The sequence below is a fragment of the Nicotiana tomentosiformis genome, chromosome 7 (assembly GCF_000390325.3).
Source record: "Nicotiana tomentosiformis chromosome 7, ASM39032v3, whole genome shotgun sequence".
NCBI classification, from domain to species: domain Eukaryota; kingdom Viridiplantae; phylum Streptophyta; class Magnoliopsida; order Solanales; family Solanaceae; genus Nicotiana; species Nicotiana tomentosiformis.
In genome coordinates this window covers 41998397-42070485 of record NC_090818.1, presented here as the reverse complement: position 1 = coordinate 42070485, position 72089 = coordinate 41998397, and the positions used below count along the sequence as shown (strand labels likewise).

Here is a 72089-nt window from a genome sequence, read left to right as displayed (position 1 = left end):
CGCCCACCTGGAGAACGAGAGAATTCATTTCAAGTTTTAAGTCATCAGGCGCCCACCTGGAGAACGAGAGAATTCATTTCAAGTTTTAAGTCATCAGGCGCCCACCTGAAGAACGAGGGAATTTATTTCAAGTTTTAAGTCATCAGGCGCCCACCTGGAGAACGAGGGAATTCATTTCAAGTTAAGTCATCAGGAGCCCACTTGTAGAACGAGGGAATTTATTTTAAGTTTTAAGTCATCAGGTACCCACCTGGAAAATGAGGGAATTCATTTCAAGTTTTAAGTTATCAGGCTCCCACTTGGAAAATGAGGGAATTTATTTTAAGTTTTAAGTCATCAGGCGCCCACCTGGAGAATGAGGAAATTTATTTCAAGTTCAAGGCATTAGCAGGCACCCACCTGGAGAATGAGAAAATTTATTATGTTTCAAGTAATTACTAGGCGCCCACCTGGAGAATGAGGAAATTCATTTCAAGTTCAAGGCATTAGCAGGTGCCCATCTGGAGAATGAGGGAATTCATTTTAAGTTTCAAGTCATTAGCAGGCGCCCACCTGGAGAACGAGGGAAGTCATTTCAGAATTCACTTAGAGATCGAGTTAGAGGCATCAGACGCCCGCCTGAAGAATAGGGTCAACTTTCGATTTTCAAGTTCAAGAGGCATCAGGAGCCCGCTTGAAAAACAGGGTCAACTTTCAATTTTCAAGTTCAAGAAGCATCAGGAGCTCGTTTGGAGTACAAGGTCAATTTTCATTTTCCAAGTTCAAGTTAGAGAAGCATCATGAGCCCGCCTGAAGAACATGGACAACTTTCAGTTTACAAGTTCAAGTCAGAGAGGCATCAGGAGCCGCTTGAAGAACAGGGTCAGCGTTCAATTTTCAAGTTGAAGTTAGAGAAGCATCAGGAGAAGCCCTCCTGAAGAACAGGGTCAACTTTCAGTTTACAATTTCAAGTCAGAGAAGCATCAGGAGCCCGCCTAAAAAATATGGTCAACTTTCAATTTTCAAGTTCAAGGTATAGAAGCATCAGGAGGCAGCCTGCCTGAAGAACAACGTCAATTTTCAGTTTACAAGTTCAAGTCAAAGAGGCATCAGGATCCCGCCTGAAGAACAGGGTCAACTTTCAGTTTTCAAGTTCAAGTTAGAGGCAGCAGGATCCCGCCTGAAGAATAGGGTTAACCTCCAGTTTATTTCAAGTCAAATGAGAAGTAACACGAGCCGCATGAAGGACAAGGTTTGCAAGCTCGAGTCTACCGCAAGTTCACGTTTATTTCAAGTGCAAGCAGCAGGAAGCACGCATAAAGAATAGGGTCAACTTCCAGTTTTCTTCAGACTCAAGTCAGCAGGATGCCCATTTAAAGAATGGGGTTGAATTTTCAGTTTCATGATTGAAGGATCAAGTGGATATTCAAGGAAGATTCGAGACAAGAAGTAGATAGGATCTTGTATTATTTTTTTTTTGATGTAAGTTTTTCTTTTATTTTTGATGTAATGGCAGGAACCGCGGACCGGAACCTCGACGGCGCCTCAATCGGCTCTCCACCTCGGTATACTCCATCACTCTTCTCACTTTTGAACTACACGTGGCCTGATTCCTGTATAGCCAAGGATATGTAGGCAGCTCAAATACCAGGGCTCGGTCACAATCTTTGATCCATCTTTGTTTCGTTTTGAATAAGCGTCGGGTCATAAATCAATTATGTTGCTTATTGTTAGCCTATTTTTCACTTTTAATCTAATAGTAGAACATAAAATTCGAAAACACAAAAAAATAGTTTCACTTTGTATTTTTTACCTCATTACATATCTTTTTCAAGAATATTAGTATTTTTGGTAGAAATATTATTTTAATTTTGTGATGATTTTAATCTAATCCTATTTTTTATTTTTAGTATGATATTTGAAAAATGCCAAAAATAGTTTTGTTTTAACGGTTAGTTTTATTTTAATAGTTATTTCTACTTAAGTAGGGCTAGTTAATATTTTGGTAGTATTTTATCTTTGTTTTTTATTTAATAGGCAAGAGTTGATGTGGGGTGGATAGATTTTTGGTTAATTAGGCCCATTTTAAGCACTAATCTGGCTAAAAAGGCCCAAAGTGGACGGCCCATTCCCTCTGCCCACATACCCCATCAGATATAACACCCTAGAACTAACCCTAGAGAGAGGACCGAGGCAGCTGCACATACACATAGATAGAGAAAGAGAGAGGGGCCGAACGAGAAACAAAAGTCTGGAAAGAAAACTCCAAAACTGAAAAACGCAGCAATTCAATACTATAAATACACCATAGCTTCTGCATGTAGAAAACCTAGTTGAAACTTCACCTAAAGTACCATAGTTCTCCTGTTGAATCACTCCAAAACCCCATCAAACTCGCTAAAAATTAGTCAAAAACCACTGATCCATCAAGTATTCCGGCGAGTTTCGAGGTCGTCGTAGGTAGTAGTCTGAGGTTTCTGGGCAGGTTCGAGGTCCCATCGAGGTTGTCGTCGTCCAAGGTTCCCGATCTTAGAACATTTTCAGATTCGGTCTACGGTTACGATTCATTCTTATATCAAGCTCTGTTCGACAGACTTTCGATTTGGGTTTCCGTACTTTCACATTTGGAGGTTTGCTGATTATATAAGAGGTCAATTTACTCTCTTCTCTCTTTATTTTAATATCGTGCTTGTGAATCGAAATGTGATGCTGGCTTTTCTCTTGTTTGTTTGTTGTGGATCGAAATATGTGCTATATTTTATCTTTTTCATTTTTATGATTGCAATTCTTCAATCTTGATTGTTGCAGGAATTTTCTAATCTTTGATCTAAGCTAGCTTCAAATTGATATTTCGTTGGATAATCGCTATAACTTTGGTGATTCTCGTTGAAATTTCTAGTCATAAAGTATTTGCTCATGTCCATGAGTAGTGTATCTGGTAGTATGATTTTCTCTTTTTCCTTCTAAATAACTTCTTAAGCCCCCTTTAAATACCGTCGATCTATATTCTCGTTAGTTTTGGTACAAGTTTGCCTTTGTCATTTTCTATTATTCTTTTGGTTCAAAAACATTAGTTGGCCATGATTTTGAGTAATTTCCATTACTTCTTTATAGTTTATTGATTTCTTATAGCTGATTTCTCAATTATTAACAAAAGAAAGTGATTCAGAGTTTTCTTTAGGCCAATATCATATTTTAAACCCACTACTTTATTTAGTCTATTTTGTTATTATCGTTGTATTTCCATGCTTGATTTAGATGTTATCAATTGGATGTTTTCTGTTGCATTGTGTGATTTGTGCTTGTTTGAGATGATGAAGAATAGGCTAAGGAACTTAGGCTAAACAGAAATTAAAGTATTTGAGTTTAAGTGTTTTTGTTTCGTTATTTCTTTTATCGCTAGTAGCATATTTAGGCCGATCACGTTGGGTAGGCAAACTTTTAGGGCGTTTATGTTATAGTTTTTGTTGAGGCGAGAGGTTGTCCCTTTAGTTAACTAATTTATCCGGGGAATGCCCCGAAGAACTTTGTAAACATTCTGGAGGCTGTGACGAGCTTGTGGAGGAAGCATAGTATAGTTTAATATAGGATTTTTAATATTTTATTTTTCTTTTCTTCTCTTTTCTTTTTTTAGGTGGAGACAACCTCGAACCTCCTTTGTGTTTTTTTTTCCTTTTTATGTGTGTTTACCTTAATTAGAATATCCTTAAAAACCAACTTGATCATTTATGCAACCGTACTAGTTACGGGACTCGGGAAATGCCTAACACCTTCTCCCCGAGTCAAATGAACCCCTTACTTGAAATCTCTGGTGCAAACCGGTTTAGAGTCAAATATATTTTTAAGGGAAAAATTGTTTTTAAATGGTGACTTGGCACACCGAGATAATATGCCAAGTGACGTCTATGAGAAAATCCCTTTTAAACAAATATTTTTTGTTACTTAAAGAAATCAATAAACTATAAAAAAGTAATGGAAATTACTCAAAAACATGGCTAACTAACGTTTTTGAACCAAAAGAATAATAGAAAATGACAAAGGCAAACTTGTACCAAAACTAACGAGAATATAGATCGACAGTATTTAAAGGGGACTTAAGAAGTTATTTGGAAGGAAAAAGAGAAAATTATACTACCAGATACACTTCTCATGGGCATGAGCAAATACTTTATGACTAGAAATTTCAACGAGAATTACCAAAGTTATAGCGATTATCCAACGAAATATCAATTTGAAGCTAGCTTAGATCAAAGATCAGAAAATTCCCGCAACAATCAAGATTGAAGAATTGCAATCATTAAAATGAAAAAGATAAAATAGAGTACATATTTTGATCTACAACAAACAAAACAAGAGAAAGGCCAGCATCACATTTCGATTCACAAGCACGATATTAAAATAAAGAGAGTAAATTGACCTCTTATATAATCAACAAACCTCCAAATGTGAAAAGTACGGAAACCCAAATCGAAGGTCTGTCGAACAGAGCTTGATATAAGAATGAATCGTAACCGTAGACCGAATCTGAAAATTTTCTAAGATCGGGAACCTTGGACGTCGACAACCTCGAACCTGCCCGGAAACCTCAGACTACTACCTATGACGACCTCGAAACTTGATGGATCAGTGGTTTTCGACTGATTTTATGCGAGTTTGATGGGGTTTTGGAGTGATTCAACAGGAGAACAATGGTACTTTAGGTGAGGTTTCTACATGTAGAAGCTATGGTATTGAATTGTTGCGTTTTGGAGTTTTCTTTCCAGACTTTTATTTCTCGTTCGTCCCCTCTCTCTTTCTCTATCTATGTGCAGCTGCCTCGGTCCTCTCTCTAGGGTTAGTTCTAGGGTGTTATATCTGATGGAGAATGGGCCGTCCACTTTGGGCCTTTTTAGCCAGATTTGTGCTTAAAGGCCTAATTAATCAAAAATCTATCCACCCCACATCAACTCTTGCCTATTAAATAAAAAATAAAGATAAAATACTATCAAAATATTAACTAGCCCTCCTTAAGTAGAAATAAAACTAACCATTAAAACAAAACTATTTTTGGCATTTTTCAAATATCATACTAAAAATAAAAAATAGGATTAGATTAAAATTATCACAAAATTAAAATAATATTTCTACCAAAAATACTAATATTTTTGAAAAAGATATGTAATGAGATAAAATAAATATGAGGAAACTTTACAATGGTGGGTGTTGAGTAATAACTAGTGAGCAATGAAGGTGTGAAGCATCCGTAGAGGTAAAGAAGAATAAATGCTAACAGAGAAGCAGTGGCGTGAAGGCTGAAGCAGCGAGAAAGGGGAAAGTGGCATAAGGGATCTGGGGCTTTGTTTTACTGGAGAGTTTTGTAAATTGGAATTTGGGAAAGATCCTAAAAAGAATTTTAACTTTCGATTAGAAGTATAACTAGTGAATTTTTTCGCGCGCGGTCATAAAAATATTATATATTTGAATTTTAAAATGATTATTTATTAATACTTAAATTCTCAAAATAATAAAAATAGGTTTTTTTTTGTGATGACTAAAAAATATCTTCAATTTGTCAAATAGAAATCACTTTAACATATTCACGTTGGGTGGTTTTCTCATGAGATTTTAATGACTGACTAGTGTATCTTGACTTTGTAATGGCAGTCTGTTAGATGGAACATACCATGATTTTTATTATAAAAATAGTCCAACTGTAAAGATTCATAGCAAGCAAAACCTAATTAATTTAACATTACAGTATAGTTGTTTGATATAATTAATAATATACTTTTTCTTTTCTTTTCTCTTGGTTTCAATAACTTTGGAGTATTGAAATCATTGTTAGCTTTTTATAAATTAAATCCCAGACACTGCAACCAAACGACTCGTTATATTTGAAGTTGGACATTTCTGACGCGTACAATTGAGCAAAAATTGACTTGACAAAATATACGTTTGACCTTTTAATATATGCACTTTAGCTTTTAAAATAAAAACCGCTGGCATCCTAAAACTTTGCAATGAGGTAATCAAACGGTCCTTCTTAGTTTTGATCCTGAAGCTAGTTATTTATGCCCACTTGATCGTTATATTTCTGCATATTCACTATGGAGTATTATTGTTTCAGTCATCGGTGTGAATGACATGATGGATTGCTATGTAAATAGAAATATATACCTAATTTTTGTCCCTCACATATTAAAATTTATTTTTAGTTTTCAAAGATGCATTTTTGGTGTTCATCACGTCATTATTTTCTAATTTAGCATTTTTAATCAACTTTAGTTTTTGAGAAAGTTGAGACGTACAAGGATAGTCACATCTATAGTACTTTATAATAGTAAAATTCTTGACCTTTGTGTTAATAGGTTAAAAGAAAACAAATGAAATCATGGCACCTAGCTCAATCTTTAGCTTTTGATTGAGAGGTTGGTTGTAGACTTCACAGTTAGGAGACCCAAGGTAGCCCTGTTAGCGTCCGCAGGCTCTGGATTCAGGGTAGTGGTTGACACACATGAGGAAGCGGGTAAAATATTTGTGAAAGTGGTATAGGGCAATGCGAGTCCTGTGGATATGGAGAATATGGCAATGCATTATGGATAGAGTAGTGGGAAGGTGAGGTATGACTTTGGGGATTTATTGGAGAGAAGTAGCATCGAGGAGGATTATCTGGTGTACGGAGATATTCATGGGGTCGATGTTGAGGCTGAAAGCGTTGAGCAGGAACGCCCACTAGGAAGGTTAGGAAAGCTGTGATAAGTGGGAAAATTCAGAGAATATGGTGGATCATTTGACACTATGACCGGAGTTTGGGTAAGGGTAGCATCTAGGAAGCTAGGTGGTGGCGGGGGTGGGGCCTTCCCAGTCATCCAAGCCTGATAAATGTCCGCCATGTGTTGTCTCAACATCCTTACCTCTTCAACCAACCCAATGTCCTATTCAACCAACTGCTTTCGTGTACCAATATCCACTAACTCAACTCTGTTGTCGTTTGTCATTGCCTTTCGACTTTATGTTGTAGGAAAGAGTTACCAGTTTAAGAACCACACACCAACCACCCTTCTCAATAATGAAGATAACAAAGAGGAACAAAATGAAGTCATCACGTTAGCGTTAGGGCATTTAAAATAAGATAATCTCACATTATAGTCACAGTTATCGGTTCTAAAATGACTCCGAGGTTACGAAGGTCATATGGCATCATCCCAATTTTACTCTCATTGCCTTTTTCTTCTTCGTTTCCTCTCTTGCGCTCCTTAATTTGCTCATTTCTTCCCTCTCTTTTCTTTCTGATTATCGCACTTTTCTTGCATCCCTCAGTTTCCTCTCATTTTTCACATCCCACAACTTCATCTATTTTTTTCTTTTTTTTTTCTTTTTTTTTCCAAATAATTTCTAAAATGATTCGATCGAACCCGATGTAGGTTGCCTACGTATCATGTTCCACATGAATCACACCAAGCGTAATTTATTTTACTTTATTATAACATTTGAAAATACAAGAATAGTTTCACTTTTAATGTTTAGTTTTATTTTAGTAGTTTATTTTAATTAATTAATAGTGATTTTTATATTTTTATAAAAACATTATATTATTTAGTCTTCTTAGTCCAAATTTAAACACAAAAGACATAGACCCAACCCAATTTTTCTAAATCCAAACCCCACGACCCATCAGCTTAACCCCTGACCCGCACCATTTAACCCAGCCGATCACCTTTTAATCTTGGCCCTCTATTTGACTTTAATCCTATGGCCAATATTAATTCCCCTAAACCAAAATAAAAGCGACATCTCCCATGAACCTTAAAGAAAAAAAAAAGGATCAGCCACCCTATCTTCCAAGACCCAGCCACCACACCACCCCATCTCCGCCTCCGCCGCCTACGCTTCCTCCTCCTCCGACGCTTCTGTTGTTACTAATTCCGCCGCCGCTGCAGTTTCAATCTCGAACGGAGTCTTTGTTCTGATATTTCCACATATTGGAACCTTACTGTCCTTTTTTTATGGTTAATCCGTCTGCTCGTCACTTCTCCTCTAAGCAGCAAAATCAGCGGCAAAACTGCTAAAACAATCAATCCAGCAACGCCGGGAAAGCACTTCCAAATCTGGTCTGTCGAGGACTTCCGTTCGTGGTTTCCGGATGAGGTCCCAAATTTGATTCGTGTTCCAATTTTATGGCTCTACACCAGCTACTTTGAGGTCATTTCTTTACTTTTCCTATTCCATTTTTTATCATTATACATGTTTGTCTTTTGTGTTTCTTTGCCTCACTTATCTTTAATGTGATGAATGTATTAATTTTTGTTCTTTTCGTTATTAGCTTAACACGTTGAAGTGGTGAGAATAGTGGATTGATTTAGAAAAAGTTATTTGGTTAAATTGCTTTGCAAAACTATTTTAATGATATTGAATCCATACGAATTAGGTACAAAGAAAATAGTTGGATTGTGGAGCTGAAAGATTGAGCCCATTAGTAATTAACTATTTCTCACATGCTTTAAAAATTGGGCTTGGTCAAATACCTAAAATAAAAAGTCAAAAGATTTCCAGCATGGTTTAGTTAGTTCTGTTTTATTTGCTTTATTTATTTTATTGTCTCTAGTAGCATGTTTAAGCCGGTTACATTCGGGTAGGCAAACTTTAGAGTTGTTTTTCTTTTATTTTATTTTTATTCGAGGTGAGAGGTTGTTCCTTTTAGTTTATATTCATGGGAATGCCCCGTGGATTTTGTATGTATTTTTATCCGGGGTATGCCCCGTAGTGAATGTAATTGAAGGCCGTGATGGACATCGCAGAGTAAGCATAGTATAGGTTAATTTATTACTTTAATTTTCTTTTCGTGTAATTTTCTTTCATTTAGGTAGGGACGACCTCAGGCCTCTTTTGTGTTTATTTTTCTTTGTGTGTTTTTACCTCAATCTGAGTATTCTTTAAAGTCAACCGGATCAAGTATGCAATCGTACTCGTTACGGGACTTGAGGAATGTCTAACACCTTCTCCCCGGGTCAAATGAACCCCATTATCTAGAATTTCTGGTGCAGACTATGCTTTAGAGTCTAAATGTGTTTTGAAGGAAAATTGTTTTAAAAAAAAATGGTGACCTGGCACACCGAAACCAAATGTCAGGTGGCGACTCTGAAAAATCCTTTGAAACACAATTTTTTGTCACTTTCGAATTTGAAAACCATTTTGAGTTTTTAAATCTTTTTATTCTTTTAAGAGGGTTTGTTAAGGTGAAAAAGGGGTGTGATAGCTTTGGCGACTCTGTTGGGAAGTTTCAGGTTCGAGCTGGTACTTTATCTTGTTGGCTTTTTAAAATATTCTGTTGAGTTTTTTATGTTTTATTTGGTTTATTTGTTTTTATTTATTTATTTTTGTTTATGTTGTTTTATTATTTGCTAGTTGTTTACGTGTTTACAGTTTTTCCTTTATGTGTTACTGCTTTATAACTGTCATCATTTTTATTACCTGGTCAATTCTTTCTGCAATAAGTCTCGTAGTACGCGTCGCGTACACGAATACTTTGTTGAGTCACCTCTATTTTAGGAGGGGGCCGTCAGACGTATGGAGTGGGTGGAAAGCTTGAGCAGTCACCATCGACCATACGCTCCCCCGAACTGCCTTTTCTAGTGAACTCCAAAACTTAGGTCAAAGGTCATGCTTATTTGCATCATATCATTGTGACTTAATAGGGCTCGGTCCTAGGTACCGTGTTCCTTCATAGGAAGCCTGTCCAAATTGTGTCAAGTGGGCCCATGGCCCAAAAGGACATTCAATCATCCCTATGTGATACATGTTGCATCTTTGAGGGTAGAAAGGTCATTTGGCGGAATGATGTTTGGGAAAGAAGGTTGAAATTGAAGCAAGTAGGGCCCTGTTATATTTTTCTTTCACAACTTTTTCAAGAAAAGACCAAAAAAAAAATCAAAAAGATATTGCACTTTCCCATCATTTTTGTAAATGAAGCAAGTAGGGCCCAGTGAAACTATTTTTGTATATTCAAATGTTATAATAAAGTAAAATAAACTACGCTTGGTCTGATTCATGTGGAACATGATACGTAGACAACCTACATCGGGTTCGATCGAATCAATTTAGAAATTATTTGAAAAAAAAGAAAAGAAAGAAAAATGAAAAAAATAGATGAAGTCGTGGGATGTGAAAAATGAGAGGAAACTACGGGATATAAGAAAAGTGTGATAATCAGAAAGAAAAGAGAGGGAAGAAATGAGCAAATCAAGGAGCGTAAGAGAGGAAACGAAGAAGAAAAGGGCAATGAAAGTAAAATTGGGATGATGCCATATGACCTTCATAGCCTCGGAGTCATTTTAGAACCGATAACTGTCACTAGGTACATTGCACATAATGTGATATTATCTTATGTTAAATGCCCTAACGCTAACATGATGACTTCATTTTGTTCCTCTTTGTTATATTCATTATTGAGAAAGGTGGTTGGTTTGTGGTTCTTAAATTGGTAACTCTTTCCTACAACATAAAGTCGAAAGGCAATGACAGCCGACAACAGAGTTGAGTTGGTGGATATTGGTACACGAAAGCAGTTGGTTGAACAGGACATGGGGTTGGTTGAAGAGGTAAGGATTTTGAGACAACATATGGCGGACATGTATCAGGTTTGGATGACTGGGAAGGCACCACCCCCGCCACCACCTAGCTTCCTAGATGCTACCCTTACCCAAGCTCCGGTCATAGTGTCAAATGATCCACCATATTCTCCTGATTTTCCCGCTAATCACAGCTTTCCTAACCTCCCTAGTAGATCCATCGTTCGTCCTCCAACTACCTTTCCCAAAAATAGCCCTTCTGATGTTGTTGAGCCTCCAATGACAAGTCCTAGTGGGCGTTCCTGCTCAACGCTTTCAGCCTCAACATCAACCCCATGAATATCTCCGTACTCCAGATAATCCTCCCCGATGCTACTTCTCTCCACAAAATTCCCAAAGTCATACCTCACCTTCCCACTACTCTATCCATAATGCATTGCCATATGCTCCACATCCACAGGACTCGCATTGGCCTACACCACTTCCACAAATATTTTACTCGCCTCCTCATGCATGTTAACCACCTACCCGCAAGAGGTTCCAACCGAGGCCAGAGTACAAAATGAAAAGGCAGCAGCAAAGAGAAAAGTCTTTCACTCCTATTAGAGAATCATATGCTAGTTTGTTCCAAAGGTTGAGGCAATTGGACATGTTGAAGCCAATTCAGATAAAAATGCCGAACCCCCTTCCAAAGAATTTTGATTATTTCCAAAGGTGCGCATATTGCTCTAATGCCCCCGGCACAATATAGAAAAGTGTTGGCATCTGAAAAGAGCAGTCCAGAAGCTTATTGATGCAGGTGACATTACCGTGCAAAATCCAGATACAACGGATACTAGCCAAAGTCATTTGCTTGTTCATAATGAGACACATATGGTGGCATGATTTGTGTTGAAAAGGAATGTGAGAACTCTTCTGAATCCCTTGGAGGGCCACTTACCGCAAAGTTTTCAGCGCTATCAGTCTCGGTTCCAGAAGTTGATCTTAAAACGAGTTGGCAAAAGAGACCCAAAAGCTATTTGCTAAGGTCAACGTGATCGAAACTTGTGAAGGTTCTGGTAATGTCGATGTGCGACTTAGTGGCTAAGATGTCGAGCTAGGTAATTGGAAAGATACTCCTTTCTTGGCTAGCCAGGGAGGAGTTTTGGTGGTTGATTTTGTTGTCATTTCTGTTTGTCCGGGTTATTTTAGGGTCGTAATCCGGATATTGTCTTGTGGCTCAAACCCTTCTTCCTCATATTTTTCCTAGTTCGTTTAGTTATAGTAACTCGTCTAGTGTAATCTAGGATCGTTCCAGGGTTGTAACCCATGTCTATTTTTGTCGTTTTGTTTTTCAAACCCTTACACCGTCTGTCTAATGCAATCTCATATTTTCTGTTATTTCTAGTTATTTTTGTTTAGTTCTCTTTTCCTTTTATAGTTTTTTTCATGCCGACTCTAGTGACATGATTTGCACGCGGAATTCTCAGCCTGGTGTTGAAAAAGCCTAATCAGGAAGCAATGAAATAAGTTTTGAAGATGATAGGGACATTTGAGGGAAAGAAGTAAAGATTTGAACATTTTGAGATCATTTAAATCCCGAATTGTATGAAACTGGGCAGATAGTTTGGGAAGTTAATAGGAAGACAAAGATTTGGTATAAGAGAGTGCGTCCTAGAATTTTTGAAGCAAGCAACTTTGAGTTCAAGTGCATCTCAGGTTACAATATAAAGCCAAGGGAGTTTGTCCCAAACTGACGGAGGGTATTCATTGTGAAGAAGATATCACCCAATGAGAGTTCTGTACTTGACACGACACTAAAGAAAGATGGAAGGCATATCTGGGATATAAATACCGATGCTACAAAAGAAATGTTGTGCATGATCTTCATTTTTCATCCTCAAGTTGCATGTGTCGTACTTGGCATTTTCAGAGATTGGGAGGCCCTCTTTCAATTACCCAAATACTTTATATCCTTCGGTACCCTTTTGAGCATGTGCTGATCTCTTTGACTTTCCCTCCTTTGGAATCAAGTTAGAGTCATAAAAAAGAAAAAAGAAAAAAAGAAGAAGAAGTTTGTATCCCCGTAGGTTTGTTTCATAATCCCACGAAGTCAAGAGTGGGGCAAATTTTGTAGAAATTCCATATAAAAAAAAGGAAGAGGTTCAAATTCTCTTGTTTTATAAACCGGGGCAAAGTTTTAAAATACATTCCAAAAGTTGTAAATAAATTATCCATTTTATCTTAGTTTGAATTTGAGCCTTCATGCCTTTCTTTCTTTCTTTCTAATCCTGTCCAAAAGTCACATTAAAGTCCAAAAAAGACCTCCTATATGATCTTTGAGAGTGCCGAGTTAGACATGCCAGGAGCATATGATATTTTTACCATGGTTAATGCTTTGTCATCTGCAGAATCAGAGGAAATAAGAAGAAAAGAAGAAAATGAGAGAGTCTTATCGGTGAAAACCCTCACGGGCACCATAAGGAGACGGTGAGTTGAGAGAAAGAACAAAATGAGAGAGGCTTGATAGTAAAAACCCTTCAGGGCACTACAAGTCGACTGAGGATCGTGAATTAGATAGGACAATTGGAGCATTGAAACCTAGTTTCACAGCTTAGAGGTATGACAAGAATGGAAGATTAGACTTGCTTGACAGATCATGCCACTTATTCCAAGATGCACGCCATGATCATTAGAGTTGGTGTTACATCAGAAAACTTTCTACTTTGTAATTCTTTTGTTAGATGTCATATCTTTCCATTGTCCCGTTACTTTGTTCTTCTTGCTTTGTTTAAGTCCTCTTTTTGAGTCTGCTCTGTCAGAACAAGTGAGAAATGACTTCAAAATTTGCTACCAGCTTTCCAATTGCACAAAGCGAAGTGTGACTAGCACATCAAAGTGGAATAAGTCAGGGAAAAGTGGCATTCGTACTGAGTTGATAACAATTGAAGTGCTTTGAGATTCATGTAAAATGCAAAGGTTCGGTAAATGTCAATTCATGGGTACAATGCAATAGATAGAGGATTTGGGCTTGAACGGATCATAGGTATTTTCTGTGATAAGGGTGACAGAGAAAGTGGTTAGCCAATAACAATCAAGGTCTTCCAAGTTGAAATCAAAGTTATCATGGCAAGTGTAGGAGCAATCACCCTCAAGATCAAGGCCACAAACCAACCACTATGTTTTAAACTCACAAGTCTTTTTTGCTTGAAGCAGGGACGAAGACTATGTCCAAATCAAAGATTGGAAGTTGGAATTTTTCAGGTATCGTGCCCAAATTTTGTGAGCACAAAGGATGTTTGAGATGGTTTTTACCTAGTTGAGAGGATCATACCTCCTAGGCATTCTCCCTAGTCGGAAGAATTTATAGTTTTTCTTAAGTTCAGGGGTCCCGCCTGGAGAATAGGGTCAATTGTTAGTTTCCTTAAGTTTTAATCTTTAGTTTTTTGAGTTCAGGGGTCCCGCCTAGAAAATATGGTCAATTTTTAGTTTAGTCAAGCTCAGTTTATAGTTTTCCTCAAGCTCAACCTCAAATATAGGAGATGCACTTCCTAGTTTGGGTTTTTCAGATTCTATTTCTTTAGGAAGTGCACTTCCTAATTTTATGTTAAAGGCTTCATCCCTAGGAGACGCACTTCCTAGTGTGAGTCATTTAAGTTCATCCCTAGTAGACGCACTTCCTAGTTTGAGTAATTTAAGTTCACCCCTAGTAGACTCACTTCCTAATCTGGATCTTTCAGGTTATTCTTTTAGGAGACGTACTTTCTAGTCTGGGTCATTCAGGTTTTATTTTTAGCAGGCGCATTTGCAAGTCAAATTTTCTTGGTTTTACTCACAGGAGACGCACATCCTAGTCGAGTCTTTAGTTTTACTCTCATCATTGCATCAATAGCATAGGTGTTTTACAGTTTTGCTAACAACTCACAAATCTTCCTAGTGCAAACTGGGGCAGAAAATTTTGTTTGTTGTGTTGTTTTAATTGCAGGCACCCACTTGAAAAATGAGGGGAAATATTTCAGAAATCAATTTTAGGTTCAAGTCATTGGCAGGCGCCCACCTGGAATACGAGGAAATTTATTTCAATTTTTAAGTCATCAGGCGCCCACCTAGAGAATGCGGAAATTTATTTTAAGTTTTAAGTCATCACGCGTCCACCTGGAGAACGAGGGAATATATTTCAAGTTTTAAGTCATTAGGCGCCCACCTGGAGAATGAGGGAATTTATTTCAAGTTTTAAGTCATCAGGCGCCCACCTAGAGAATGAAGGAATTTACTTCAAGTTTTAAGTCATCAGGCGCCCACCTGGAGAACGAGGGAATTCATTTCAAGTTTTAAGTCATCAGGCGCCCACCCGGAGAACGAGGGAATTCATTTCAAGTTAAGTCATCAGGAGCCCACTTGTAGAACGAGGGAATTTATTTTAAGTTTTAAGTCATCAGGCACCCACCTGGAAAATGAGGGAATTCATTTCAAGTTTTAAGTTATCAGGCTCCCACTTGGAAAATGAGGAAATTTATTTCAAGTTCAAGGCATTAGCAGGCGCCCATCTGGAGAATGAGAAAATTTATTTTAAGTTTCAAGTAATTACTAGGCGCCCACCTGGAGAATGAGGAAATTCATTTCAAGTTCAAGGCATTAGCAGGCGCCCATCTGGAGAATGAGGGAATTCATTTTAAGTTTCAAGTCATTAGCAAGCGCCCACCTGGAGAACGAGGGAAGTCATTTCAGAATTCACTTAGAGTTCGAGTTAGAGGCATTAGGAGCCCGCCTGAAGAATAGGGTCAACTTTCGATTTTAAAGTTCAAGAGGCATCAGGAGCCTGCTTGAAAAAAAGGGTCAACTTTTAATTTTCAAGTTCAAGAAGCATCAAGAGCCCATTTGGAGTACAGGGTCAATTTTCATTTTCCAAGTTCAAGTTAGAGAAGCATCAGGAGAAGCCCTCCTGAAGAACAGGGACAACTTTCAGTTTACAAGTTCAAGTCAGAGAGGCATCAGGAGCCTGCCTGAAGAACAGGGTCAGCGTTCAATTTTCAAGTTCAAGTTAGAGAAGCATCAGGAGAAGCTCTCCTGAAGAACAGGGTCAATTTTCAGTTTACAATTTCAAGTCAGAGAAGCATCAGGAGCCCGCCTAAAGAACATGGTCAACTTTCAATTTTCAAGTTCAAGGTATAGAAACATCAAGAGCCTGCCTGAAGAACAACGTCAATTTTCAGTTTACAAGTTCAAGTCAAAGAGGCATCAGGATCCCGCCTGAAGAACAGGGTCAACTTTCAGTTTTCAAGTTCAAGTTAGAGGCAGAAGGATCCCGCCTGAAGAATAGGGTTAACCTCCAGTTTTTTTCAAGTCAAATGAGAAGTAGCACAAGCCGCATGAAGGACAAGGTTTGCAAGCTCGAGTCTACCGCAAGTTCACGTTTATTTCAAGTGCAAGCAGCAGGGTGCACGCATGAAGAATAGGGTCAACTTCCAGTTTTCTTCAGACTCAAGTCAGCAGGATGCCCACTTGAAGAATGGGGTTGAATTTTCAGTTTCATGATTGAAGGATCAAGTGGGTATTCAAGGAAGATTCGAGACAAGAAGTAGATAGGATCTTGTATTTATTTTTTTTGATGTAATTTTTTCTTTTATTTTTGATGTAATGGCAGGAACCGCGGACCGGAACCTCGACGGCGCCTCAATCGGCTCTCCACCTCGGTATACTCCATCACTCTTCTCACTTTTGAACTACACGTGGCCTGATTCCTGTATAGCCAAGGATATGTAGGCAGCTTAAATACCAAGGCTAGGTCACAATCTTCTGTCCATCTTTGTTTCGTTTTGAATAAGCGTCGGGTCATAAATCAATTACGTTGCTTATTGTTAGCCTATTTTTCACTTTTAATCTAATAATAGAACATAAAATTCGAAAACACAAAAAAATAGTTTCACTTTGTATTTTTTACCTCATTACATATCTTTTTCAAAAATATTAGTATTTTTGGTAGAAATATTATTTTAATTTTGTGATGATTTTAATCTAATCCTATTTTTTATTTTTAGTATGATATTTGAAAAATGCCAAAAATAGTTTTGTTTTAACGGTTAGTTTTATTTTAATAGTTATTTCTACTTAAGTAGGGCTAGTTAATATTTTGATTAGATTTTATCTTTTTTTATTTATTTAATAGGCAAGAGTTGATGTGGGGTGGATAGATTTTTGGTTAATTAGGCCCATTTAAGCACAAATCTGGCTAAAAAGGTCCAAAGTGGACGGCACATTCCCTCTGCCCACATACCCCATCAGATATAATACCCTAGAACTAATCCTAGAGAGAGGACCGAGGCAGCTGCACATACACATAGATAGAGAAAGAGAGGGGACGAACGAGAAATAAAAGTCTGGAAAGAAAACTCCAAAACTGAAAAACGCAGCAATTCAATACCATGAATACACCATAGCTTCTGCATGTAGAAAACCTAGTTGAAACTTCACCTAAAGTACCATTGTTCTCCTGTTGAATCACTCCAAAACCCCATCAAACTCGCTAAAAATCAGTCAAAAACCATTGATCCATCAAGTATTCCGGCGAGTTTCGAGATCGTCGTAGGTAGTAGTCTGAGGTTTCCGGGCAGGTTCGAGGTCCCATCGAGGTTGTCGTCGTCCAAGGTTCCCGATTTTAGAACATTTTCAGATTCGGTCTACGGTTACGATTCATTCTTATATCAAGCTCTGTTCGACAGACTTTCGATTTGGGTTTCCGTACTTTCACATTTTGAGGTTTGCTGATTATATAAGAGGTCAATTTACTCTCTTCTCTCTTTATTTTAATATCGTGCTTGTGAATCGAAATGTGATGTTGGCATTTCTCTTGTTTGTTTGTTATGGATCAAAATATGTGCTATGTTTTTATCTTTTTCATTTTTATGATTGCAATTCTTCAATCTTGATTGTTGCGGGAATTTTCTGATCTTTGATCTAAGCTAGCTTCAAATTGATATTTCGTTGGATAATCGCTATAACTTTGGTGATTCTCGTTGAAATTTCTAGTCATAAAGTATTTGCTCATGCCCATGAGTAGTGTATCTGGTAGTATGATTTCCTCTTTTTCCTTCCAAATAACTTCTTAAGCCCCCTTTAAATACAGTCGATCTATATTCTCGTTAGTTTTGGTACAAGTTTGCCTTTGTCATTTTCTATTATTCTTTTGGTTCAAAAACGTTAGTTGGCCATGATTTTGAGTAATTTTCATTACTTCTTTATAGTTTATTGATTTCTTTAAGTGATCTTCTTTAGCTGATTTCTCAATTATTAACAAAAGAGAGTGATTCAGAGTTTTCTTTAGGCCAATATCATATTTTAAACCCACTACTTTATTTAGTCTATTTTGTTATTATCGTTGTATTTCTATGCGTGATTTAGATGTTATCAATTGGATGTTTTCTGTTGCATTGTGTGATTTGTGCTTGTTTGAGATTATGAAGAATAGGCTAAGGAACTTAGGCTAAACAGAAATTAAAGTATTTAAGTTTAAGTGTTTTTGTTTCGTTATTGTTTTTATCGCTAATAGCATATTTAGGCTGATCACATTGGGTAGGCAAACCTTTAGGGCGTTTATGTTATAGTTTTTGTTGAGGCGAGAGGTTGTCCCTTTAGTTAACTAATTTATCCGGGGAATGCCCCGATGAACTTTGTAAACATTCTGGAGGCCGTGATGAGCTTGTGGAGGAAGCATAGTATAGTTTAATATAGGAATTTTAATATTTTATTTTTCTTTTCTTCTCTTTTCTTTTTTTAGGTGGAGACAATCTCGAACCTCCTTTGTGTTTTTGTTTTCCTTTTTATGTGTGTTTACCTTAATTAGAATATTCTTAAAAACCAACTTGATCATTTATGCAACCGTACTAGTTACGGGACTTGGGAAATGCCTAACACCTTCTCCCCGAGTCAAATAAACCCTTTACTTGGAATCTCTGGTGCAAACCGGTTTAAAGTCAAATATATTTTTAAGGGAAATATTGCTTTTAAATGGTGACTTGGCACACCGAGATAATATGCTAAGTGGCGACTCTGAAAAAATCCCTTTTAAACAAATATTTTTGTTACTTAAAGAAATCAATAAACTATAAAGAAGTAATGGAAATTACTCAAAATCATGGCCAACTAACGTTTTTGAACCAAAAGAATAATAGAAAATGACAAAGGCAAACTTGTACGAAAACTAACGAGAATATAGATCGGCAGTATTTAAAGGGGGCTTAAGAAGTTATTTGGAAGGGAAAAGAGAAAATCATACTACCAGATACACTACTTATGGGCATGAGCAAATACTTTATGACTAGAAATTTCAACGAGAATCACCAAAGTTATAGCGATTATCCAACGAAATATCAATTTGAAGCTAGCTTAGATCAAAGATCAGAAAATTCCCGCAACAATCAAGATTGAAGAATTGCAATCATAAAAATGAAAAAGATAAAACATAGCACATATTTCGATCCACAACAAACAAACAAGAGAAAGGCCAACATCACATTTCGATTCACAAGCACGATATTAAAATAAAGAGAGAAGAGAGTAAATTGACCTCTTATATAATCAGCAAACCTCCAAATGTGAAAGTACGGAAACCCAAATCGAAAGTCTGTCGAACAGAGCTTGATATAAGAATGAATCGTAACCGTAGACCGAATCTGAAAATGTTCTAAGATCGGGAACCTTGGACAACGACAACCTCGATGGGACCTCGAACCTGCCCGGAAACCTCAGACTACTACCTATGATGACCTCGAAACTTGCCGGAACACTTGATGGATCAGTGGTTTTCGACCGATTTTTAGCGAGTTTGATGGGGTTTTGGAGTGATTCAACAGGAGAACAATGGTACTTTAGGTGAAGTTTCAACTGGGTTTTCTACATGCAGAAGCTTTGGTATAGAATTGTTGCGTTTTGGAGTTTTGTTTCTCGTTCGTCCCCTCTCTCTTTCTCTATCTATGTGTTTGTGCAGCTGCCTCGGTCCTCTCTCTAGGGTTAGTTCTAGGGTGTTGTATCTTATGGGTATGTGGGCAGAGGGAATGGGCCGTCCACTTTGGACCTTTTTAGCCAGATTTGTGCTTAAAATGGGCCTAATTAATCAAAAATCTATCCACCCCACATCAACTCTTGCCTATTAAATAAAAAATAAAGATAAAATACTACCAAAATATTAACTAGTCCTACTTAAGTAGAAATAACTATTAAAATAAAACTAACCGTTAAAACAAAACTATTTTTGACATTTTTCAAATATCATACTAAAAATAAAAAATAGGATTAGATTAAAATCATCACAAAATTAAAATAATATTTCTACCAAAAATACTAATATTCTTGAAAAAGATATGTAATGAGATAAAATAAACATGAGGAAATGAGGTAACTTTACAATTTGTCAAATAGAAATCACCTTAACATATTCACGTTGGGTGGTTTTCTCATGAGATTTTAATGACTGACTCGTGTATCTTGACTTTGTAATGGCAGTCTGTGTTAGATGGAACATACCGTAATTTTTATTATAAAAATAGTCCAACTGTAAAGATTCATAGCAAGCAAAACCTAATTAATTTAACATTACAGTATAGTTGTTTGATATAATTAATAATATAAATTTTTGTTTTCTTTTCTCTTGGTTTCAATAACTTTGGAGTATTGAAATCATTGTTAGCTTTTTATAAATCAAATCCCAGACACTGCAACCAAACGACTCGTTATATTTGAAATTGGACATTTCTGACGCGTACAATTGAGCAAAAATAGACTTGACAAAATATACGTTTGACCTTTTAATATATGCACTTTAGCTTTTAAAATAAAAACCGCTGTCATCCTAAAACTTTACAATGAGGTAATCAAACGGTCCTTCTTAGTTTTGATCCTGAAGCTAGGTATTTATGCCCACTTGATCGTTATATTTCTGCATATTCACTATGGAGTATTATTGTTTCAGTCATCGGTGTGAATGACATGATGGATTGCTATGTAAATGGAAATATATACCTAATTTTTGTCCCTCACATATTAAACTTTATTTTTAGTTTTCAAAGATGCATTTTTGGTGTTCATCACGTCATTATTTTCTAATTTAGCATTTTTAATCAACTTTATTTTTTGAGAAAGTTGAGACGTACAAGGATAGTCACATCTATAGTACTTTATAATAGTAAAATTCTTGACCTTTGTGTTAATAGGTTAAAAGAAAACAAATGAAATCATGGCACCTAGCTCAATTGGATAGAACTTTTATAAAAAATTAAATTTCATCTAACTGAAAGATTCCTTTGCATATACTATTTCTACGTTTTACACCTCACAACTATCACTCTGTGCGCGTAACATATCATTATACACTCTCAACCCAAAAATAAATAAATTAGACACTCAAATGCATGGTGCCTGGACAAGTTTCGTTCTTCCAGATTAACAGCAGGTACAGTTGACCAATACAAAATTCACTCACAAAGGCGCAACTGCATTTGCTGGCCACACAATTTAAACTCATGATACGCATAGCATTCATTCACGCCTCACTCTACACGTTAACATAAATTCACACATAAAGCTGTAATCACCATTAACACAGAAAAAACCCTAGAGCTGCTATCTAGACCCCCATACTTCCCTGTTGCTAATCTTCACTTTCTACTCTAAAAAATCAAGCCACCACTACACAATATTATTGGTCTAAATAATAAAATATTGCAAAGGACAAATCCTTCCTTAGATATCTAAATATGAGTAGATATCTCAGCTGCATTGTTGAAAAACTCAGCAATAAATTGTGACTCACAATTTTAATATTTTATCAAGGATACTATCCAAACAGTAGAGTAGAGCATATTCAGGAGCGATGGCATTATCTTCTCTACATAAATGTGATGATCCGATAGGTCATCTCAGGTTTTTGAACTAAATTTTGTATTTCGAATCCTTAAATATCTCATTTTAGCCTTTTTCGACTTGCGTGCGCAGTCTGAGTATTGACCCGGAAGGCTTATATGTTAAAAACAAGAATTTTTACCTTAAAAGTTGATTTTAATTGATTTCGTGAATAAATGGACACGGACCCATATTTTGACGGTCCCTGTGGGTCCGTATTGAAATATGGGACTTGGGCATATGCCCAAAGTCGAATTCCGAGGTCCCTAGCTCGAGATATGAATTTTTGTTGAAAAATTAAAAATCTGAAAATTTAATGGTTTTAAGAATCTATTCATGTTTGGCATTATTGATATCGGGCCCGTATTTTAGTTTCGGAGCCCAATACAGGTTCAATATAATATTTATGACTTGTCTGTGAAGTTTGGTAAGAAACGGAGTTAGTTTGACGTGATTCGGACGTCCGGTTGTGAAAATAGAGGATTTAAAGCTTTCTTAAAAATTTCATTCGATTTGGTGTTCAATTCGTAGTTCTAGGTGTTATTTTGGCGATTTGATCACGCGAACAAGTTCGTATGATATTTTAGGACTTGTGTGAATGTTTGGTTTGGAGCCCCGAGAATTCGGGTGAGTTTCGGATAGGCTACGGGATGTTTTGGGACTTAGGAAAAATCTGGTTTCTGCAGTTTCAGTGCCTTCTAGTTTCCTTCTTCGCGTTCGCGAAGGCACTCTCGCGAACGCGAGTAGAAACTCGGCTGGCTGAATTTTACTTCTTCACGAACACGAAGGCTGGGTCGCGAACGCGGAGCGATGGGGGCTTTACTCTTCGCGAATGTGACCAGCTCAACGCGAACGCGTAGTGATAGGGACCTGGGGGAGGGGGTCAGTCACTCTTTCCCTGCTTTAACTGTTACATGCTTTTTCTTGTATTTCCATGCTTAACTGCTACTTGTTGTATATTGTTTCTTCTTATTGAAAGTAGTAGATATCCCGTAGTTTCATTATCTCCTATTACTTGTTTAAGCTGTTCTTATTGGTGTTTTAGTGATATTCTAGATTGGTCTCGCTGAGTAATATTACTTGTGTAAGGTATTATTGAGTACAAGCTTTTCATTTCCCTGTTCTGAAGCTTAAGTATTGAGAAGGGTCTGGTGTTAAATTGTGAAATTTCTATACTTCATGTGTAATTGATATGAATATGGTGGGATCGGGTTGCGCGCCGCAACATGTGGAATAAGGGTGATATATATTAAGGAGGAATAAAGGTGAATTGATATTATACGGTGGGATCAGGTTGCAAGCCGCAGCATGTGTAATAAGAGTGGAATGTGATGAAATAAGGGTGAACCGTGATTGTGATTATTATGATATAGTGGGATCGGGTTGCACGCCGCAACACTTTTATCTATATTCTGTTGTTTGTGATATTAAGAAGAAATAAGAGAGGACGGTAGGAACGGGTTGCGCGCCGCAATAATTTATATGTTGGTGTTCTTTCTTTGACTGTGTTAGTTGTACGGTAGTCTTGAATTTCACTTAAGGATTGGTAATAGCTGAACACTGATGAAACAAGTTGGGTACCATATTTATTTCTTGCAAGTTACTGTTTTTACTTTATTCTTCCTTCTTTTCTGCCTTTACTATTCACTGTATGAAGATTTTATTGTGAGTGTCCCGACGTAGCCTCGCCACTCCTTCGTCGAGGTTAGGCTAGGCACTTACCAATACATGGTGTCGGTTGTACTAATACTGCACTCTGCACTTCCTGTGCAGATTTTGTAGCTGGTAGTGGCTGATCGAGAGGTTGGCTGTAGACTTCACAGTTAGGAGACCCAAGGTAGTCCTGTTAGCGTCCGCAGGCCCTAGATTCAGGGTAGTGGTTGATACGCATGAGGAAGCGGGTAAAATATTTGTGGAAGTGGTGTAGGCCAATGTGAGTCCTGTGGATGTGGAGCATATGGCAGTGCATTATGGATAGAGTAGTGGAAATGTGAGGTATGACTTTGGGGATTTATTGGAGAGAAGTAGCATCGAGGAGGATTATCTGGAGTACGGAGATATTCATGGGGTCGATGTTGAGGCTGAAAGCGTTGAGCAGGAACGCCCACTAGGACTTGTCATTGGCGGGGCTCAACAACATTAGAAGGGCTATTTTTGGGAAAGGTAGTTGGAGGACGAACGATGGAGCTACTAGAAAGGTTAGGAAAGCTGTGATAAGTGGGAAAATTTGGAAAATATGGTGGATCATTTGACACTATTACCGGAGCTTGGGTAAGGGTAGCATCTAGGAAGCTAGGTGGTGGCGGGGGTGGGGCCTTCCCTGTCATCCAAGCCTGATAAATGTCCGCCATGTGTTGTCTCAACATCCTTGCCTCTTCAACCAACCCAATGTCCTGTTCAACCAACTGCTTTCGTGTACCAATATCCACTAACTCAACTCTGTTGTCGTCTGTCATTGCCTTTCGACTTTATGTTGTAGGAAAGAGTTACCAGTTTAAGAACCACACACCAACCACCCTTCTCAATAATGAAGATAACAAAGAGGAACAAAATGAAGTCATCACGTTAGCGTTAGGGCATTTAACATAAGATAATCTCACATTATGTGCAATGCACATAGTCACAGTTATCGGTTCTAAAATTACTCCAAGGTTACGAAGGTCATATGGCATCATCCCAATTTTACTCTCATTGCCCTTTTCTTCTTCGTTTCCTCTCTTGCGCTCCTTGATTTGCTCATTTCTTCCCTCTCTTTTCTTTTTGATTATCGCACTTTTCTTGCATCCCGCAGTTTCCTCTCATTTTTCACATCCCACAACTTCATCTATTTTTTTCTTTTTTTTTTTCTTTTTTTTTTTTTTCAAATAATTTCTAAAATGATTCGATCGAACCCGATGTAGGTTGCCTACGTATCATGCTCCACATGAATCAGACCAAGCGTAATTTATTTTACTTTATTATAACATTTGAAAATACAAAAATAGTTTCACTTTTAATGTTTAGTTTTATTTTAGTAGTTTATTTTAATTAATTAAGAGTGATTTTTATATTTTTATAAAAACATTATATTATTTAGTCTTCTTAGCCCAAATTTAAACCCAAAAGACATAGACCCAACCCAATTTTTCTAAATCCAAACCCCACGACCCATCAGCTTATTCCCTGACCCGCACAAGTTAACCCAGCCCATCACCTTTTAATCTTGGCCCTCTATTTGACTTTAATCCTATGGCCAATATTAATTCCCCCAAACCAAAATAAAAGCGACATCTCCCATGAACCTTAAAGAAAAAAAAAAGGATCAGCCACCCTATCTTCCAAGACCCAGCCACCGCACCACCCCATCTCCGTCTCCGCCGCCTACGCTTCCTCCTCCTCCGACGCTTCTGCTGTTACTAATTCCGTCGCCGCTGCAGTTTCAATCTCGAACGGAGTCTTTGTTCTGATATTTCCACATATTGGAACCTTACTGTCGTTTTTTTATGCTTAATCCGTTTGCGAAGCTCATGTCGGATGGTTTTTCCGGCTCCGCCGTCCCAAACTTTTGCTCGTCACTTCTCCTCTAAGCAGCAAAATCAGCGGTAAACTGCTAAAAATCTCAATCCAGCAACGCCGGGAAAGCACTTCCAAATCGGGTCTGTCGAGGACTTCCGTTCGTGGTTTCCGGATGAGGTCCCAAATTTGATTCGTGTTCCAATTTTATGGCTCTACACCAGCTACTTTGAGGTCATTTCTTTACTTTTCCTATTCCATTTTTTATCATTATACATGTTTGTCTTTTGTGTTTCTTTGCCTCACTTATCTTTAATGTGATGAATGTATTAATTTTTGTTCTTTTCGTTATTAGCTTAACACGTTGAAGTGGTGAGAATAGTGGATTGATTTAGAAAAAAGTTATTTGGTTAAATTGCTTTGCAAAACTATTTTAATGATACTGAATCCATACGAATTAGGTACAAAGAAAATAGTTGGATTGTGGAGCTGAAAGATTGAGCCCATTAGTAATTAACTATTTCTCACATGCTTTAAAAATTGGGCTTGGTCAAATACCTAAAATAAAAAGTCAAAAGATTTCCAGCATGGTTTAGTTAGTTCTGTTTTATTTGCTTTATTTATTTTATTATCTCTAGTAGCATGTTTAAGCCGGTTACATTCGGGTAGGCAAACTTTAGGGTTGTTTTTCTTTTATTTTATTTTTATTCGAGGTGAGAGGTTGTTCCTTTTAGTTTATACTCATGGGAATGCCTCGTGGATTTTGTATATATTTTTATCCGGGGTATACCCCGTAGTGAATGTAATTGAAGGCCGTGACGGACATCGCAGAGTAAGCATAGTATAGGTTAATTTATTACTTTAATTTTCTTTTCGTGTAATTTTCTTTCATATAGGTGGGGACGACCTCGGGCCTCTTTTGTGTTTATTTTTCTGTGTGTGTTTTTACCTCAATCTGAGTATTCTTTAAAGTCAACCGGATCAAGTATGCAATCGTACTCGTTACGGAACTTGAGGAATGCCTAACACCTTCTCCCCGGGTCAAATGAACCCCATTATCTAGAATTTCTGGTGCAGACTATGCTTTAGAGTCTAAATGTGTTTTGAAGAAAAATTGTTTTTAAAAAAAAATGGTGACCTGGCACACCGAAACTAAATGTCAGGTGGCGACTCTGAAAAATCTTTTGAAACACAATCTTTTGTCACTTTCGAATTTGAAAACCATTTTGAGTTTTTAAATCTTTTTATTCTTTTAAGAGGGTTTGTTAAGGTGAAAAAAGGGGTGTGACAGCTTTGGCGACTCTAATGGGAAGTTGCAGGTTCGAGCTGGTACTTGATCTTGTTGGCTTTTTAAAATATTCTGTTGAGTTTTTTATGTTTTATTTGGTTTATTTGTTTTTATTTATTTATTTTTGTTTATGTCGTTTTATTATTTGCTAGTTGTTTACGTGTTTACAGTTTTTCCTTTATGTGTTACTGCTTTATAACTGTCATCATTTTCATTACCCGTTCAATTCTTTCTGCAACAAGTCTCGTAGTACGCGTCGCGTACACGAATACTTTGTTGAGTCACCTTTATTTTAGGAGGGGGGCCGTCAGACGTATGGAGTGGGTGGAAAGCTTGAGCAGTCACCATCGACCATACGCTCCCCCGGACTGCCTTTTCTAGTGAACTCCAAAACTCAGGTCAAAGGTCATGCTTATTTGCATCATATCATTGTGACTTAGTAGGGCTCGGTCCTAGGTACCGTGTTCCTTCATAGGAAGCTTGTCCAAATTGTGTCAAGTGGGCCCATGGCCCAAAAGGACATTCAACCATCCCTATGTGATACATGCAACATCTTTGAGGGTAGAAAGGTCATTTGGCGGAATGATGTTTGGGAAATAAGGTTGAAAATGAAGCAAGTAGGGCCCAGTTATATTTTTCTTTCACAACTTTTTCAAGAAAAGACCAAAAAAAAATCAAAAAGATATTGCACTTTCCCATCATTTTTGTAAATGAAGCAAGTAGGGCCCAGTGAAACTATTTTTGTATTTTTAAATGTTATAATAAAGTAAAATAATCTACGCTTGGTCCTTTGCTTGTTCATAATGAGACACATATGGTGGCATAATTTGTGTTGAAAAGGAATGTGAGAAATCTTCTGAATTCCTTGGAGGGCCACTTACCGCAAAGTTTTCAGCGCTATCAGTCTCGGTTCCAGAAGTTGATCTTAAGAACGAGTTGGCAAAAGGGACCCAAAAGCTATTTGCTAAGGTCAATGTGATCGAGACTTGTGAAGGTTCTGGTAATGTCGATGTGTGACTTAGTGGCTAAGATGTCGAGCTTGGTAATTGGAAAGACACTCCTTTCTTGGCTAGCTAGGGAGGAGTTTTGGTGGTTGATTTTGTTGTCATTTCTGTTTGTCCGGGTTATTTCAGGGTCGTAATCCGGATATTGTCTTGTGGCTCAAACCCTTCTTCCTCATATTTTTCCTAGTTCGTTTAGTTATAGTAACTCGTCTAGTGTTATCTAGGATCGTTCCAAGGTTGTAACCCATGTCTATTTTGCTTGTTTTGTTTTTCAAACCCTTTCACCGTCTGTCTAATGCAATCTCATGTTTTCTGTTATTTCTAGTTAGTTTTTGTTTAGTTCTCTTTTCCTTTTATAGTTTTTTTCATGCTGACTCTAGTGACATGATTTGCACGCGGAATTCTCCGCCTCGTCTTGAAAATTAGTCTAATCAGGAAGCAATGAAACAAATTTTGAAGATGATAGGGACATTTGAGGGAAAGAAGTAAAGATTTGAATATTTTGAGATCATTTAAATCCCGAATTGTATGAAACTGGGCAGATAGTTTGGGAAGTTAATAGGACGACAAGGATTTGGTATAAGAGAGTGCGTCCTAGAATTTTTGAAGCAAGCAACTTTGAGTTCAAGTGCATCTCAGGTTACAAGATAAAGCCAAGGGAGTTTGTCCCAAACTGACGGAGGGTATTCATTGTGAAGAAGAAATCACCCAATGAGAGTTCTGTACTTGACATGACACTAAAGAAAGATGGAAGGCATATCTGGGATATAAATACCGATGCTACAAAAGAAATGTTGTGCATGATCTTCATTTTTCATCCTCAAGTTGCATGTGTCGTACTTGGCATTTTCAGAGATTGGGAGGCCCTCTTTCAACTACCCAAACACTTTATACCCTTCGGTACCCTTTTGAGCCTGTGCTGATCTCTTTGACTTTCCCTCTTTTGGAATCAAGTTAAAGTCATAAAAAAGAAAAAAAGAAAAAAAGAAGAAGAAGTTTGTATCCCCATAGGTTTGTTTCATAATCCCACGAAGTCAAGAGCGGGGCAATTTTCGTAGAAATTCCATATAAAAAAAAGGAAGAGGTTCAAATTCTCTTGTTTTATAAACCGGGGCAAAGTTTTAAAATACATTCCAAAAGTTGTAAATAAATTATCCATTTTATCTTAGTTTGAATTTGAGCCTTCATGCCTTTCTTTCTTTCTTTCTAATCTTGTCCAAAAGTCACATTAAAGTCCAAAAAAGACCTCCCATATGATCTTTGAGAGTGCCGAGTTAGACATGCCAGGAGCATATGATATTTTTACCATGGTTAATGCTTTGTCATCTGCAGAATCAGAGGAAATAAGAAGAAAAGAAGAAAATGAGAGAGTCTTATCGGTGAAAACCCTCACGGGCACCATAAGGAGACGGTGAGTTGAGAGAAAGAACAAAATGAGAGAGGTTTGATAGTAAAAACCCTTCAGGGCACTACAAGTCGACTGAGGATCGTGAATTAGATAGGACAATTGGAGCATTGAAACATAGTTTCACAGCTTAGAGGTATGACAAGAATGGAAGATTAGACTTGCTTGACAGATCATGCCACTTATTCCAAGATGCACGTCATGATCATTAGAGTTGGTGTTACATCAGAAAACTTTCTACTTTGTAATTCTTTTGTTAAATGTCATATCTTTCCATTGTCCCTTTACTTTGTTCTTCTTGCTTTGTTTAAGTCCTCTTTTTGAGTCTGCTCTGTCAGAACAAGTGAGAAATGACTTCAAAATTTGCTACCAGCTTTCCAATTGCACAAAGCGAAGTGTGACTAGCACATCAAAGTGGCATAAGTCAGGGAAAAGTGGCATTCGTACTGAGTTGATAACAATTGAAGTGCTTTGGGATTCATGTGAAATGCAAAGGTTCGGTAAATGTCAATTCATGGGTACAATGCAACAGATAGAGGATTTGGGCTTGAACGGATCATAGGTATTTTCTGTGATAAGGGTGATAGAGAAAGTGGTTAGCCAATAACAATCAAGGTCTTCCAAGTTGAAATCAAAGTTATCATGGCAAGTGTAGGAGCAATCACCCTCAAGATCAAGGCCACAAACCAACCACTATGTTTTAAACTCACAAGTCTTCTTTGCTTGAAACAGGGACGAAGACTATGTCCAAATCAAAGATTGGAAGTTGGAATTTTTCAGGTATCGTGCCCAAATTTTGGGAGCACAAAGGTTGTTTGAGAAGGTTTTTACCTAGTTGAGAAGATCATACCTCCTAGACATTCTCCCTAGTTGGAAGAATTTATAGTTTTTCTTAAGTTCAGGGGTCCCGCCTGGAGAATAGGGTCAATTGTTAGTTTCCTTAAGTTTTAATCTTTAGTTTTTTGAGTTCAGGGGTCCCGCCTGGAAAATATGGTCAATTTTTAGTTTAGTCAAGCTCAGTTTATAGTTTTCCTCAAGCTCAACCTCAAATATAGGAGATGCACTTCCTAGTTTGGGTTTTTCAGATTCTATTTCTTTAGGAGGTGCACTTCCTAATTTTATGTTAAAGGCTTCACCCTTAGGAGACGCACTTCCTAGTGTGAGTCATTTAAGTTCATCCCTAGGAGACGCACTTCCTAGTTTGAGTAATTTAAGTTCACCCCTAGTAGACTCACTTCCTAATCTGGATCTTTCAGGTTATTCTTTTAGGAGACGTACTTCCTAGTTTGGGTCATTCAGGTTTTATTTTTAGCAGACGCATTTGCAAGTCAAATTTTCTTGGTTTTACTAATAGGAGACGCACATACTAGTCGAGTCTTTAGTTTTACTCTCATCATTGCATCAATAGCATAGGTGTTTTACAGTTTTGCTAACAACTTACAAATCTTCCTAGTGCAAACTGGGGCAGAAAATTTTGTTTGTTGTGTTGTTTTAATTGCAGACACCCACTTGAAAAATGAAGGGAAATATTTCAGAAATCAATTTTAGGTTCAAGTCATTGGCAGGCGCCCACCTGGAGAACGAGGAAATTTATTTCAATTTTAAAGTCATCAGGCGCCCACCTGGAGAATGAGGGAATTTATTTTAAGTTTTAAGTCATGACGCGCCCACCTGGAGAACGAGGGAATTTATTTCAAGTTTTAAGTCATCAGGCGCCCACCTGGAGAATGAGGGAATTTATTTCAAGTTTTAAGTCATCAAAAGCCCACTTGGAGAATGAGGGAATTTATTTCAAGTTTTAAGTCATCAGCCGCCCACCTAGAGAACGAGGGAATTCATTTCAAGTTTTAAGTTATCAGGCGCCCACCTGGAGAGCGAGGGAATTCATTTCAAGTTTTAAGTCATCCGGCCCCCACCTGAAGAACGAGGGAATTTATTTCAAGTTTTAAGTCATCAGGCGCCCACCTGGAGAACGAGGGAATTCATTTCAAGTTTTAAGTCATCAGGCACCCATCTGGAGAACGAGGGAATTCATTTGAAGTTAAGTCATCAGGAGCCCACCTGTAGAACGAGGGAATTTATTTTAAGTTTTAAGTCATCAGGCACCCACCTAAAGAATGAGGGAATTCATTTCATGTTTTAAGTCATCAGGCTCCCACCTGGAAAATGAGGGAATTTATTTTAAGTTTTAAGTCATCAGGCGCCCACCTGGAGAATGAGAGAATTTATTTCAAGTTCAAGGCATTAGCAGGCACCCACCTGGAGAATGAGAAAATTTATTTTAAGTTTCAAATAATTACTAGGCGCCCACCTGGAGAATGAGGAAATTCAATTCAAGTTCAAGGCATTAGCAGGCGCCCATCTGGAGAATGAGGGAATTCATTTTAAGTTTCAAGTCATTAGCAGGCGCCCACCTGGAGAATGAGGGAAGTCATTTCAGAATTCACTTAGAGTTCGAATTAGAGGCATCAGGAGCCCGCCTGAAGAATAGGGTCAACTTTCGATTTTCAAGTTCAAGAGGCATCAGGAGCCCGCTTGAAAAACAGGGTCAACTTTCAATTTTCAAGTCAAGGAAGTATCAGGAGCCCGCCTGAAGAACATGTCAACTTTCAATTTTCAAGTTCAAGGTATAGAAGCATCAGGAGCCTGCCTGAAGAACAACGTCAATTTTCAGTTTACAAGTTCAAGTCAAAGAGGCATCAGGATCCCGCCTGAAGAACAGGGTCAACTTTCAGTTTTCAAGTTCAAGTTAGAGGCAGCAGGATCCCGCCTGAAGAATAGGGTTAACCTCCAGTTTTTTTCAAGTCAAATGAGAAGTAGCACGAGCCGCATGAAGGACAAGGTTTGCAAGCTCGAGTCTACCGCAAGTTCACATTTATTTCAAGTGCAAGCAGCAGGGTGCACGCATGAAGAATAGGGTCAACTTCCATTTTTCTTCAGACTCAAGTCAGCAGGATGCCCACTTGAAGAATGGGGTTAAATTTTCAGTTTAATGATTAAAGGATCAAGTGGATATTCTAGGAAGATTCGAGACAAGAAGTAGATAGGATCTTGTATTTTTTTTTTTATTTTTGATGTAATTTTTCCTTTTATTTTTGATGTAGTGGCAAGAACCGCGGACCGGAACCTCGACGGCGCCTCAATCGGCTCTCCACCTCGGTATACTCCATCACTCTTCTCACTTTTGAACTACACGTGGCTTGATTCCTGTATAGCCAAGGATATGTAGGCAGCTCAAATACCAGGGCTCGGATAAATCTTCTGTCAATCTTTGTTTCGTTTTGAATAAGCGTCGGGTCATAAATCAATTACGTTGCTTATTGTTAGCCTATTTTTTACTTTTAATCTAATAGTAGAACATAAAATTCGAAAACACAAAAAAATAGTTTCACTCTGTATTTTTTACCTCATTACATATCTTTTTCATGAATATTAGTATTTTTGGTAAAAATATTATTTTAATTTTGTTATGATTTTAATCTAATCCTATTTTTTATTTTTAGTATGATATTTGAAAAATGTCAAAAATAGTTTTGTTTTAACGGTTAGTTTTATTTTAATAGTTATTTCTACTTAAGTAGGGCTAGTTAATATTTTGGTAGTATTTTATCTTTGTTTTTTATTTAATAGGCAAGAGTTGATGTGGGGTGGATAGATTTTTGGTTAATTAGGCCCATTTTAAGCACAAATCCGGCTAAAAAGGCCCAAAGTGGATGGCCCATTCCCTCAGCCCACATATCCCATCAGATATAACACCCTAGAACTAACCCTAGAGAGAGGACCGAGGCAGCTGCACATACACATAGATAGAGAAAGAGAGAGGGGACGAACGAGAAACAAAAGTCTGAAAAGAAAACTCCAAAACTGAAAAACGCAGCAATTCAATACTATAAATACACCATAGCTTCGGCATGTAGAAAACCTAGTTGAAACTTCACCTAAAGTACCATTGTTCTCCTCTTGAATCACTCCAAAACCCCATCAAACTCGCTAAAAATCAGTCAAAAACCACTGATCCATCAAGTATTCCGGCGAGTTTCGAGGTCGTCGTAGGTAGTAGTCTGAGTTTTCCGGGCAGGTTCGAGGTCCCATCGAGGTTGTCGTCGTCCAAGGTTCCCGATCTTAGAACATTTTCAGATTCGGTCTACGGTTACGATTCATTCTTATATCAAGCTCTGTTCGACAGACTTTCGATTTGGGTTTCCATACTTTCACATTTGGAGGTTTGCTGATTATATAAGAGGTCAATTTACTCTCTTCTCTCTTTATTTTAATATCGTGCTTGTGAATCGAAATGTGATGCTGGCCTTTCTCTTGTTTGTTTGTTGTGGATCGAAATATGTGCTATGTTTTATCTTTTTCATTTTTATGATTGCAATTCTTCAATCTTGATTGTTGCGGGAATTTTCTGATCTTTGATCTAAGCTAGCTTCAAATTGATATTTCGTTGGATAATCGCTATAACTTTGGTGATTCACGTTGAAATTTCTAGTCATAAAGTATTTGCTCATGCTCATGAGTAGTGTATCTGGTAGTATGATTTTCTCTTTTTCCTTCCAAATAACTTCTTAAGCCCCCTTTAAATACTGTCGATCTATATTCTCGTTAGTTTTGGTACAAGTTTGCCTTTGTCATTTTCTATTATTCTTTTGGTTCAAAAACGTTAGTTGGCCATGATTTTGAGTAATTTCCATTACTTCTTTATAGTTTATTGATTTCTTTAAGTTTAAGTGTTTTTGTTTCGTTATTTCTTTTATCGCTAGTAGCATATTTAGGCCGATCACATTGGGTAGGCAAACCTTTAGGGCGTTTATATTATAGTTTTTGTTGAGGCGAGAGGTTGTCCCTTTAGTTAACTAATTTATCCGGGGAATGCCCCGAAGAACTTTGTAAACATTCTGGAGGCCGTGACGAGCTTGTGGAGGAAGCATAGTATAGTTTTATATAGGATTTTTAATATTTTATTTTTCTTTTCTTCTCTTTTCTTTTTTTAGGTGGAGACAACCTCGAACCTCCTTTGTATTTTTTTTTTCCTTTTTATGTGTGTTTACCTTAATTAGAATATTCTTAAAAACCAACTTGATCATTTATGCAACCGTACTAGTTACGGGACTCGAAAAATGCCTAACACCTTCTCCCCTAGTCAAATGAACCCCTTACTTGAAATCTCTGGTGCAAACCGGTTTAGAGTCAAATATGTTTTTAAGGGAAAAATTGCTTTTAAATGGTGATTTAGCACACCGAGATAATATGCCAAGTGGCGACTCTGAGAAAATCTCTTTTAAACAAATATTTTTTGTTACTTAAAGAAATCAATAAACTATAAAGAAGTAATGGAAATTACTCAAAATCATGGCCAACTAACGTTTTTGAACCAAAAGAATAATAGAAAATGACAAAGTCAAACTTGTACGAAAACTAACGAGAATATAGATCGGCGGTATTTAAAGGGGGATTAAGAAGTTATTTGGAAGGAAAAAGAGAAAATCATACTACCAGATACACTACTCATGGGCATGAGTAAATACTTTATGACTAGAAATTTCAACGAGAATCACCAAAGTTATAGCGATTATCCAACGAAATATCAATTTGAAGTTAGCTTAGATCAAAGATCAGAAAATTCCCGCAACAATCAAGATTGAAATCATAAAAATGAAAAAGATAAAATAGAGCACATATTTTGATCCACAACAAACAAAACAAGAGAAAGGCCAGCATCACATTTCGATTCACAAGCACGATATTAAAATAAAGAGAGAAGAGAGTAAATTGACCTCTTATATAATCAGCAAACCTCCAAGTGTGAAAGTACGGAAACCCAAATCGAAAGTCTGTCGAACAGAGCTTGATATAAGAATGAATCGTAACCGTAGACCGAATTTGAAAATGTTATAAGATCAGGAACCTTGGACGACGACAACCTCGATGGGACCTCGAACCTGCCCGGAAACCTCAGACTACTACCTATGACGACCTCGAAACTTGTCGGAACACTTGATGGATCAGTGGTTTTCGACTGATGTTTAGCAAGTTTGATGGGGTTTTGGAGTGATTCAACATGAGAAGCTATGGTGTATTTATGGTATTGAATTGCCGCGTTTTGGAGTTTTCTTTCCAGACTTTTGTTTCTCATTCGTCCCCTCTCTCTTTCTCTATCTATGTGTATGTGCAGCTGCCTCGGTCCTCTCTCTAGGGTTAGTTCTAGGGTGTTATATCTGATGGGATATGTGGGCTGAGGGAATGAGCCATCCACTTTGGGCCTTTTTAGCCGGATTTGTGCTTAAAGGCCTAATTAACCAAAAATCTATCCACCCCACATCAACTCTTGCCTATTAAATAAAAAATAAAGATAAAATACTACTAAAATATTAACTAGCCCTACTTAAGTAGAAATAACTATTAAAATAAAACTAACCGTTAAAACAAAACTATTTTTGGTATTTTTCAAATATCATACTAAAAATAAAAAATAGGATTAGATTAAAATTATCACAAAATTAAAATAATATTTCTACCAAAAATACTAATATTCTTGAAAAAGATATGTAATGAGATAAAATAAACATGAGGAAGTGCGGTAACTTTTCAATGGTGAGTGTAGAGTAATAACTAGTGAGCAATGAAGGTGTGAAGCATCCGTAGAGGTAAAGCAGAATAAATGCTAACAGAGAAGCGAGAAGCAGAAGCAGTGGCGTGAAGACTGAAGCAGCGAGAAAGGGAAAGGGGAAAGTGGCATAAGGGATCTGGGGAATTGGGGCTTTGTTTTACTGGAGAGTTTTGTAAATTGGGATATGGGAAAGATCCTAAAAAGGATTTTAACTTTCTATTAGAAGTATAACTAGTGAATTATTTTTATATATCTGAATTTAAAAATGATTATTTAATAATACTTAAACTCTCAAAATAATAAAAACAGGTTTTTTTGTGATGACTAAAAAATATCTTCAATTTGTCAAATAGAAATCACCTTAACATATTCACGTTGGGTGGTTTTCTCATGAGATTTTAATGACTGACTCGTGTATCTTGACTTTGTAATGGCAGTCTGTGTTAGATGGAACATACCATGATTTTTATTATAAAAATAGTCCAACTGTAAAGATTCATAGCAAGCAAAACCTAATTAATTTAACATTACAGTATAGTGGTTTGATATAATTAATAATATAATTTTTTTTTTCTTTTCTCTTGGTTTCAATAACTTTAGAGTATTGAAATCATTATTAGCTTTTTATAAATCAAATTCCGGACACTGCAACCAAACGACTCGTTATATTTGAAGTTGGACATTTCTGACGCGTACAATTGAGCAAAAATAGACTTGTCAAAATATACGTTTGACCTTTTAATATATGCACTTTAGCTTTTAAAATAAAAACCGCTGTCATCCTAAAACTTTACAATGAGGTAATCAAACGGTCCTTCTTAGTTTTGTCCTGAAGCTAGGTATTTATGCCCACTTGATCGTTATATTTCTGCATATTCACTATGGAGTATTATTGTTTCAGTCATCGGTGTGAATGACATGATGGATTGCTATGTAAATGGAAATATATACCTAATTTTTGTCCCTCACATATTAAAATTTATTTTTAGTTTTCAAAGATGCGTTTTTGGTGTTCATCACGTCATTATTTTCTAATTTAGCATATTTAATCAACTTTATTTTTTGAGAAAGTTGAGACGTACAAGGATAGTCACATCTATAGTACTTTATAATAGTAAAATTCTTGACCTTTGTGTTAATAGGTTAAAAGAAAACAAATGAAATCATGGTACCTAGCTCAATTGGATAGAACTTTTATAACAAATAAAATTTTATCTAACAGAAAGATTCCTTTGCATATACTATTTCTATGTTTTACACCTCACAACTATCACTGTGCGCGTAACATAACATTATACACTCTCAACCCAAAAATAAATAAATTAGACACTCAAATGCATGGTGCCTGGACAAGTTCCGTTCTTCTAGATTAACAGCAGGTACAGTTGACCAATACAAAATTCACTCACAAAGGCGCAATTGCATTTGCTGGCCACACAATTTAAACTCATGATACGCATAGCATTCACTCACGCCTCACTCTACACGTTAACATAAATTCATACATAAAGCTGTAATCACCATTAACACAGAAAAAACCCTAAAGCTGCTATCTAGACCCCCATACTTCCCTGTTGCTAATCTTCACTTTCTACTCTAAAAAATCAAGCCACCACTACACAATATTATTGGTCTAAATAATAAAATATTGCAAAGGACAAATCCTTCCTTAGATGTCTAAATATGAGTAGATATCTCAGCTGCATTGTTGAAAAACTCAGCAGTAAATCGTGACTCATAATTTTAATATTTTATCAAGGATACTATCCAAACAGTAGAGTAGAGCATATTCAGGAGCGATGGCATTATCTTCTCTACATAAATGTGATGATCCGATAGGTCATCTCAGGTTTTTGAACTAAATTTTGTATTTCGAATCCTTAAATATCTCATTTTAGCCTTTTTCGACTTGCGTGCGCAGTCTGAGTATTGACCCGGAAGGCTTATATGTTAAAAATAAGAATTTTTACCTTAAAAGTTAATTTTAGTTGATTTCGTGAATAAATAGACACAGACCCATATTTTGACGGTCCCTGTGGGTCCGTATTAAAATATGGGACCTGGGCATATGCCCGAAGTCGAATTCCGAGGTCCCTAGCTCGAGATATGAATTTTTGTTGAAAAATTAAAAATCTGAAAATTTAATGGTTTTAAGAATCTATTCATGTTTGGCATTATTGATATCGGGCCCGTATTTTGGTTTCGGAGCCCGATACAGGTTCAATATAATATTTATGACTTATCTGTGAAGTTTGGTAAGAAACGGAGTTAGTTTGACGTAATTCGGACGTCCGGTTGTGAAAATAGAGGATTTAAAGCTTTCTTAAAAATTTCATTCGATTTGGTGTTCAATTCGTAGTTCTAGGTGTTATTTTGGCGATTTGATCGCGCGAACAAGTTCGTATGATATTTTAGGTCTTGTGTGAATGTTTGGTTTGGAGCCCCGAGGATTCGGGTGAGTTTCGGATAGGCTACGGGATGTTTTGGGACTTAGGAAAAATCTGGTTTCTGCAGTTTCAGTGCCTTCTAGTTTCCTTCTTCGCGTTCGCGAAGGCACTCTCGCAAACGCGAGTAGAAACTCGGCTGGCTGAATTTTATTTCTTCACGAACACGAAGGCTGGGTCGCGAACGCGGAGCGATGGGGGCTTTACCCTTCGCGAATGTGACCAGCTCAACGCGAACGCGTAGTGATAGGGACCTGGGGGAGGGGGTCAGTCACTCTTTCCCTGCTTTAACTGTTACATGCTTTTTCTTGTATTTCCATGCTTAACTGCTACTTGTTGTATATTGTTTCTTCTTATTGAAAGTAGTAGATATCCCGTAGTTTCATTATCTCCTATTACTTGTTTAAGCTGTTCTTATTGGTGTTTTAGTGATATTCTAGATTGGTCTCGCTGAGTAATATTACTTGTGTAAGGTATTATTGAGTACAAGCTTTTCATTTCCCTGTTCTAAAGCTTAAGTATTGAGAAGGGTCTGGTGTTAAATTGTGAAATTTCTATACTTCATGTGTAATTGATATGAATATGGTGGGATCGGGTTGCGCGCCGCAACATGTGGAATAAGGGTGATATATATTAAGGAGGAATAAAGGTGAATTGATATTATACGGTGGGATCAGGTTGCAAGCCGCAGCATGTGTAATAAGAGTGGAATGTGATGAAATAAGGGTGAACCGTGATTGTGATTATTATGATATAGTGGGATCGGGTTGCACGCCGCAATACTTTTATCTATATTCTGTTGTTTATGATATTAAGAAGAAATAAGAGAGGACGGTGGGATCGGGTTGCGCGCCGCAATAATTTATATGTTGGTGTTCTTTCTTTGACTGTGTTAGTTGTACGGTAGTCTTGAATTTCACTTAAGGATTGGTAATAGCTGAACACTGATGAAACAAGTTGGGTACCATATTTATTTCTTGCAAGTTACTGTTTTTACTTTATTCTTCCTTCTTTTCTGCCTTTACTATTCACTGTATGAAGATTTTATTGTGAGTGTCCCGACGTAGCCTCGCCATTCCTTCGTCGAGGTTAGGCTAGGCACTTACTAATACATGATGTCGGTTGTACTAATACTGCACTCTGCACTTCCTGTGCAGATTTTGTAGCTGGTAGTGGCTGATCGAGAGGTTGGCTGTAGACTTCACAGTTAGGAGACCCAAGGTAGTCCTGTTAGCGTCCGCAGGCCCTAGATTCAGGGTAGTGGTTGATACGCATGAGGAAGCGGGTAAAATATTTGTGGAAGTGGTGTAGGCCAATGTGAGTCCTGTGGATGTGGAGCATATGGCAGTGCATTATGGATAGAGTAGTGGAAATGTGAGGTATGACTTTGGGGATTTATTGGAGAGAAGTAGCATCGAGGAGGATTATCTGGAGTACGGAGATATTCATGGGGTCGATGTTGAGGCTGAAAGCGTTGAGCAGGAACGCCCACTAGGACTTGTCATTGGCGGGGCTCAACAACATTAGAAGGGCTATTTTTGGGAAAGGTAGTTGGAGGACGAACGATGGAGCTACTAGGAAGGTTAGGAAAGCTGTGATAAGTGGGAAAATTCGGAGAATATGGTGGATCATTTGACACTATTACCGGAGCTTGGGTAAGGGTAGCATCTAGGAAGCTAGGTGGTGGCGGGGGTGGTGCCTTCCCAGTCATCCAAGCCTGATAAATGTCCCCCATGTGTTGTCTCAACATCCGTACCTCTTCAACTAACCCAATGTCATGTTCAACCAACTGCTTTCGTGTACCAATATCCACTAACTCAACTCTGTTGTCGTCTGTCATTGCCTTTCGACTTTATGTTGTAGGAAAGAGTTACCAGTTTAAGAACCACACACCAACCACCCTTCTCAATAATGAAGATAACAAAGAGGAACAAAATGAAGTCATCACGTTAGCGTTAGGGCATTTAACATAAGATAATCTCACATTATGTGCAATGCACATAGTCACAGTTATCGGTTCTAAAATTACTCCGAGGTTACGAAGGTCATATGGCATCATCCCAATTTTACTCTCATTGCCCTTTTCTTCTTCGTTTCCTCTCTTGCGCTCCTTGATTTGCTCATTTCTTCCCTCTCTTTTCTTTCTGATTATCGCACTTTTCTTGCATCCCGCAGTTTCCTCTCATTTTTCACATCCCACAACTTCATCTATTTTTTTCTTTCTTTTTTTTTTTCAAATAATTTCTAAAATGATTCGATCGAACCCGATGTAGGTTGCCTACGTATCATGTTCCACATGAATCAGACCAAGCGTAATTTATTTTACTTTATTATAACATTTGAAAATACAAAAATAGTTTCACTTTTAATGTTTAGTTTTATTTTAGTAGTTTATTTTAATTAATTAAGAGTGATTTTTATATTATTATAAAAACATTATATTATTTAGTCTTCTTAGCCCAAATTTAAACCCAAAAGACATAGACCCAACCCAATTTTTCTAAATCCAAACCCCACGACCCATCAGCTTATCCCCTGACCCGCACCAGTTAACCCAGCCCATCACCTTTTAATCTTGGCCCTCTATTTGACTTTAATCCTATGGCCAATATTAATTCCCCCAAACCAAAATAAAAGCGACATCTCCCATGAACCTTAAAGAAAAAAAAAAGGATCAGCCACCCTATCTTCCAAGACCCAGCCACCGCACCACCCCATCTCCGTCTCCGCCGCCTACGCTTCCTCCTCCTCCGACGCTTCTGCTGTTACTAATTCCGTCGCCGCTGCAGTTTCAATCTCGAACGGAGTCTTTGTTCTGATATTTCCACATATTGGAACCTTACTGTCGTTTTTTTATGCTTAATCCATTTGCGAAGCTCATGTCGGATGGTTTTTCCGGCTCCGCCGTCCCAAACTTTTGCTCGTCACTTCTCCTCTAAGCAGCAAAATCAGCGGTAAACTGCTAAAAAACTCAATCCAGCTACGCCGGGAAAGCACTTCCAAATCGGGTCTGTCGAGGACTTCCGTTCGTGGTTTCCGGATGAGGTCCCAAATTTGATTCGTGTTCCAATTTTATGGCTCTACACCAGCTACTTTGAGGTCATTTCTTTACTTTTCCTATTCCATTTTTTATCATTATACATGTTTGTCTTTTGTGTTTCTTTGCCTCACTTATCTTTAATGTGATGAATGTATTAATTTTTGTTCTTTTCCTTATTAGCTTAACACGTTGAAGTGGTGAGAATAGTGGATTGATTTAGAAAAAAGTTATTTGGTTAAATTGCTTTGCAAAACTATTTTATTGATACTGAATCCATACGAATTAGGTACAAAGAAAATAGTTGGATTGTGGAGCTGAAAGATTGAGCCCATTAGTAATTAACTATTTCTCACATGCTTTAAAAATTGGGCTTGGTCAAATACCTAAAATAAAAAGTCAAAAGATTTCCAGCATGGTTTAGTTAGTTCTGTTTTATTTGCTTTATTTATTTTATTATCTCTAGTAGCATGTTTAAGCCGGTTACATTCGGGTAGGCAAACTTTAGGGTTGGTTTTCTTTTATTTTATTTTTATTCGAGGTGAGAGGTTGTTCCTTTTAGTTTATACTCATGGGAATGCCCCGTGGATTTTGTATATATTTTTATCCGGGGTATACCCCATAGTGAATGTAATTGAAGGCCGTGACGGACATCGCAGAGTAAGCATAGTATAGGTTAATTTATTATTTTAATTTTCTTTTCGTGTAATTTTCTTTCATATAGGTGGGGACGACCTCGGACCTCTTTTGTGTTTATTTTTCTGTGTGTGTTTTTACCTTAATCTGAGTATTCTTTAACGTCAACCGGATCAAGTATGCAATCGTACTCGTTACGAAACTTGAGGAATGCCTAACACCTTCTCCCCGGGTCAAATGAACCCCATTATCTAGAATTTCTGGTGCAGACTATGCTTTAGAGTCTAAATGTGTTTTGAAGGAAAATTATTTTTTTTAAAAAATGGTGACCTGGCACACCGAAACTAAATGTCAGGTGGCGACTCTGAAAAATCTTTTGAAACACAATCTTTTGTCACTTTCGAATTTGAAAACCATTTTGAGTTTTTAAATCTTTTTATTCTTTTAAGAGGGTTTGTTAAGGTGAAAAAAGGGGTGTGACAGCTTTGGCGACTCTGCTGGGAAGTTGCAGGTTCGAGCTGGTACTTGATCTTGTTGGCTTTTTAAAATATTCTGTTGAGTTTTTTATGTTTTATTTGGTTTATTTGTTTTTATTTATTTATTTTTGTTTATGTCGTTTTATTATTTGCTAGTTGTTTACGTGTTTACAGTTTTTCCTTTATGTGTTACTGCTTTATAACTGTCATCATTTTCATTACCCGTTCAATTCTTTCTGCAACAAGTCTCGTAGTACGCGTCGCGTACACGAATACTTTGTTGAGTCACCTTTATTTTAGGAGGGGGGCCGTCAGACGTATGGAGTGGGTGGAAAGCTTGAGCAGTCACCATCGACCATACGCTCCCCCGGACTGCCTTTTCTAGTGAACTCCAAAACTCAGGTCAAAGGTCATGCTTATTTGCATCATATCATTGTGACTTAGTAGGGCTCGGTCCTAGGTACCGTGTTCCTTCATAGGAAGCTTGTCCAAATTGTGTCAAGTGGGCCCATGGCCCAAAAGGACATTCAATCATCCCTATGTGATACATGCAACATCTTTGAGGGTAGAAAGGTCATTTGGCGGAATGATGTTTGGGAAATAAGGTTGAAAATGAAGCAAGTAGGGCCCAGTTATATTTTTCTTTCACAACTTTTTCAAGAAAAGACCAAAAAAAAATCAAAAAGATATTGCACTTTCCCATCATTTTTGTAAATGAAGCAAGTAGGGCCCAGTGAAACTATTTTTGTATTTTTAAATGTTATAATAAAGTAAAATAATCTACGCTTGGTCTGATTCATGTGGAACATGATACGTAGGCAACCTACATCGGGTTCGATCAAATCAATTTAGAAATTATTTGAAAAAAAAAAAGAAAGAAAGAAAAAAGAAAAAAATAGATGATGTTGTGGGATGTGAAAAATGAGAGAAAACTGCGGGGTACAAGAAAAGTGTGATAATCAGAAAGAAAAGAGAGGGAAGAAATGAGCAAATCAAGGAGCGTAAGAGAGGAAACGAAGAAGAAAAGGGCAATGAGAGTAAAATTGGGATGATGCCATATGACCTTTATAGCCTCGAAGTCATTTTAGAACCGATAACTGTGACTAGGTGCATTGCACATAATGTGAGATTATCTTATGTTAAATGCCCTAACGCTAACGTGATGACTTCATTTTGTTCCTCTTTGTTATATTCATTATTGAGAAAGGTGGTTGGTTTGTGGTTCTTAAACTGGTAACTCTTTCCTACAACATAAAGTCGAAAGGCAATGACAGCCGACAACAGAGTTGAGTTAGTGGATATTGGTACACGAAAGCAGTTGGTTGAACAGGACATGGGGTTGGTTGAAGAGGTAAGGATGTTGAGACAACATATGGCGGACATGTATCAGGTTTGGATGACTGGGAAGGCACCACCCCCGCCACCACCTAGCTTCCTAGATGCTACCCTTACCCAAGCTCCGGTCATAGTGTCAAATGATCCACCATATTCTCCGGATTTTCCCGCTAATCACAGCTTTCCTAACCTCCCTAGTAGCTCCATCGTTCGTCCTCCAACTACCTTTCCCAAAAATAGCCCTTCTGATGTTCTTGAGCCTCGCCAATGACAAGTCCTAGTGGGCGTTCCTGCTCAACGCTTTCAGCCTCAACATCAACCCCATGAATATCTCCGTACTCCAGATAATCCTCCCCGATGCTACTTCTCTCCACAAAATTTCCAAAGTCATACCTCACCTTCCCACTACTCTATCCATAATGCATTGCCATATGCTCCACATCCACAGGACTCGCATTGGCCTACACCACTTCCACAAATATTTTACCCGCCTCCTCATGCATGTTAACCACCTACCCGCAAGAGGTTCCAACCGAGGCCAGAGTACAAAATGAAAAGGCAGCAGCAAAGAGAAAAGTCTTTCACTCCTATTAGAGAATCATACGCTAGTTTGTTCCAAAGGTTGAGGCAATTGGACATGTTGAAGCCAATTCAGATAAAAATGCCGAACCCCCTTCCAAAGAATTTTGATTATTTCCAAAGGTGCGCATATTGCTCTAATGCCCCCGAGCACAATATAGAAAAGTGTTGGCATCTGAAAAGAGCAGTCCAGAAGTTTATTGATGCAGGTGACATTACCGTACAAAATCCAGATACAACGGATACTAGCCAAAGTCCTTTGCTTGTTCATAATGAGACACATATGGTGGCATAATTTGTGTTGAAAAGGAATGTGAGAAATCTTCTGCATTTCTTGGAGGGCCACTTACCGCAAAGTTTTCAGCGCTATCAGTCTCGGTTCCAGAAGTTGATCTTAAGAACGAGTTGGCAAAAGGGACCCAAAAGCTATTTGCTAAGGTCAACGTGATCGAGACTTGTGAAGGTTCTGGTAATGTCGATGTGCGACTTAGTGGCTAAGATGTCGAGCTTGGTAATTGGAAAGACACTCCTTTCTTGGCTAGCCAGGGAGGAGTTTTGGTGGTTGATTTTGTTGTCATTTCTGTTTGTCCGGGTTATTTTAGGGTCGTAATCCGGATATTGTTTTGTGGCTCAAACCCTTCTTCCTCATGTTTTTCCTAGTTCGTTTAGTTATAGTAACTCGTCTAGTGTTATCTAGGATCGTTCCAAGGTTGTAACCCATGTCTATTTTGCTTGTTTTGTTTTTCAAACCCTTTCACCGTCTGTCTAATGCAATCTCATATTTTCTGTTATTTCTAGTTAGTTTTTGTTTAGTTCTCTTTTCCTTTTATAGTTTTTTTCATGCTGACTCTAGTGACATGATTTGCACGCGGAATTCTCAGCCTGGTCTTGAAAATTAGTCTAATCAGGAAGCAATGAAACAAATTTTGAAGATGATAGGGACATTTGAGGGAAAGAAGTAAAGATTTGAATATTTTGAGATCATTTAAATCCCGAATTGTATGAAACTGGGCAGATAGTTTGGGAAGTTAATAGGACGACAAGGATTTGGTATAAGAGAGTGCATCCTAGAATTTTTGAAGCAAGCAACTTTGAGTTCAAGTGCATCTCAGGTTACAAGATAAAGCCAAGGGAGTTTGTCCCAAACTGACGGAGGGTATTCATTGTGAAGAAGAAATCACCCAATGAGAGTTCTGTACTTGACACGACACTAAAGAAAGATGGAAGGCATATCTGGGATATAAATACCGATGCTACAAAAGAAATGCTGTGCATGATCTTCATTTTTCATCCTCAAGTTGCATGTGTCGTACTTGGCATTTTCAGAGATTGGGAGGCCCTCTTTCAACTACCCAAACACTTTATACCCTTCGGTACCCTTTTGAGCCTGTGCTGATCTCTTTGACTTTTCCTCTTTTGGAATCAAGTTAAAGTCATAAAAAAGAAAAAAAGAAAAAAAGAAGAAGAAGTTTGTATCCCCATAGGTTTGTTTCATAATCCCACGAAGTCAAGAGTGGGGCAATTTTCGTAGAAATTCCATATAAAAAAAAGGAAGAGGTTCAAATTCTCTTGTTTTATAAACCGGGGCAAAGTTTTAAAATACATTCCAAAAGTTATAAATAAATTATCCATTTTATCTTAGTTTGAATTTGAGCCTTCATGCCTTTCTTTCTTTCTTTCTAATCCTGTCCAAAAGTCACATTAAAGTCCAAAAAAGACCTCCCATATGATCTTTGAGAGTGCCGAGTTAGACATGCCAGGAGCATATGATATTTTTACCATGGTTAATGCTTTGTCATCTGCAGAATCAGAGGAAATAAGAAGAAAAGAAGAAAATGAGAGAGTCTTATAGGTGAAAACCCTCACGGGCACCATAAGGAGATGGTGAGTTGAGAGAAAGAACAAAATGAGAGAGGCTTGATAGTAAAAACCCTTCAGGGCACTACAAGTCGACTGAGGATCGTGAATTAGATAGGACAATTGGAGCATTGAAACCTAGTTTCACAGCTTAGAGGTATGACAAGAATGGAAGATTAGACTTGCTTGACAGATCATGCCACTTATTCCAAGATGCACGTCATGATCATTAGAGTTGGTGTTACATCAGAAAACTTTCTACTTTGTAATTCTTTTGTTAGATGTCATATCTTTCCATTGTCCCTTTACTTTGTTCTTCTTGCTTTGTTTAAGTCCTCTTTTTGAGTCTGCTCTGTCAGAACAAGTGAGAAATGACTTCAAAATTTGCTACCAGCTTTCCAATTGCACAAAGCGAAGTGTGACTAGCACATCAAAGTGGCATAAGTCAGGGAAAAGTGGCATTCGTACTGAGTTGATAACAATTGAAGTGCTTTGGGATTCATGTGAAATGCAAAGGTTCGGTAAATGTCAATTCATGGGTACAATGCAACAGATAGAGGATTTGGGCTTGAACGGATCATAGGTATTTTCTGTGATAAGGGTGACAGAGAAAGTGGTTAGCCAATAACAATCAAGGTCTTCCAAGTTGAAATTAAAGTTATCATGGCAAGTGTAGGAGCAATCACCCTCAAGATCAAGGCCACAAATCAACCACTATGTTTTAAACTCACAAGTCTTCTTTGCTTGAAACAGGGACGAAGACTATGTCCAAATCAAAGATTGGAAGTTGGAATTTTTCAGGTATCGTGCCCAAATTTTGGGAGCACAAAGGTTGTTTGAGAAGGTTTTTACCTAGTTGAGAAGATCATACCTCCTAGGCATTCTCCCTAGTTGGAAGAATTTATAGTTTTTCTTAAGTTCAGGGGTCCCGCCTGGAGAATAGGGTCAATTGTTAGTTTCCTTAAGTTTTAATCTTTAGTTTTTTGAGTTCAGGGGTCCCGCCTGGAAAATATGGTCAATTTTTAGTTTAGTCAAGCTCAGTTTATAGTTTTCCTCAAGCTCAACCTCAAATATAGGAGATGCACTTCCTAGTTTGGGTTTTTCAGATTCTATTTCTTTAGGAGGTGCACTTCCTAATTTTATGTTAAAGGCTTCACCCTTAGGAGACGCACTTCCTAGTGTGAGTCATTTAAGTTCATCCCTAGGAGACGCACTTCCTTGTTTGAGTAATTTAAGTTCACCCCTAGTAGACTCACTTCCTAATCTGGATCTTTCAGGTTATTCTTTTAGGAGACGTACTTCCTAGTTTGGGTCATTCAGGTTTTATTTTTAGCAGACGCATTTGCAAGTCAAATTTTCTTGGTTTTACTAATAGGAGACGTACATACTAGTCGAGTCTTTAGTTTTACTCTCATCATTGCATCAATAGCATAGGTATTTTACAGTTTTGCTAACAACTCACAAATCTTCCTAGTGTAAACTGAGGCAGAAAATTTTGTTTGTTGTGTTGTTTTAATTGCAGGCACCCACTTGAAAAATGAAGGGAAATATTTCAGAAATCAATTTTAGGTTCAAGTCATTGGCAGGCGCCCACCTGGAGAACGAGGAAATTTATTTCAATTTTAAAGTCATCAGGCGCCCACCTGGAGAATGAGGGAATTTATTTTAAGTTTTAAGTCATCACGCGCCCACCTGGAGAACGAGGGAATTTATTTCAAGTTTTAAGTCATCAGGCGCCCACCTGGAGAATGAGGGAATTTATTTCAAGTTTTAAGTCATCAAAAGCCCACCTGGAGAATGAGGGAATTTATTTCAAGTTTTAAGTCATCAGGCGCCCACCTAGAGAACGAGGGAATTCATTTCAAGTTTTAAGTCATCAGGCGCCCACCTGGAGAACGAGGGAATTCATTTCAAGTTTTAAGTCATCCGGCCCCCACCTGAAGAACGAGGGAATTTATTTCAAGTTTTAAGTCATCAGGCGCCCACCTGGTGAACGAGGGCACCTGAAGAACGAGGGAATTTATTTCAAGTTTTAAGTCATCAGGCGCCCACCTGGAGAACGAGGGAATTCATTTCAAGTTTTAAGTCATCAAGCGCCCACCTGGAGAACGAGGAAATTCATATCAAGTTAAGTCATCAGGAGCCCACCTGTAGAACGAGGGAATTTATTTTAAGTTTTATGTCATCAGGCTCCCACCTGGAAAATGAGGGAATTTATTTAAAATTTTAAGTCATCAGGCGCCCACCTGGAGAATGAGGGAATTTATTTCAAGTTCAAGGCATTAGCAGGCACCCACCTGGAGAATGAGAAAATTTATTTTAAGTTTTAAGTAATTACTAGGCGCCCACCTAGAGAATGAGGAAATTCATTTCAAGTTCAAGGCATTAGCAGGCGCCCATCTGGAGATTGAGGGAATTCATTTTAAGTTTCAAGTCATTAGCAGGCGCCCACCTGGAGAACGAGGGAAGTCATTTCAGAATTCACTTAGAGTTCGAGTTAGAGGCATCAGGAGCCCGCCCGAAGAATAGAGTCAACTTTCGATTTTCAAGTTCAAGAGGCATCAGGAGCCCGCTTGAAAAACAGGGTCAACTTTTAATTTTCAAGTTCAAGAAGCATCAGGAGCCCGTTTGGAGTACATGGTCAATTTTTATTTTCCAAGTTCAAGTTAGAGAAGCATCATGAGCCCGCCTGAAGAACAGGGACAACTTTCAGTTTACAAGTTCAAGTCAGAGAGGCATTAGGAGCCCGCCTGAAGAACAGGGTCAGCGTTCAATTTTCAAGTTCAAGTTAGAGAAGCATCAGGAGAAGCCCTCCTGAAGAACAGGGTCAACTTTTAGTTTACAATTTCAAGTCAGAGAAGCATCAGGAGCCCGCCTGAAGAACATGGTCAACTTTCAATTTTCAAGTTCAAGGTATAGAAGCATCAGGAGCCTGCCTGAAGAACAACGTCAATTTTCAGTTTACAAGTTCAAGTCGAAGAGGCATCAGGATCCCGCCTGAAGAACAGGGTCAACTTTCAGTTTTCAAGTTCAAGTTAGAGGCAGCAGGATCCCGCCTGAAGAATAGGGTTAACCTCCAGTTTTTTTCAAGTCAAATGAGAAGTAGCACGAGCCGCATGAAGGACAAGGTTTGCAAGCTCGAGTCTACCGCAAGTTCACGTTTATTTCAAGTGCAAGCAGCAGGGTGCACGCATGAAGAATAGGGTCAACTTCCAGTGTTCTTTAGACTCAAGTCAGCAGGATGCCCACTTGAAGAATGGGGTTGAATTTTCAGTTTCATGATTGAAGGATCAAGTGGATATTCAAGGAAGATTCGAGACAAGAAGTAGATACGATCTTGTATTTTTTTTTATTTTTGATGTAATTTTTCCTTTTATTTTTTATATAATGGAAGGAACCGCAGACCGGAACCTCGACGGCGCCTCAATCGGCTCTCCACCTCGGTATACTCCATCACTCTTCTCACTTTTGAACTACACGTGGCCTGATTCCTGTATAGTCAAGGATATGTAGGCAGCTCAAATACCAAGGCTCGGTCACAATCTTTTGTCCATCTTTATTTCGTTTTGAATAAGCGTCGGGTCATAAATCAATTACGTTGCTTATTGTTAGCCTATTTTTCACTTTTAATCTAATAGTAGAACATAAAATTCGAAAACACAAAAAAATAGTTTCACTTTGTATTTTTTACCTCATTACATATCTTTTTCAAGAATATTAGTATTTTTGGTAGAAATATTATTTTAATTTTGTGATGATTTTAATCTAATCCTATTTTTTATTTTTAGTATGATATTTGAAAAATGCCAAAAATAGTTTTGTTTTAACGGTTAGTTTTATTTTAATAGTTATTTCTACTTAAGTAGGGCTAGTTAATATTTTGGTAGTATTTTATCTTTGTTTTTTATTTAATAGGCAAGAGTTGATGTGGGGTGGATAGATTTTTGGTTAATTAGGCCCATTTTAAGCACAAATCTAGCTAAAAAGGCCCAAAGTGGACTGCCCATTCCCTCAGCCCACATACCCCATCAGATATAACACCCTAGAACTTACCCTAGAGAGAGGACCGAGGCAGCTGCACATACACATAGATAGAGAAAGAGAGAGGGGACGAACGAGAAACAAAAGTCTGGAAAGAAAACTCCAAAACTGAAAAACGCAACAATTCAATACCATAAATACACTAGAGCTTCTGCATGTAGAAAACCCAGTTGAAACTTCACTTAAAGTACCATTGTTCTCCTGCTGAATCACTCCAAAACCCCCATCAAACTCGTTAAAAATCAGTCAAAACCCACTGATCAATCAAGTTTTCCGGCGAGTTTCGAGGTCGTCGTACGTAGTAGTTTGAGGTTTCCGGGCAGGTTCAAGGTCCCATCGAGGTTGTCGTCGTCCAAGGTTCCCGATCTTAGAACATTTTCAGATTCGGTCTACGGTTACGATTCATTCTTATATCAAGCTCTGTTCGACAGACTTTCGATTTGGGTTTCCGTACTTTCACATTTGGAGGTTTGCTGATTTTATAAGAGGTCAATATACTCTCTTCTCTCTTTATTTTAATATCGTGCTTGTGAATCGAAATGTGATGCTGGCCTTTCTCTTGTTTGTTTGTTGTGGATCGAAATATGTGCTATGTTTTATCTTTTTCATTTTTATGATTGCAATTCTTCAATCTTGATTGTTGCGGAAATTTTCTGATCTTTGATCTAAGCTAGCTTCAAATTGATATTTCGTTGGATAATCGCTATAACTTTGGTGATTCTCGTTGAAATTTCTAGTCATAAAGTATTTGCTCATGCCCATGAGTAGTGTATCTGGTAGTATGATTTTCTCTTTTTCCTTCCAAATAACTTCTTAAGCCCCCTTTAAATACTGTCGATCTATATTCTCGTTAGTTTTGGTACAAGATTGCCTTTGTCATTTTCTATTATTCTTTTGGTTAATTCAAAAACGTTAGTTGGCCATGATTTTGAGTAATTTCCATTACTTCTTTATAGTTTATTGATTTCTTTAAGTGATCTTCTTTAGCTGATTTCTCAATTATTAACAAAAGAAAGTGATTCAGAGTTTTCTTTAGGCCAATATCATATTTTAAACCCACTACTTTATTTAGTCTATTTTGTTATTATCGTTGTATTTCCATGCGTGATTTAGATGTTATCAATTGGATATTTTTTGTTGCATTGTGTGATTTGTGCTTGTTTGAGATGATGAAGAATAGGCTAAGGAACTTAGGCTAAACAGAAATTAAAGTATTTGAGTTTAAGTGTTTTTGTTTCGTTATTTCTTTTATCGCTAGTAGCATATTTAGGCCGACCACATTGGGTAGGCAAACCTTTAGGGCGTTTATGTTATAGTTTTTGTTTAGGTGAGAGGTTGTCCCTTTAGTTAACTAATTTATTCGGGGAATGCCCCGAAGAACTTTGTAAACATTCTGGAGGCCGTGACGAGCTTGTGGAGGAAGCATAGTATAGTTTATTATAGGATTTTTAATATTTTATTTTTCTTTTCTTCTCTTTTCTTTTTTTAGGTGGAGACAACCTCGAACCTCCTTTGTGTTTTTTTCTTTCCTTTTTATGTGTGTTTACCTTAATTAGAATATTCTTAAAAACCAACTTGATCATTTATGCAACCGTACTAGTTACGGGACTCGGAAAATGCCTAACACATTCTCCCCCAGTCAAATGAACCCTTTACTTGGAATCTCTGGTGCAAACCGGTTTAGAGTCAAATATATTTTTAAGGGAAAAATTACTTTTAAATGGTGACTTGGCACACCGAGATAATATGCCAAGTGACGACTCTGAGAAAATCCCTTTTAAACAAATATTTTTTGTTACTTAAAGAAATCAATAAACTATAAAGAAGTAATGAAAATTACTCAAAATCATGGCCAACTAAGGTTTTTTAACCAAAAGAATAATAGAAAATGACAAAGGCAAACTTGTACGAAAACTAACGAGAATATAGATCGGCAGTATTTAAAGGGGGCTTAAGAAGTTATTTGGAAGAAAAAAGAGAAAATCATACTACCAGATACACTACTCATGGGCATGAGCAAATACTTTATGACTAGAAATTTCAACGAGAATCACCAAAGTTATAGTGATTATCCAACGAAATATCAATTTGAAGCTAGCTTAGATCAAAGATTAAAAAATTCCCGCAACAATCAAGATTGAAGAATTGCAATCATAAAAATAAAAAAGATAAAATAGAGCACATATTTTGATCCAAAACAAGAGAAAGGCCAGCATCACATTTCGATTCACAAGCACGATATTAAAATAAAGTAGAGAATAGAGTAAATTGACCTATTATATAATCAGCAAACCTCCAAATGTGAAAGTACGGAAACCCAAATCGAAAGTCTGTCGAACAGAGCTTGATATAAGAATGAATCGTAACCGTAGACCGAATCTGAAAATGTTCTAAGATCGGGAACCTTGGACGACAACAACCTCGATGGGACCTCGAACCTTCCCGGAGACCTCACATCAACTCTTGCCTATTAAATAAAAAATAAAGATAAAATATTAACTAGCCCTACTTAAGTAGAAATAACTATTAAAATAAAACTAACCGTTAAAACAAAACTATTTTTGGCATTTTTCAAATATCATACTAAAAATAAAAAATAGGATTAGATTAAAATCATCACAAAATTAAAATAATATTTCTACCAAAAATACTAATATTCTTGAAAAAGATATGTAATGAGATAAAATAAATATGAGGAAGTGAGGTAACTTTACAATGGTGGGTGTAGAGTAATAACTAGTGAGCAATGAAGGTGTGAAGTATCCGTAGAGGTAAAGCAGAATAAATGCTATCAGAGAAGCGAGAAGCAGTGGCGTGATGGCTGAAGCAGCGAGAAAGGGAAAGGGGAAAGTGGCATAAGGGATGTGGGGAATTGGGGCTTTGTTTTACGGGAGAGTTTTGGGATTTGGGAAAGATCCTAAAAAGGATTTTAACTTTCTATTAGAAGTATAACTACTGAATTTTTTCGCGCTACGCGCGGTCATAAAAACATTATATATTTGAATTTAAAAATGATTATTTATTATTACTTAAACTCTCAAAATAATAAAAATAGGTTTTTTTTGTGATGACTAAAAAATATCTTCAATTTGTCAAATAGAAATCACCTTAACATATTCACGTTGGGTGGTTTTCTCATGAGATTTTAATGACTGACTCGTGTATCTTGACTTTGTAATGGCAGTCTGTGTTAGATGGAACATACCATGATTTTTATTATAAAAATAGTCCAACTGTAAAGATTCATAGCAAGCAAAACCTAATTAATTTAACATTACAGTATAGTGGTTTGATATAATTAATAATATAATTTTTTTTCTTCTTTTCTCTTGGTTTCAATAACTTTGGAGTATTGAAATCATTGTTAGCTTTTTATAAATCAAATCCCAGACACTGCAACCAAACGACTCGTTATATTTGAAGTTGGACATTTCTGACGCGTACAATTAAGCAAAAATAGACTTGTCAAAATATACGTTTGACCTTTTAATATATGCACTTTAGCTTTTAAAATAAAAACCGCTGTCATCCTAAAACTTTACAATGAGGTAATCAAACGGTCCTTCTTAGTTTTGATCCTGAAGCTAGGTATTTATGCCCACTTGATCGTTATATTTCTGCATATTCACTATGGAGTATTATTGTTTCAGTCATCGGTGTGAATGACATGATGGATTGCTATGTAAATGGAAATATATACCTAATTTTTGTCCCTCACATATTAAAATTTATTTTTAGTTTTCAAAGATGCGTTTTTGGTGTTCATCACGTCATTATTTTCTAATTTAGCATATTTAATCAACTTTATTTTTTGAGAAAGTTGAGACGTACAAGGATAGTCACATCTATAGTACTTTATAATAGTAAAATTCTTGACCTTTGTGTTAATAGGTTAAAAGAAAACAAATGAAATCATGGTACCTAGCTCAATTGGATAGAACTTTTATAACAAATAAAATTTTATCTAACAGAAAGATTCCTTTGCATATACTATTTCTATGTTTTACACCTCACAACTATCACTGTGCGCGTAACATAACATTATACACTCTCAACCCAAAAATAAATAAATTAGACACTCAAATGCATGGTGCCTGGACAAGTTCCGTTCTTCTAGATTAACAGCAGGTACAGTTGACCAATACAAAATTCACTCACAAAGGCGCAACTGCATTTGCTGGCCACACAATTTAAACTCATGATACGCATAGCATTCACTCACGCCTCACTCTACACGTTAACATAAATTCACACATAAAGCTGTAATCACCATTAATACAGAAAAAACCCTAGAGCTGCTATCTAGACCCCCATACTTCCCTGTTGCTAATCTTCACTTTCTACTCTAAAAAATCAAGCCACCACTACACAATATTATTGGTCTAAATAATAAAATATTGCAAAGGACAAATCCTTCCTCAGATATCTAAATATGTGTAGATATCTCAGCTGCATTGTTGAAAAACTCAGCAGTAAATCGTGACTCACAATTTTAATATTTTATCGAGGATACTATCCAAACAGTAGAGTAGAGCATATTCAGGAACGATGGCATTATCTTCTCTACATAAATATGATGATCCGATAGGTCATCTCAGATTTTAGAACTAAATTTTGTATTTCGAATCCTTAAATATCTCATTTTAGCCTTTTTTGACTTGCGTGCGCAGTCCGGGTATTGACCCGGAAGGCTTATATGTTAAAATCTGATAAACACAAGAATTTTACCTTAAAAGTTAATTTTAGTTGATTTCGGTCAACGTTTTGAATAAATGGACACGGACCCGTATTTTGACGGTCCATGTGGGTCCGTATTGAAATATGGGACCTGGACATATACCCGAAGTCGAATTCCGAGGTCCCTAACTCGAGATATGAATTTTTGTTGAAAAATTAAAAATCTAAAAATTTAATGGTTTTAAGAATCTATTCATGTTTGGCATTATTGATATCGGGCCCGTATTTTGGTTTCGGAGCCCGGTACAGATTCAATATAATATTTATGACTTGTCTGTGAAGTTTGGTAAGAAACGGAGTTAGTTTAACGTGATTCGAACGTCCGGTTGTGAAAATAGAGGATTTAAAGCTTTCTTAAAAATTTCATTCGATTTGGTATTCAATTCGTAGTTTTAGGTGTTATTTTGGCGATTTGATCACGCGAACAAGTTCGTATGATATTTTAGGACTTGTGTGAATGTTTGGTTTGTAGCCCCAAGGGCTCGGGTGAGTTTTGGATAGGCTACGGGATGTTTTGGGACTTAGGAAAAATCTGGTTTCTGCAGTTTCAGTGCCTTCTGATTTCCTTCTCTACGTTCGCGAACGCGAGTAGAAACTCGGCTGGCTGAATTATTCTTCACGAACACGAAGGCTGGGTCGCGAACGCGGAGCGATGGGGACTTTACCATTCGTGAATGCGACCAGCTCAATGCGAATACGTAGTGATAGGGACCTGGGGGAAGGGGTCAGTCACTCTTTCCCGGCTTTAACTGTTACATGTTTTTTCTTGTATTTCCATGCTTAAGTGCTACTTGTTGTATATTGTTTCTTCTTATTGAAAGTAGTAGATATTCCGTAGTTTCATTATCTCCTATTACTTGTTTAAGCTGTTCTTATTGGTGATTTAGTAATATTCTGGATTGGTCTCACTGAGTAGTATTACTTGTGTAAGGTATTATTGAGTACAAGCTTTTCATTTCCCTGTTCTGAAGCTTAAGTATTGAGAAGGGTCTGGCGTTAAATTGCGAAATTTCTATACTTCCTGTGTAATTGATATGAATATGGTGGGATCGGGTTACGTGCCGCAACAGGTGGAATAAGGGTGATATATATTAAGGAGGAATAAGGGTGAATTGATATTATACGGTGGGATCGGGTTGCAAGCCGCAACATGTGTAATAAGGGTGGAATGTGTTGAAATAAGGGTGAACCGTGATTGTGATTATTATGATATAGTGGGATCGGGTTGCACGCAGCAACACTTTTATCTATATTCTGTTATTTATGATATTAAGAAGAAATAAGGGAGGACTATGACATGTACGGTGGGATCGGGTTGCGCGCCGCAATAATTTATATGTTGGTGTTCTTTCTTTGACTGTGTTAGTTGTACGGTAGTCTTGAATTGCACTTAGGGATTGGTAATAACTGAACACTGATGAAACAAGTTGGGTACCGTATTTATTTCTTGCAAGTCCGGTCGTAGCCTCGCCACTCCTTCGTCGAGGTTAGGCTAGGCACTTACCAGTACATGGGGTCGGTTGTACTGATACTGCACTTTGCACTTCATGTGCAGATTTTGGAGTTGGTAGTGGCTGATCGAAAGGTTGGCTGTAGACTTCACAGTTAGGAGACCCAAGGTAGTCCTGTTGGCGTCCGCAGGTCCTGGCGTTCCCTTCTACACTCCCTTACTTACTATTTTACTTTAATTCATAAACAGTTGTACTTTCTTTCGGACAAATATTTGTAGAAAAGTCTTAGTATGTTCATGAATTATGACTCCGGATTCAGGGTAAAAATAACATGTAACTAAAGTTGTTATCTATATAGTTTCACGTTCATTTCGGTTTATTTTGGCTTGTTTACTGATAATCACTCAAAATGTAAAGAATTGGCTAAATAACCTCTAACGTTGGCTTGTCTGGCAAGTGTGATGCTAGGCACTATCATGGTCCCGACGGTTAGAATTTCGGGTCGTGACAAATTGGTATCAGAGCACTAGGTTACCTAGGTCTCACAATTCACGAACAAACTTAGTAGACTCTGGGGGATCGGTACGGAGACCTCTGTGCTTTTCTCCCAGAGGCTATAAAGTTAGGAACAAGTTTCACTTTTATTCAACTTTGTCGTGCGATTTTGTTTTCTCAATACTGATTGTACTCTCCTAGTCTTATTCTCTCGCAGATGGCGAGAACGCGTACCGCTTCTTCAGCTCAGCAGCAGCCAGAGCCTCCAGCAATAGCTCCTACGAGGAGCAGAAATCGAGGGCGAGGTCGTGCCAGAGGGAGGGGCAGGACTCAGCCCAGAGCCCGAGCAGCAGCCCCAGTAGTGGAGCCTCAGGTAGAGTTCGCTAAGGAGGTTCCAGCTCAGACTATTCCTGTCGGGCCAGCTCAGGTCCCGGAGAGGTTTATTGCCACCCCAGTGCTTCAGGATGCTTTGGTCCAATTGGTGGACCTCATGGAGAGTGTGACCCATACTAGCGCATTCCCCATGGCACCAGCCGTCTCTCAGGCTGGAGAAGGAGCCCAGCCTCCTGCTACTCACACTCCAGAGTAGATGGCTCCCCAGTTTCATACTCTAACAGCTCATCCACTCGGAGTAGTCCAGCCGATTGCTGCGGCGCAGCCCGGTGATGGGTCAGCTATGTCTTTTGAGTCTTTGTGGAGATTGGATAGGTTTACTAAGCTCTTTCCGGTCCATTTAGTGATGATACTTCAGAGGATCTCCATGAGTATCTTGACAGCTGTCATGAGGTTATTCGGAACATGGGTATATTGGAGATCAATGGGGTCAACTTTGCTGCTTTTCAGATGACCGGTTCCATCAAGAAATGGTGGAGGGATTATTTGTTGACCATACCAGCTGGGTCGCCTGCTCATACTTGGGACCAGTTCTCTCAGCTCTTCCTAGGGAAGGTTCTATTCACCTTGAGAGAGGAGTGCCGCCGTCAGTTCGAACGTCTCCAGCAGAGCAGCATGACTGTTACTCAGTATGAGACCCATTTTGTGGATTTGGCCCGTCATGCTCTTCTTCTGCTTCCCACCGAGAGAGAGAGAGAGAGAGAGAGATAGAGAGAGAGAGAGAGAGGAGGAGGTTTATTGACGGACTTGCTCAGCCTATCAGATTGTAGATGGCTAAGGAGACTGGGAGTGAGATTCCTTTTCAAGTGGTTGCCGATGTCGCCAGGCGAGTCGAGGTGGTTCTTGCACATGAAGGTCAGGGGTCTGACAAGAGACCTCGTCATTCCGGTGGATTCAGCGGTGCCTGATCTTGAGGCAGGGGTACTTTTGGTAGAGGCCATCCTTTCAGGCCGTTCCATTCAGCGCTTCAAGCATCCCACAATGCTTCAGGGAGTCGTGGTTCTTATGTGCCTCCTTCTGGGAAGCCCGCCTATAGTGCACCACCAACTCCTATCAGTGCACCTCCTATTCAGAGTTATTATCGTGGTCAGCCGGCCCGTTCGGGTCAGTCTTAGTTCCCACAGCCACAGTATCAGGATGGATGTTTCGAGTGTGGTGGTTATGGGCATATTAGGAGGACTTATCCGAGATTATTGGGTGTTCAGCCACAACATCAGGGTTCTCATGCCATAGTTCCGGCACCAGTTGCTACACCGCCTGCTCAGCCATCAGAGGCAGAGGTCAGACAGTTAGAGGTAGGGGCCAGACTGTTAGAGGTGGAGGTCAGGTCGTTAGAGGTGGATGCCCACCAGCTAGAGGTCGTCCCAGGGATATGGTTTATAGTGGTGGGGCCCAGCCCCGATATTATGCTATTCCAGCCAGACCTGAGGCTGAGTCATCTGATGTTGTTATTACAGGTACTGTTTCAGTTTGTAGAAGAGATGCTTCATTTCTATTTGATACGGGGTCTACTTACTCCTATATGTCATCTTATTTTGCTTCATATCTGGTTGTGCCTCGAGATTCTTTGAGTGCTCCTGTATATGTGTCTATACCTGTAGGGAATGCTATCATTGTAGATCGTGTATATCGTTCGTGTGTGGTCACTATTGGGAGTCTTGAGACCAGTGTAGATCTTCTACTCCTTGATATGGTTGATTTCGATGTTATATTGGGTATGGATTGGTTGTCACCTTATCACGCTATATTGGACTATCACGCCAAGACGGTGACCTTAGATTTTCTGTGGTTTCCTCGATTAGAGTGGAGAGGGACTCCTGGCCATTCTACCAGCACGGTTATATCTTATATGAAGGCTCGATGTATGGTCGAGAATAGGTGTTTGGCTAATTTGGCTTATGTTCGTGATTCTAGTGCAGAGGTTCCTTCTATGGATTATGTGCTTGTTGTTTGTGAGTTTCTAGAGGTATTTCCTGCAGACCTGCGTGGGATGCCACATGACAGGGATATTGACTTCTGTATTAATTTGGCTCCAGGTACTCAGCCCATTTCCATTCCTCCATACCAGATGGCCCTGCCAGAGTTGAAAGAATTGAAAGAACAGTTGCAGGATTTGCTTGATAAGGGTTTCATTAGACATATTGTCTCGCCCTGGGGTGCACCGGTGTTGTTTGTTAAGAAGTAAGATGGGTCTATGAGGATGTGTATAGATTATTGGCAGTTGAACAAAGTCACCATCAAGAACAAGTATCCAATGCCAAGGATTGATGATTTATTTGATCAACTTCAGGATTCCAAGGTGTTTTCGAAGATTGATTTGAGGTCTGGCTACCATCAGTTGAGGATTAGGGCATCTGATGTCCCTAAGACAGCTTTTCGGACGTGGTTTGGGTACTATAAGTTCCTGGTGATGTCCTTTGGGATGACCAATGCCCCAGCAACATTTATGGATTTGATGAACCGAGTGTTCAAGCCTTATCTGGACTCCTTTGTGATTGTGTTTATTGATGACATCTTGATATACTCCCACAGTCGGGAGGAGCATGAGCAGCACCTTAGGATAGTGCTCCAGACTTTGAGGGACAACCAGTTGTATGCTAAATTTTTGAAGTGTGAGTTTTGGTTAGATTCGGTCACTTTCTTGGGCCACGTTGTATCAGCAGAGGACATTCAGGTAGATCCTAAGAAAATTGAGGTAGTCCAGAACTGGCCTACACCCACTTCAACCACGGAGATCAGGAGCTTCTTGGGTTTGGCGGGTACCGTCGATTTATGGAAGGGTTTTTCATCTATAGAGCCCCGTTGACCAGGTTGACCCACAAGGGTGCCTCGTTCAGATGGTCAGACGAGTGTGAGGCGAGCTTTTAGAAGCTCAAGACAGCTTTGACTACAGCGTCGGTGTTGGTGTTACCATCAGGTTCAGGATCTTACACAGTATATTGTGATGCTTCCCGTGTTGGGCTCGGAGCAGTATTGATGCAGGAGGGCAGGTTGATTGCATATGTGTCTCGGTAGTTGAAAGTTCATGAGAAGAATTACCCTGTCCATGATTTAGAGATGGCAACCATTGTTCACGCGCTGAAGATTTGGAGGCACTATCTTTATAGCGTGTCGTGTGAAGTTTTCACGGATCATCACAGCCTTCAGTATTTGTTCAAGCAAAAGGATCTCAATTTTAGGCAGAGGAGGTGGTTGGAGGTATTGAAAGACTATGATATCACCATCTTGTACCATCCCGGGAAGGCCAATGTGGTGGCCGACGCATTGAGTAGGAAGGCAGCAAGTATGGGCAGCCTTGTGCTCACTCCAGACGATGAGAGGCCGCTAGCATCAGATGTTCAGACTTTGGCCAATCATTTTGTGAGGCTGGATATTTTAGAGCCCAGCCGTGTTCTAGCTTGCACAGTTGCTCGGTCTTCCTTGTTTAAGCGTATCATAGATCGGCAGTATGATGACCCTCATTTGTTGGTCCTTAGGGACACAGTACGGAATGGTGGTTCCAAATAGGTTACTGTTGTAGATGACGGAGTTTTGAAGATGCAGGGTTGCGTGTGTGTGCTTAATGTTGATGGGCTTCATGAGCTGATTCTTGAGGAGGCTCATAGTTCTCGATATTCTATTCACCCAGGCGCCGCCAAGATGTACCAGGACTTACGACAGCATTATTGGTGGAGGAGGATGAAGAAGGATATAGTCACCTATGTAGCTCGGTGCCTAAATTGACATCAGCTGAAGTATGAGCATCAGAGACCCGGTGGTTTGCTTCAGCAGATAGAGATTCCTGAGTAGAAGTGGGAGCATATCACTATGGACTTTGTTGTTGGACTCCCACGGACTCAGAGGAAGTTCGATGCCGTTTGGGTCATTGTGGATAGGCTGACTAAGTCAGCACACTTCATTCTTGTGGCAGTTACTTAGTCTTCGAAGCGGTTGGCACAGATTTACATTCGTGAGATCGTCCATCTTCACGGTGTGCCCGTGTCCATCATTTCTGATCGAGGTACGCAGTTCATCTCGCACTTCTGGAGGGTAGTACATCGTGAGTTGGGTACGCAGGTTGAGTTGAGCATAACATTCCATCATCAGACGGATGGGCAGTCCAAGCGTACAATTCAGATCTAGGAGGATATGCTCCGCGCATGTGTTATAGACTTTGGAGGATCGTGGGATCAGTTCTTTCCCCTTGCATAGTTCGACTACAACAACAACTACCAGTCGAGCATTCAGATGGCTCCCTATAAGGCAATATATGGTAGGCGGAGCCGATCGCCAGTTGGGCGGTTTGGGCCGGGGGAGGCTCGGTTATTGCGTACTGATCTAGTACAGGATGCCTTAGATAAGGTCAAGATTATATAGGATCGACTTTGCACAGCTCAGTCCAGGCAAAAGAGTTATATCGATCGTAGACGTGATATGGCATTCATAGTCGGGGAGAGAGTGTTGCTTCGGGTATCACACATGAAGGGTGTCATGAGGTTTGGAAAGAAGGGCAAGCTGGGCCCTAGATACATCGGACCTTTTGAGATTCTTGAGAGAGTGGGAGAGGTGGCTTATAGGATTGCGTTACCTCCGAGGTTATTAGCAGTTCATACAGTGTTCCATGTATTCATGCTCTGGAAGTATCATGGTGACTCGTCCCATGTATTAGATTTCAGCTATGTCTAATTGGATAAGGATTTGACTTATGAGGAGGAGTCGGTGGCTATTCTAGCTCGGAAGGTTCGTCAGTTGAGATCAAAGAGTTATCCTTCAGTTCGAGTGCAGTGGACAGGTCAGCCAGCTGAGGCAGCTACTTGGGATTCCGAGTCAGATATGCAGAGTAGATATCCCCACCTTTCCACCAGTCTAGGTACTTTTCTATGTCCGTTCGAGGACAAACTATTATTTTAGAGGTGGAGAGTGTGATGACCCGATAGATCATCTCAGGTTTTAGAACTGAATTATGTGTTCTGAATCCTTAAATAACTCATTTTAGCCTTTCTCGACTTGCGTGTGCAGTTCGGGTATTGACCCAGAAGGATTATATATTAAAAACTGATAAAAACAAGAATATTTACCTTAAAGGTTGATTTTAGTTGACTTCGGTCAATATTTTGAGTAAAATTGTCCTGGTGGGTCCGTATTGAAATATGGGAACTAGGCATATGCCAGAAGTCGAATTCCGAGGTCCCTAACTCGAGATATGAATTTTTGTTGAAAAATTAAAAATTTGAAAATATAATAGTTTTAAGAATCTATTGATGTTTGGCATTATTGATACCGGGCCCGTATTTTGGTTTCGGAGCCCGGTACAGGTTCAATATAATATTTATGACTTGTCTGTGAAGTTTCGTAAGAAACGGAGTTAGTTTGACGTGATTCGGATGTCCGGTTGTGAAAATAGAGGATTTAAAGCTTTCTTGAAAATTTCATTCGATTTGGTGTTCAATTCATAGTTCTAGGTGTTATTTTGGTGATTTGATCATGCGAACAAGTTTGTATGATGTTTTAGGACTTGTGTGCATCTTTGGTTTAGAGCCCCGAGGGCTCGGGTGAGTTTTGCATAGGCTACAGGATGTTTTGGGACTTAGGAAACATCTGGTTTCTGCAGTTTTAGAGCATTCTGGTTTCCTTCTTCGCGTTCGCGAAGGCACTCTCGTGAACGCGAAGTAGAAACTGGGCTGGCTGAATTTTACTTCTTCGCGAACGCGAAGGATGGGTCGCGAACGCTGAGCGATGGGAGCTTTACCCTTCACGAACGCGACCAGCTCACAACGAGCACGTAGTGATAGGGACCTAGGGGAGGGGGTCAGTAACGAGCATGGACTCGCGAACGCGAAGGCCAGAGGGGTGTAGTCTTCGCAAACGCGATAGGAGTTTTATGATCACGTAAGCTTGGCAAGATCTGTTCTTCGCGAATGCGACAGTATCCTCGCGAACGCGTTGAATACTATCGCCCAGCTATTAAACAGTCCCATTACGGGACTTAAGCCATTCTTTCAAATTTTCAAAAGCCAAATGACCTAGAGGCGATTCTTCCAAGTTAGTTTCTTCCCCAAAGTGTTGGTAAGTAATTCTAAACTATTTTCTTTCAATTACCCATTGCATTTCATGATTTTCCAACCTAAAATCTAGGATTTCCATGGTAGAAATTGGGGGTTTGTGTAGAATTATAAATTTTTGGGAAATTGGGATTTAGACCTCGAATTGAGGTCGGATTTCAAAACTAATTGCATATTCGGGCTTGGGGATGAATGCGTAAATGGGTTTTGGTCCGAACCTCGAGTTTTGACCAAGCGGGCTCGGGGTCAATTTTTTGACTTTTGGAGGAAATTTTGGAAAACCTAAGTTTATGCATTGTAATTGATTTCTTTAGCAATATTTGATGTTATTAAGTTAATTGTGGCTAGATACGAGTGGTTTGGAGCTGTATTCTAGAGGAAAAGCGGTAATTGAGCATTGAGTGGCCTATGGAGCGAGGTAAGTGTTGAGTCTAACTTTGACTTGAGGGAATTAGAAATTCTTGCCTTAATTGTTATATGGAATTCATGTGAGCAGCGTAGGTGACGAATACTTATGCGCCGCCAATTTACCTGTCTTGCCTGTTTCTTTCCCATTCTTTTTATATTGTTTCTTTCCCTGCTTTAACTGTTACATGCTTTTTCTAGTATTTTCATGCTTAACTGCTACTTGTTGTATATTGTTTCTTCTTATTGAAAGTAGTAGATATCCCATAGTTTCATAATCTCCTATTACTTGTTTAAGCTATTCTTATTGGTGTTTTAGTGATATTCTGGATTGGTCTCGCTGAGTAGTATTACTTGTGTAAGGTATTATTGAGTACAAGATTTTCATTTGCCCTGTTCTGAAGCTTAAGTATTGAGAAGGGTTTGGTGTTAAATTGTGAAATTTCTATACTTCTTGTGTAATTGATATGAATATGATAGGATCGGGTTGAGCGCCGCAACAGGTGGAATAAGGGTGATATATGTTGAGGAGGAATAAGGGTGAATTGATATTATATGGTGGGATCGGGTTTCACGCCGCAACATGTGTAATAAGGGTAGAATGTGGTGAAGTAAGGGTGAATCGTGATTGTAATTATTATGATATGGTGGAATCGGGTTGCATGCAGCAACACTTTTATCTATATTCTGTTGTGTATGATATTAAGAAGAAATAAGGGAGGATTATGACATGTACGGTAGGATCGGGTTGCGTGCCGCAATAATTTATATGTTGATGTTCTTTCTTTGACTGTGTTAGTTGTACGGTAGTCTTGAATTGCACTTAAGGATTGGTAATATATGAACACTGATGAAACAAGTTGGGTACCGTATTTATTTCTTGCAAATTACTGTTTTTACTTTATTCTGCCTTCTTTTCTACCTTTACTATTCACTGTATGCAGATTTTATTGTGAGTATCCCGATGTAGCCTCGTCACTCCTTCGTCGAGGTTAGGCTCGGCACTTACCAGTATATGTGGTCGGTTGTACTAATATTGCACTCTGCACTTCCTGTGCAGATTTTGGAGCAGGTAGTGGCTGATCGAGAGGTTGGTTGTAGACTTCACAGTTAGAAGACTCAAGGTAGTCCTGTTGGCGTCCGCAGGCCCTGGCGTCCACTTCTACACTCCCTTACTTATTGTTTTACTTTATTTCATAAAAAGTTGTACTTTCTTTCGAATAAATATTTGTAGAAAAGTCTTTGTATGTTCGTGAATTGTGTCTCCCGATTCTGGGTAGATATAGCATGTAACTAAATTTGTTATCTATATAGCTTCACGTTCATTTCGGTTTATTTTGGCTTGTTTACTAATAATCACTCAAAATGTAAAGAATTGGCTAAATAGCCTCTAACGTTGGCTTGCGTGGCAAGTGTGATGTTAGGCACCATCACGGTCCCGATGGTTGGAATTTCGGGTCGTGACATCTGCCGTTGTGATGACCCAAAAGGTCATCTTATATTTTAGAACTCAAATCTGTGCTCTTAAGCATTAGAAATCTCATTTTTATCCTTCTCGATTTGCGTGCGCAGTCCGGGCAGGTTTCCGGAAAGCTTTTATGTTGAAAACTAATGAAAATAAGAATTTTTACCTTAAAAGTTAATTTTAGTTGACTTCGGTCAACATTTTTGGTAAACAGGCCCGTATCCGTTATTTGGCGGTCCCGGTAGGTCCGTATCGAATTATGGGACCTGGGCGTATGCCCGGAATCGAATTCGAAGGTCCCTAGCTTGAGTTATGAATTTTTGATGAAAATTAAAAGTTTGGAAATTATTTATTTTTAAGAATTGATTGATATCTGGCAGTGTTAGTGTCGGGTCCGTATTTTGGTTTCGGAGCCCGTTATAGGTTCCTTATGATATTTAAGACTTGTCTGTGAAATTTGGTGAGAAACGGAGTTGATTTGACGTGATTTGGACGTCCAGTTTAGAAAATAGAAATTTTAAAGTGTTCTTGAGAATTTCATTTGATTTGGTACTAAATTCGTAGTTCTAGGTGTTATTTTGGCGATTTGATCGCGCGAGCAAGTTCGTATGATATTTTTAGACTTGCGTGCATGTTTGGTTTGGAGCCCCGAGGGCTCCGGTAAATTTTGGATAGGCTACGGAGTGATTTGGAATTAGAAAAATAGCTGGTGTGCTCCAGCTGTGTTGCAGGCCTCAGACCTCGCAAATACGAGGTCAGGGTTAGCATTTGCGATCACTGTTGAGGTCGCATTTGCGAGCCTCTCATCGCAAATGCATAGAGAAGTTGGGCCAGTCGGTGTTCGCAATTTCAAACTTTTCTTCGCATTTGTGAAGGGAGTCTGGGAGGGGTATAGATCGCAAATGCAGTATTTTGTTCGCATTTGCGAGGTCAGTGATCGCACTTGCGATACATTCCTCGCATTTGCGAAAGGCAGCAGTATTGTGAAGGCTTCGCAATTGCGATAGCCTCTTCGCAACTTCGAGCTTCGCATTTGCGAAGCTCAGGTCGCAAATGCGACGTCTGTAGCTGAACAACATGACTTTTGGACGGGAATTTTCATTCATTTCCCAAATTTTCAAGACCTAAAACACAAGAGGCGATTTTCCAAAGACCATCTCTTCCCCAAATCATAGGTAAGTGATTCTAAACTGGTTTCTTTCAATCTTTCACTACATTTTACAAGATTTCAACCAAAAATCTAAGGTTTTCATGGTAGAATCAGGGGTTTTAGGTAGAAACTAGGGATTTCGGAAATTTAGGGATTTAGACCTCAATTTGAGGTCGGATTTCAAAATCAATTATATATTCAGACTCGGGGATGAATGAGTAAATGGAATTTGGTCCGAACCTCGGGTTTTGACCAAGAGGGCCCGGGGTCGATATTTTGACTTTTTGGAAGAAACATTTGAAAATAATTTAATTTATGCAATATAATTGATTCCTTTAGCAATATTTGATATTAATGAGTCATTTTTGAATAGATACGAGTGGTTTAGAGGTGAATTCCAAAGGAAAAGCTGTGATTAAGAATTAAGTGGCCTTCGGAGCGAGGTAAGTATTGTGTCTAACTTTGGCCTGAGGGAATAGGTATTGTGTGAGTATTTGCTACGTGTTTTGTTGTTGAATACGACATATAGTTGAGGTGACGAGCATCTATACGTTATGGTCGAGTCGTAGTATGCAATTGAAATTCCATTTCTTGTAAATTGTAGTCTTAAATCTTGTTATCCATACTTATTATTGTTGTTGAAATATTAGGAGACTTGTATCCGGTTCCACCAAGGTCGATAATATTGTGAATATTGATTCGAGGTCGAGATGTTAAATTGTGGAAGTAATCATTGATGAAATATTAATTTCTTGTGAAATTTCTCTTTATCTATTGTTATTGATTCTGTGAATTGTGAGGAAGAGTGTAAAGCACGAAGGGTGATGTCGTGCATAATTTAATTATATTGTGAGGAAGAGTGTAAAGCACGAAGGGTGATGCCGTTGTATAATTTAATTATATTGTGAGGAAGAGTGTAAAGCACGAAGGGTGATGCCGTGCATGAATTATTTATATTGAGAGGAAGAGAGTAAAAGCACGAAAGGTGATGCCATGCAGTCTTATTTGTTACTTGGTGAGGTTGAGAGTAAAAGCACAAAGGGTGATGCCGTGCAATTTTTCTTTGCTATTTTAATTGCTCAATTCGTTTAAGGATTTTATGTTTAATTCTGTCTTTTCATTATTCTCACTCTTTATGTTGTATTCCCCACTGCATGTCCCCTTCCTATTATTTATGCATTATTTCTTTATTTACTGTTGTTGCCACTAACATGATTATATTGTTCAGGTTATATGTGGGTGTCTTGGCCTAGCCTCGTCACTACTTCGCCGAGGTTAGGCTCGACACTTACCAGTACATGGGGTCGGTTGTACTGTTGCTGCACTCTGCACTTTTTGTGCAGATTTTAATACCGGCTCAGGTTGATCGATCGAGATTTGATACTGGTCCGTTGTCTGGAGACTCAAGGTAGATCTGTCGACGTTCACAGATCTTGAAGTCTTCGTCTATCTTTTATGTCCTACTATTTTCTTTTATTCAGACAGTTGTATTTCTTTCAGACTATTACTTGTCGTAAATTCTAGAATGCTCATGAATGGTGACACCAGATCCGGGTGGTAGTAGTTAATATAATTTTATGATATTCCACACTTATTACATTCCATCTTAGTTAATTATTATTTTTTACTGAATGGAAATAAGAAATTGGTTAATGATTCTCTAACGTTGGCTTGCCTAGCAAGTGAAATATTAGGCGTCATCACGGTCCCGTCCGTAGGAAGTTTCGGGTCGTGATAGTTGGTATCAGAGCACTAGGTTGCCTAGGTCTCACTATTCACGAGAAAGCTTAGTAGAGTCTGGAGGATCGGTACGGAGACGTCTGTGCTTATCTTCCAGAGGCTATGAAGTTTAAGAACAAGTTTCACTTCTATTTTTCTCTGTCGTGCGAATTTACTTTCTCAATACTGATCGAATTCTTCTACTCTTATTCTCTCGCAGATGGCGAGAACACGTACCACTTCCTCAGCTGAGCAGCAGTCAGAGCCTCCAGTGACAACTCCTATGCGGGGCAGAGGCCGAGGCAGGGGCAGGGCTCAGCCTAGGGCCCGAGCAGCAGCCCCAACAGTTGAGCCTCAGATAGATCTTGACGAGGAGGTTCCAGCCCAAACTGTTCCTGCTGGACCAGCTCAGGTTCTAGAGGGGTTCATTGCTACCCCAATACTTCAGGACGCTTTGGTCCGTTTGGTGGGCCTTAAGGAGAGTGTGGCCCAGACTAGCGTATTTCTCATGGCACCAGCAGTATCTCGGGCTGGAGGAGGAGCCCAGACTCCTACCACTCCCGCTCCGGAGCAGATAGCTCCCCAGTATCAGTCTCCAGCAGCTCAGCCAATCGGATTAGTTCAGCCGATTATTGCGGCACAGGTCGGAGATGGGCCAGTTGTGTCTTCTGAGGCCTTATGAAGATTAGACATGTTTATCAAGATCTTTGCTGTTCACTTCAGCGGTGCTCCTTCAGAGGAACCTCAGGAGTATTTTGACAACTATCACGAGGTTTTACGGAACAAGGGTATAGTGGAGACCAATGGGATCGATTTCGTTACATTTCAGATGGCTGGTTCTGCCAAGAAATGGTGGAGAGATTACTTGTTGACCAGATCAGCCGGGTCGCCTGCTCTTACTTGGGACCAGTTCTCTCAGCTCTTCATAGAGAAGTTTCTGCCGATCACATTGAGACAGGAGCATCGCCGTCAGTTTGAGCATCTCTAGTAGGGCAGTATGACTGTTACTCAGTATGAGACCCATTTTGTGGATTTGGCCCGTAATGCCATTCTTCTGATTCCCATCGAGAGAGAGAGGGTGAGGAGATTTATTGATGGATTTGCTCAGCCTATCAGATTGCAGATGGCTAAGGAGACTGGGAGTGAGATTTCTTTTTAGACGAGTACTAATATCGCTAGACGAGTCGAGATGGTTCTTACTCAGGGAGGTCAGGGGTCTGACAAGAGGCCCCGTCATTCCGGTGAGTTCAGTGATGCCTCACCTAGAGGCAGGAGTACTTTTGGTAGAGGTCATCCTCCCAGACCATTTCATTCAGCGCTTCAGGCATCTCACGGTGCCTCAGGTGGTCGTGGCCCTCAGATGCATTATTCCGACCAGCTAGCCTACAGTGCACCACCAGCTCCTATTAGTCTACCTCCACTCCATAGTCATCAGGGTGGTTATTCAGGTCAACAGGGTCCGTTTCAGGGTCAGCAGTCACAACAGCCAAAGTTATGTTATACTTGTGGTGATTCGAGGCACATTGCTAGATTTTGCCCTCGGGCAACGGGCAGCTCACAGCATCAGAGTTCTCGTGCCATGGTTCCGGCACCACTTGTTGCACCACCTGCTTACTCGGCCAGAGGCAGGGGTTAGGCAGCCAGAGGTAGAGGCTAGACTGTTAGAGGTGGAGGTCAGGCCATTAGAGGTGGAGACCAGCTAGCTAGAGGTCGTCCCAGGGACGTAGTTCAGGGTGTTGGGGCCCAGCCCCAGTGTTATGCTTTCCCAGCCAGGCCTGAGGCTGAGTCATTTGACGCTGTTATCACAGGTACTATTTCAGTTTGCAGTAGAGATGCTTCAGTTCTATTTGATCCGGGATCTACTTACTCCTATGTGTCTTTCTATTTTGTTGCCTATTTGGTTATGCCCCGTGATTTTTTGAGTGCTCATGTGTATGTGTCCACACCAGTGGGAGATGCTATTGTTGTAGAACGTGTTTATCGTTCGTGCGTGGTCACCATTGGGAGTCTTGAGACTCGTGTAGATCTTCTACTTCTCGACATGGTTGATTTTTATGTCATACTGGCCATGGATTGGTTGTCACCTTATCATGCTATATTAGATTGTCATGCCAAGACAGTGACCTTAGCCTTGCAGGGGTTACCTCGATTAGAGTGGAGAGGAAATCTTGGCCATTCTTCCAGCAGGGTTATCTCTTATGTGAAGGATCGGCATATGGTCGAGAAGGGGTGTCTAGCTTATTTGGCTTATGTCCGTGATTCTAGTGCGGAGGTTCCTTCCATAGATTCGGTGCCGGTTGTTCGTGAGTTTCCAGAGGTGTTTCCTGCAGACCTGCTGGGGATGCCACCCGACAGGGATATTGATTTCTGCATTGATTTGGCTCCGGGCACTCAGCCCATATCCATTCTGCCATATCGCATGGCCCCGCCAGAGTTGAAAGAATTGAAAGAGCAGTTGCAAGATTTGCTTGATAAGGGCTTCATTAGACCTAGTGTCTCTCCCTGGGGTGAACCTGTGTTGTTTGTGAAGAAGAAAGATGGATCGGTGAGGAAGTGTATAAATTATCGGCAGCTGGACAAAGTCACCATCAAGAATAAATATCCATTGCCGAGGATTGATGATTTATTTGATCAGCTTCCGGGTGCCAAGGTGTTTTCAAAGATTGATTTGAGATCTGGCTACCATCAGTTGAGGATTAGGGCATCCAATGTTCCTAAGACAGCTTTTCGGACTCGGTATGGGCATTATGAGTTTCTAGTGATGTCATTTGGGCTGACAAATGCCCCAGCAGCATTCATGGATTTGATGAACCGGGTGTTCAAACCCTACCTGGATTCCTTTGTGATTGTGTTTATTGATGATATCTTGATTTACTTCCACAGTCGAGAGGAGCATGAGCAGCACCTTCGGATCATTCTTCAGACTCTGAAAGACAGCCAGTTATATGCTAAGTTCTCAAAATGCAAGTTTTGGTTGAGTTCAGTTGCTTTATTAGGTCACGTTGTATCAGCAGAGGGTATTCAGGTGGATCCTAAGAAGATTGAGGTAGTTCAGGACTGGCCTAGACCCACATCAGCTACAGAGATCCGTAGTTTGCTGAGTTTAGCAGGCTATTACCATCGATTTGTGGAGGGGTTTTCATCTATAGCAGCCCCATTGACCAAATTGACTCAGAAGGGTACCCCGTTCAGGTGGTTAGACGAGTGTGAAGCGAGCTTTCAGAAGCTCAAAATAGCTTTGACTACGGCACCGGTATTGGTGTTACCCACAGGTTCAAGATCTTATACAGTATATTGTGACACATCTCGTATTGGTCTGGGTGCGGTATTGATGCAGGGTGGCAAGGTTATTTCATATGCGTCACCGCAGCTGAAGGTTCACGAGAAGAATTACCCTGTTCATGATCTAGAGCTGGCAGCCATTGTTCACGCGCTGAAGATTTGGAGGCACTCTCTTTACGGCATGCCATGTGAGGTATTCAATGATCATCGGAGCTTGCTGTATTTGTTCAAGCAGAAGGAACTCAATTTGAGGCAGAGAAGGTGGTTGGAGCTATTGAAAGACTATGATATCACTATATTGTATCATCCCGGGAAGGCCAATATGGTGGCCGATTCTTTTAGTAGAAAGTTAGTCAGTATGGGTAGCCTTGCATATATTCCAGTTAGTGAGAGACCGCTTGCATTGGATGTTCAGGACTTGGCCAACCAATTCGTGAGGTTAGATGTTTCTGAGCCCAACCGTGTTCTAGCTTGTACAGTTGCTTGGTTTTCTTTATTTGAGCACATCATAGACCAGCAAGATGACGATCCTCATTTACTTGTCCTTAGAGACACAGTGCAGCACGGTGATTCCAAGCAGGTTACTATTGGAGATGACAGAGTTTTGAGGATGCAGAGTCGTATTTGTGTGCCTAATGTGGATGGACTTCGTGAGTTAATCCTTGAGGAGTCCCACAATTCCCGGTATTCTATTCATCCGGGCGCCGCCAAGATGTATCAAGACTTGAGGCAGCATTATTGGTTGAGGCGAGTGAAGAAGGACATAGTTTCCTATGTAGCTCGGTGCCTAAATTGCCAGCAGGTAAAGTGTGAGCATCAGAGACCTGATGGTTTAGTCCAGAGGTTAGATATTCCTGAGTGGAAGTGGGAGCGTATCACTATGGACTTTGTTGTTGGACTCCCACAGACTCAGAGGAAGTTCGATGCAGTTTGGGTCATTGTGGACAGGCTAACTAAGTCAGCGCATTTCATTCCCGTGGCAGTTACCTATTCCTCGGAGAGGTAGGCAGAGATTTATATTCGGGAGATCGTCCGTCTTCATGGTGTGCCTGTGTCTATCATTTCTGATCGAGGTACGTAGTTTACCTCGCACTTTTGGAGGGCAGTTCAGCGTGAGTTGGGTACGCGGGTTGAGTTGAGAACAACATTTCATCCTCAGACAGACGGGCAGTCCGAGCGTACTATTCAGATCTTGGAGGATATGCTCTGCGCCTGTGTTATTAACTTTGGAGGTTCTTGGGATCAGTTTTTACCGTTAGCAGAGTTTGCCTACAATAACAGCTACCAATCGAGCATTCAGATGGCTCCCTATGAGGCATTATATGGTAGGCGGTGTAGGTCGCCAGTTG

General features: G+C 39.0%; 3 long non-coding RNA genes across 3 annotated transcripts; all 3 read left to right on the top strand.

The window, feature by feature from the left end:
- The first annotated feature begins 7574 nt into the window (after window positions 1-7574).
- Window positions 7575-16902, top strand: LOC138896472 (uncharacterized). The gene is made up of 2 exons (XR_011409647.1): window positions 7575-8160; window positions 14491-16902. It is a non-coding gene; the product is annotated as an uncharacterized lncRNA (long non-coding RNA).
- Window positions 16903-24057: 7155 nt separating this feature from the next.
- Window positions 24058-32853, top strand: LOC138896471 (uncharacterized). The gene is made up of 2 exons (XR_011409646.1): window positions 24058-25124; window positions 31692-32853. It is a non-coding gene; the product is annotated as an uncharacterized lncRNA (long non-coding RNA).
- A 5968-nt stretch (window positions 32854-38821) lies between these two features.
- Window positions 38822-49172, top strand: LOC138896470 (uncharacterized). The gene is made up of 2 exons (XR_011409645.1): window positions 38822-40740; window positions 47084-49172. It is a non-coding gene; the product is annotated as an uncharacterized lncRNA (long non-coding RNA).
- Window positions 49173-72089: the final 22917 nt, after the last annotated feature.